Here is a 60,948-nt window from a genome sequence, read left to right as displayed (position 1 = left end):
AATAGGCTCAGGTACGTGTTTTTTCTTTACTCTGTCTTAACATTTGTCTTTCTTTTTTTATTTCATTTTTGTGAAAACATCTACACTATATGCGCTTATATTTGCACCGTGTTTCTGCATTTTCAGGCCTTTCCAGTTTTCATGCTTTTGTCTGTTTGCAGGTGTTCTGCGTATTTGGAGGAAACTGAAGTCGATGCTTTTTTATTTTCCCTCTTTTTGAAAAGATAAAAAAGCAAAATAGTTTTTATTGGTGTAGTATCTTGAGCTCTCTCGGCCATCATAAATGTTCACCACAAAACAAAACAAAAACTTTATAAGGTAAAATGAGCGCTCTGGTCTTCGTGCTGCCCCCAAGTGGCCAAAGCATATAAACTACTGCGGCTTTAAAGTTTTTTTTTAATTTCTTTTTAAAACGTGAGTGTAAAAACTCAATTTCCTCATCAGCATGTGGCTGGGAATCCAACATTACAGCAGCTTCTGCCACTGAGTTTCATTAAGGTGGAGATTGTGTGAAAGCGTGAAAACAGTGCAAGACAAAACAATCCCTACAGTGGATGGCACACGTGAGGTGGACCAGAGGGAGAAAGATAAAAAGGACCAAATGAAAAAGAGGGCGGTGATCCTCAACAAGCTGAGATGAATGACGGCAGCAAAGTTGCTTGAGGTTGAGGATGGAGAAAAGAGACAAAGGCAGGAGTTTGTTGTGGAAGAGAAAGAGCGTGCTCAGCAATATGGATCCATAGCCCTGGGTTAGAGAAGACAGAGAACTCTTCATCTGCACCTCGTCTGCTGTCAATATTGCTGACTCATCATTGCCCTGAAACACAACTGCAGAATAAGAAAGAAAAGCCTCTGCCACTATCACTGTCGCCATCACACATATGCCAGTCATTATCATAACTTAACACATAATACATATGATACATAATACACATAATAAAAAAACCCTCATGTGCATATTTCAGTATGAAAGATTCACTCTCTGAATGGCTCAAACAGTTGGAGTTCATCCCTTTAACTATTCTTCCCAAAGCCCACGGTGGGAGAAGCCTGGAGCTGTTGGGCATCTGTCCCAGTGCAAGCCTCACACCTGCTCCTGGCAAAAACAGAATAACTGTGTAAAACTCCCTTTTGCTCTCAGAGACTCCCTCTCCTTCCTTGTTTCCTCTTTCACTTTTTAATTAAACAGAAGCAGAGGGCTGCGAAAACCTGCAACTAATTACACAGTAGTTGCCTCCCCCTCTCCTCTCTCCCCTCTTGCTTCTGGTTGCTCGTTCCTCCTTTCCTTCCCTCTCCCTCCCCTTCACTTCTCTGTGTCTGAGCTGAGCTGGAGCTCTGCCAACAGCCTGTGGAATCACTTACCAGCCACCACGGCGAGGGAGAGGAGGTATTATAAGCATATGTGCACAAAAAAATGCAAGAAATCACACTGTGCACATGGATGCAGACAGCCCCATTTCACAATTCAAAATGTGCAAAACGACAGTTTGGAAACACACACAGGTCACACTCAAGACACCCTGACGTGCTCCTGCTTACCCGTTTAGCAGCTTTGCTTGCCCACTGCAACTGTGTGTGTATGTGGGGGGTCGGCGTGATGGTGATCAGCTTCCTAATGAGAGAGAACACTAATCATATTTCACACCAACACAAACACAATCACAACATCTGTAACTACTGTTTCCCGCCCTTCCATTCCTCTCCCCCCCTTTCCTCCCAAGCACTTCCAGTGACGCCCCCCCTTCCCCTCCTTCAATCATCTGCTTCCTCAGTTTCCACTTTCAGTTTCTTTTCTACCTCTTCATGTGCTGTCTTCCTCCCCCTCTCTCCTTCATAATTGATTAAACAAAAATCTCAAAACTAATACCTCTGTCCTTTCTTTTTCTCCTTTCCATCTTCATACAGAGCTCTCTACAGCGCTGGCGTGGGGGTGGCTGTAGGGTGGCAGCGACACTCTAATTTAACAACGGGTTATCCAATCCATCACACACATAATGTACACAGACACTGCTGCCTCACATTACCAGCAGGTGATTGCGTGGATGTGTTTGAGCTAGAGAGGGCAAAAATTCAATAAAACAATATCAGAGATAGCATATAGACAAGTGTGGGGTACCATCCACACAATGACTGATGCAAGCGGTGTTGGACAGAGGAGGAAGTGATTAAAACGGGAGAGATAGCTTGGTGAAAAGAGGACGAAGGAGTAGATATAGAGACGCAGCTTTAGCTAAAGTAGCTGGACAGCAGGAGTGGGTGGGATGCAGAAGCCCCCTCTGCTGCAATCAAGCCTCTGTAACCATCTGGACGCCATTTTAAAACCATCAGCTCCGGCTCCCCGTGTAAACAAGGGCATGACCCCAAACATGCTCCCCTCACTAAATGGGCTTGTTCTGGCATCTGCGGACCCCAAAATGGCTGACTTTGTGGGGGTGAGAATTGGAGCCAGAATAACCGACGGGCTATTACACAGGGAAGGGCGCTTTGCTCTTCATTACTGCAGCATTTTCTAAATGTGAGCAAAATATGTCACGTTGTCATTCGTCCAAAACTATTAGTTGCACTGCTCTCAGTGCTCCAAAATGCGCAAAACTGATATTGTTGAAGGAGGCAGCAACGTGTCTTGTTCAGTTGAAATTAAAAGATAGGAAATTAAGTTTTGTGTTGTCAGGCTTTTTAACCTGTTGAATTAAACCAAATAAATGATCCGAACTGCTTTAGGTTAGTTGGACTGAGATTTCTATACAGAACAGCAAGATAATAGAAAAGTAACTGCTTGTTTTGGTTTTGTTTTGTTTGTTTGGTTTAGAAAACATTACACACATTCATTGAATAATGTCTCATACTGCTAGATTTATACATTCAGGTACTTATACGCATGAGTTTGCCATGGAACACAAGAACAAAAAAAGCAAAACAAACTCAATTTATTCTCGCAAGAGATTTGCAAGAAAATGTTTTAGATCTTTCTAATTCAAGGTCACCCTGCCACTGACAGCAGCATGCATGGTAATGGAAACAATAGATTTCACAATTTCTCTGATCGGTCCGAACAATTCTACCACATGGTGCTGCTGCTCTGTCGGGCGCGTTGGAAAAAGTCTCCCTTTTTTTTTTTTTTTTTGCATTGTTGTCAGTTTGGTCATGACATCACTATCTGAAAGTAATTCTCACAAACAATATCTATTGATTCGTGGTTTCGAATAGACTGTTTTATTTTTCAAGAGACAATAATGTCCATATTTGGACAGAGTAGAGTAGTAGAGATGGGGTAGAAGTGGACCAATAACAGAGACTGGCATTTAGGAGATAAAAGTTCAACTCCTGTCCAACCAGCTGGTTAAGGTTAGGAAAAGATCGTAGGCTTTAACGTGCCTTAAAGTAGACCTGTTCACGTCATCTGCATTACACTTGCTAAAAATCTTTATTTTGTTGTGCAAGAACAAATTCTCTCCACTTAAATAGCCTGTAATAAGTGTAACCAAAAACAAGAAAAAAAAACAACAGATCGTCATTCATCTGAGAGAATAAAACGGTACCTATTTCAGCACTTATGATAAGATCGTGGTGGAAAATAGAAGAGTGGCATGAGAGTGTGTGAAAAGTGTCAGGGGTGTCAGTACGATGATCGGTGTGTGAGAGCAGGCGGGTGGAGTATGTCGGCGTTTGTGCAACTGTTGTCATTTAATTTTCTGTCAACCAACTAATCATTTAACAAGTTTCAGATCTCATAGCTGGTAACAACAGAATGATATCCCTAAACAGGTAAAAGTCCAGGCCTAGACATTTAGATTAACACAAACAAATATGCAAACAAGGATTAGGAATGGCAGATTATTGAGAATTACGGTGCGCTTACATGGATAGAGAGATCGAGTCTATGACAGTGAAAAACAGAATGAGCGTGTCAGAGATGTGTGTATTCCTGTGGGAGGTCATGTTGAAGATCTGATGCAAAGTTCAGACCTATACGCACGCACACACACACACACACACACACACACACACACACACACATCCACACACAGACATATCAGGCAGAAGTATGATAATGACATGGAAATGATATGGTAATGATATGGTAATCTGGCAACATTATTCTGCCCACCAGAGACTAGGAGGGAGAAGAACCTGCCACAAACTGCACACACTAACACAGGATAAGCAGAAATCTACGGCCTTATGTGGCTAAGGAGGGGTTCAACCACTGTGGGGAAAGGTGTGTGATGCTGATGGTGAAAGAAAGCATCTCTGGTATACCTATATCATTACTATGTTTATGAAGAAAAGATTGTGTCAAAACTTATGACAAAATGGATCAGTCTTTTAAACTTACTAAAGAGAGTCGGTGTTGTGTTGCTTAAGAAAAGTACTTCACGTTAGTTTGAAAAAACAAATCTTGATTAAAGGCCCACCTGCTAGATTTGTGACTGTGTGTAATTGCCAGAAATTACTGCACCAAAAACCTTTCGAGCAGCTTTCAGAAAGTGTGAGTTTTACATTTTTTGTGTGTGTGTGTGTGTGAAATCCAAACTGCAACCAGCATAAAGAGTAAAATGTATACTCTATACATATAAAATAACATGTATTTGTAAATACAGAGTAATGGCTATTCACTAAGGGGGAAGCATCAAACTAAATGAAAGAGGTTAACAATAAAAATTAGCTATCAATTAATTTGACTTAATGTTTTACACAGAATAAAACTTTCCACAGTGTATACAACACTGCCACCCTCTGACAAAACATTGATATTGCACTATTTGCACTGTACTGTATATACAGCATAGTTACTATCTGAAATAACAATAATGATAAGAAAAATCTATAAAATGGGGCTGGGGGGGGGGGGGGGGGGGGGATTATTGTAATTTGGAAAGACTGAGGAATTAAGATCTTTTCTTAGATGATTCTCTGATGAGTTTTCAGTGAGCTTTACAGAAGTAAATTCAAGGCGTGATTTTGTAGTGTTCTGTAGTATTACAATCATTAACACCTGAACTGTTTCTAAATTGTTGAACAAAAACAATAAATGATCGGCATCACCTAAACCATTAGCATAAAAATGTTCTTTCATCTCTCCCTTTCCTTTCCCCACCAGAAACAAAGTTTAAGTTAACCCTTTCTCTGCAACAGGAAGGAGCTGGTGAGTGGACCTTGAATGAGAATGCTTTTTTGGTTAAAAAGAAAAAGAAAAAGAAAACAACAAATTTAAGCTACTTTCTATAATAAAATGTAGTTGCAAAAGTCCATAATCAACCCCACTCTTCCTTTTTTTCCTTTCCTTCCAGCCTCTTTATTTCGCTCTTCCTCTCTGTTGTCATTCTGTTTCCCAAGCTGCTCTTTTTTAAGTGGCTGTGATTGACAGTTGGGCTATATCCATGCAATATCACCCAGCGCACGTTCCTATTCCCTCCTGGAGCCTTCATCCGCCGGTCAAATTAACCTTCCGTGCCAACGGGAGGGGGCCCTGCGTGGGCCAATCAGCAGGTGATTAGGCCGGGGGTGGGAGGGGTGAGGGGTCACTGCGATGGGGCCATCGTAAGCCTGATTGGTTTCAATCAGCGGCCAGCCGCAAGGACAGCTGGGAGCTGAACCGCAGTGAGCACTAATCAACGCGTCCCACAGTGAGGCATGAACAGCCACCACACTCACACACAGCAGGTTGATGTTTGTGTACACACACTGGCAACACTTACCACTCTGCATGTACACACTCGCTCAGAGACAAGAAACATACAAATACACTCAGCAAGACATGGGGAGCAGAAATGAACAGTCAATAGCACAACAGATAAACAGAAAATCCCTTAACGGAAACCTACAGAAAAGAGGGAGAAAGAGACATACTCAGAGGAACCGCAGAATCTCACAATTGATTGACTAATTACATTGGATTTGTTAATTTGACCACATCTGGTAGGGGGGGGACTGTGACATTGGTTTGGAACGCTCGGTCCTGAAAACCACGACAACACGTCTCATGTGATGCCTGAAATGTGGAACAATCCAGATTTGCTCTGCTACGTCTGATGCTATGGAAATTACTGTTCAAATACCAGTGACATACAGTTTTGACCAATCTCTGAGCAGATGAAATGGGACGAGTCACAAAGAGCTCATTATGCCTCTTCTTTGGTGGGGTCAGCGTGCAGCAGAAACACCGACCTGCTCTGGTTTCATCATTGAGTGGAATGTCTGCAGAGCTGCAGCAGAATTTTGCTGGCTTTTGTTCGCACCGTTTCATTTTTCATCATTCATTCAGTTTTCAAATGTTTGCTTGAACACCAAATGCTATAAAATTCCACCAATTTTCTGAATGTATTTTCTCCCTGAACACACACACACACATACTTGTACAACAAAAAACAACAAGAAAGGTGAAATAAGGAAGGATAACATGATTTAATAAGTTCAACTGACAATGAGTCATTGTTGCATTGTAAGACCTCAAACAAGATAGGCCTCTTTTGTTCTAACATTTACTATACAGTAGCCAACAGATAACCAAACCTTTTCATTGGCAAATTTGACCATCAGATGGTATCAAATGAGCGATAACACTTATTTCAGCGACCATTTTACAATCTGTATGAAGAGAAAACGTGCTTGTTAGACTTCAGGAGATGTTATTTTTAAATAAGATAATTAAAAAAAAAAAATTATTCTTTACAATCAGATACACTCACAAAATCATGTAAGCAACAGCAGCGTAATTATAAAGGTGATACTAAATAAAATGAAAAATAAAAAATAAAATAAATGAAAAAATAAATAAAATAATGTCTCAGTGTTCCAACATCAGTTTGTGTGGTCATTTTGTAAATGTGAGCTAAATAACTGCTAAATAACCACCACAATCAAATAGGGTTTTTTATGATGATGTCTACATTAATGTGCTGGAAAAAGAAGTAAAACTCCACTGTGGTCATTTCTACCATTCATTTAATGAATTACAGTTTTATCACACTTTGGAATTCCATGTGATTTAATCATGCTGTTGTGTCTGGTTTCACCCTTTGACCTTTACCATCTGTCATTCAAAGTTGAAACAATTAGTCAATTGCACTGAGATTTTTGTCATTAGTCACTTGACAAACTGGATTACAATATAAGGCACTGGAAATATTGGGCATTGCAGTCAAGTAAATCTAGAAAATATAACTAATTACACAGTTTTATCAAATTCAGTATTGTCTTGCCCACCAATATGCTCAGATTTATGAAAATCTATATAAAGGTTGAAGAGAAAGGAAAAATAAATACTATAATTGGGATTAATCCTCTTGTGATCAGGAATCTTTAATGGAAAATGTCAGTGCATCTAGTTTGTGTTTGAGAAATTTCTTTGTGCCTTTAATTTTAACTTAACGATGCCTACATTCCTAAAATATAAGGATTCGGTGCTTTTAGTAAAACAAACAAACATACGTATAGATTTGTATTTAACTTTTTTTGCAATTTTATAGACTAATTAATTACTAGAGCTAATTAAGGGAACAATTAGATTCATCAAAAACACAAATATTACAACATGGAAGATCAGGAAAAATGATTTAAAACAATGATTTAAAATTTGATAATAACAAATAATGTAAGTAACTGTCCAGCAATGTGTTCCGTTATTCAGTCTATCCATCCATCCATTTTCGATACACACTTAATCCAATTCCAGTGTCTGTGTGGGGGATGGGGGTGGGAGTAGAGGGGGGTTGATGTGGAGCCTTTCCCAGCAGCCATTGGGTGAGAAGTGGGGTACACCCTGGACACCCTGGTCGCCAGTCCATTACAGGACCAGTTATTCAAGATTAAAGATTTAGAGTTATTCAGATTAAATATTGTGCTTCAGTTGAACAGATTTGAATGACTTTTTAAATTATGGCAAACAGTTGGTTGCTGATGCCGGCAAACTTTTATATCTCTGTAACTGTTTCTTTTCAAAGCTGACAGCGCTCAGCGCCGGGTTTAATGCAGAGGAAGAAGAGACTGTGGTCAAAGTAGAGTTTGCAGACAGCTTCCAATTAGTAAGTGGATCTGATGACTCTGGGTTTGACAGTGACTCCATGGATAAAGCAGGGTTTTGGATTCCATCAGAGCAACTAATTTGGTCTTTTCCTATGGAGTAATTCCTAACATCTTGGCGGAAAGCATTCACTGTGTTCGCTTCGCATTTGAAGACAATAATGTAACATTTTGTTAAGAACTGACAAAACAGGATGCCGTAGGTTGAGATGAGGATGACAACCATTTCAACAGCCGGAGTGTACTCACTACTACCTATGTTGTCGGTTACTGTGACATAAACAGGACCAAAGATGATCCAGGCAATGGAGTAAATCAGCATGGAAAAAGTGATGAACTTTGCCTCATTATAACTTTGAGGCAGTTTCCTTCCCTTGAATGCAATACCCAAGCAGATGAGAGCTAAAAAGCCAATATAGCCTAACATGACTCCAAATGCAGGTTTTGACCTTGTATGACAAAAATGCAAACGCTCAGTTGGTCTTGACTGCCACTTGGGCTGTGGAGGCGTTACTGCAAGCCACACAGCACAGATTAGTACTTGACCTGCCATGCATGCTGGAATAATGATGTAGGGCTTGTAGAGTTTATTCAGGACACTTTTAGTGTCAGGGTCAAATTCAAAGGCCAAGATGATTTTAAATGACTTGACCAAGATGCAGGAGACAGACAATGTGAAACTCAAGCCAAACAATGCATGCTGTGCCATGCACTGCCAATCCTTGGGTTCACCACCAAATAATATTACGCTGCCAAATGTGCTCAAAAGAGAGAAAAGGAGCAGGATGGAGATGGGGCCCACAGATGAGCGTACGACTGGGGTTTTCCAGTATACACTGAAGATGATCCCAACAACAACGGTAAGCAGAGCGCCAAGAGCAGTAAACGCCAGTATCACTATATGGAAAGGGTTTTCCCACTTCAGGTAAACTGCTGCTTTCTTCTTACAATAAGAATCCCCTGCCTCGGAGTACTCAGTCATTTTACAAGGATGACAGTCTGTGGAATCTGCAAACAGAGGGCAAATGCTAAATCATAATCTTCAAGTAGAAGCTGACAAGGCAATAGGCCTGGAAAAAAAGTAGTTTTTTCATAATGAGTTAATGAGTATAAGAGTTTAATTGCATTTTACAATGAAGCAATGTGACAGTTTACTTTAATACACACCGGTTGCGTTGGAAAATTCGCCTGCAGGACAGGACTCGCACTGATAGCAACAAGAAGGCTGGCCGTCAGCACTTATCTTCCTTTTGCCTGGTTTACAGCTTTTTGAGCACTTGGAAGTCACTCCTTTCTGTGAAGAGAAATTATTTTCATCATGCAACGGGAGTCAATTACAGTCATGTGTTGTGTTTACTTGTAACCAAGGCAACCAGCAAAATGGCATCCATGAGGGTGACGGATGCTTTGGAAAAAAGGACGTATTTTAGTCCTACACTAGATCACTCAAATGATTAATGCTTCACAAAGTACAAGCAGGTAAGCTTCATCCCCAGGAAATTCAAAACAACAGAAAAATAACTTGACAGTGAAAGACAAATACTTACCGTGAGGCTGTATAATTCTTGTTTTTTCTCGACAGTCAGCATCTGGTTCTCTATGTCATAATGACCTACAATGTAGTTCATGTCCAGCATGGATGGTGAAGTCTCCTTCCACAAGATGACATCATAACCAGAGTGTAGGTCACCGTTTTTATCAAATGAATAGGTGTTATTATCCATGATGAAGCTTGCATTCCGTAAGGCATCTCGGAACTGAAATTGCAAAATATTGAAAGCTGTTATTATGTCCAGAATGACTAATAGCTGTTAATTTACACATCCAGCATTGCCTAATGAATGCGAGTCCATTATTAAGTCCCTTCTTTTTTCTTTGTTTTGTTATCCACCAAATATCTGTCTATTCCACAACTAAAAGATCCAAGCTGCTGAAATTGCTTGTCACTAACTTTGTCTGTGTACAGTTAGTGGGATTTTTTAGTTTTCTTTTTTTTTTCACCCTAAGCTGCTGCCTGTCACAACAGTGAACAGCACAAAATAAATAGTGAGTGACCGGTGATGGTGTAATTGTTGGCCCCCAGATGCTGTAAAGCAACATAAAGCTAAGAGGTTTGTAAAAAGTGATTCCTCTTACTCCAGCACTGCAGAAAATATTGATTCTAGTTACTATAAAGTATTAAAGTGTTTGTGTATGTACATACTGACCTCCTTGGGTTGTAATGTAGATGTGTTGCACTTCCGCTTGATGCAGAGGTCTGTAACAGCCTGAGCAATTGCTTTAACTGCCAACTCAATACTGAACACAGCATACGGATATGTCATGCTGATCAATGACTCAATGGCCTTGCCCTCTTTATCCTCTTTACCCTCTTTATTTAAAAAGTCTTTCAGGAATGAGTTTTTCTTGTGTTTTTCAGGATTTACATCGAGACTGCGGAGAAACTGCTCAAACTTGGATGAGTTTTTAGATTTAAGAGTGATCCCAAAGACTGTTCCAACATCAGTCAATTTCCAGGTATTAAGCACACTAGTTGACTGTGACCAGTTATCACTAGCCAACCAAACTTTCCCTCTGCCTTGAGAATCCCTGAGAACTTTATCGAAAATATACATCATATGATTGACTTTTGCGAAGGATATAATGACTTTGACATTTTTATTTTCAATGATGCTTTTGACTGTGGAGTCGATGCTGTCCTTGAGTCGACTATCGACAAGAAATTCTGGCAGAACGGAAGTGAAGGCAAAGCAGATTTTGTTCATGGTTGCATGCTGACGGAGGCGCTCAACTGCGTAGCGACCATATTCACCATCCGTTGTCACTACACCAACCCAAGTCCAATTGTGTTCTTTTAGAATCTCGACGATGGCTTGTGCTTGGTGATCGTCTTCTGGTACGGTCCTCATGAAGCTTGGAAATCGGTTTTTATCACTCAAGAGACCAGATGTTGAGCCATAACTTATCTGTGCAAAAAATACAAAACAGCCCCAAAATAAGAGACATGTTTGGTAGCAATAGCAATGAGCAATGAGAAATTTTCTCTGCATCTTATATATTTATCCTCTGAATGAAAGGTTAGAAATTTGGAAAAAAATACACTTTGTTGCTGAGTGTTAGATGGGCTAAAGTCATACAATTCTCATATCAGTGCAGTTAATACATGTGATGATACAGCCAGCTGATTAATAACTTAGCTTAACATACTGTAATGGAGGTTACAGAAATTATCTGGTCACGTTCTGAGTATATATATATATATATATTTTTTTTTTCATGAATTGTTCAAGCAAACCTTAATTGCCCTCCCCGTGAGCTGTCACCTTACCGTGGTGGGGGGGTTTGCGTGCCCAAATGAGTCTGGGAGCTATGTTGTCTGGGGCTTTAAGCCCCTGGTAGGGTCACCCATGGCAAACAGATCCTAGATGAGGGACCAGACAAAGAACAGCTCACAAAACCCCTATGATGAGTAATATTTTTGGATACCGTGTTCCTTCGCCCGGACGCGGGTCACCGGGGCCCCCCCCTGGAGCCAGGCCCAGGGGTGGGGCCCGCCGGCGAGCGCCTGGTGGCCGGGTCTGTGCCCGTGGGGCTCGGTCGGGCACAGCCCGAAGAAACGGCACGGGTCCCCCTTCCTACGGGCTCACCACCCGTGGGAGGGGCCATGGGGGTCGGGTGCAGTGTGAGCTGGGCGGCAGCCGAAGGCGGGGACCTTGGCGGTCTGATCCTCGGCTACTGAAGCTGGCTCTTGGGACGTGGAACGTCACCTCTCTGCTGGGGAAGGAGCCTGAGCTGGTGCGCGAGGCTGAGCGGTTCCGGCTAGATATAGTCGGACTCACCTCGACACATGGCTTGGGCTCCGGAACCAGCCTCCTCGAGAGGGGGTGGACTCTCTTCCACTCTGGAGTTGCCCGCGGTGAGGTGGGGGACATTGAGCCCGAATGGGCCATGTTCCGTGCCTCCATTGTTGAGGCGGCCGACCGGAGCTGTGGCCGTAAGGTGGTCGGTGCCTGTCGTGGCGGCAATCCCCGAACCCGCTGGTGGACACCAGTGGTGAGGGAAGCCGTCAAGCTGAAGAAGGAGTCCTATCGGGCCTTTTTGGCCAGTGGGACTCTGGAAGCAGCTGATGGGTACCGACAGGCCAAGCGGAACGCAGCCTCGGCGGTTGCTGAGGCAAAAACTCGGGCTTGGGAGGAGTTCGGGGAGGCCATGGAGAACGACTTCCGGACGGCCTCGAGGAGATTCTGGTCCGCCATCCGGCAGCTCAGGGGGGGGAAGCGGTGCACCGTCAACACCGTGTATGGTGAGGGCGGGGCTCTGCTGACTTCTACTAGGGACGTCGTGAGTCGGTGGGGGGAATACTTCGAGGGCCTCCTCAATCCTACCGACACGCCTTCCGATGAGGAAGCAGAGTTGGGGAGCTCGGACGTGGGACCTCCCATCTCTGGGGCTGAGGTCGCCGAGGTGGTCAAAAAACTCCTCGGTGGAAAGGCCCCGGGGGTGGATGAGGTCCGTCCTGAGTTCCTCAAGGCTCTGGATGTTGTGGGGCTGTCTTGGTTGACACGCCTCTGCAGCATCGCGTGGACATCGGGGGCAGTGCCTCTGGACTGGCAGATTGGGGTGGTGGTCTCCCTCTTTAAAAAGGGGGACCGGAGGGTGTGTTCCAACTATAGGGGGATCACACTCCTCAGCCTCCCTGGTAAGGTCTATTCGGGGGTACTGGAGAGGAGGATCCGACGGATAGTCGAATCTCGGATTCAGGAGGTGCAGTGTGGTTTTCGTCCTGGCCGTGGAACAGTGGACCAGCTCTATACCCTCCGCAGGATCCAGGAGGGTGCATGGGAGTTCGCCCAACCGGTCTACATGTGTTTTGTGGACTTGGAGAAGGCGTTCGACCGTGTCCCTCGGGGACTCTTGTGGGGGGTGCTCCGGGAGTATGGAGTGGCGGACTCTTTGATACAGGCTGTTCGGTCCCTGTATGACCGGTGTCAGAGTTTGGTCCGCATTGCCGGCAGTAAGTCGGACATGTTTCCTGTGAGGGTTGGACTCCGTCAGGGCTGCCCTTTGTCACCGATTCTGTTCATAATTTTTATGGACAGAATTTTTAGGCGCAGCCAGGGCGTTGAGGGCGTCCGGTTTGGCGACCTCAGAATCGGGTCTCTGCTTTTTGACGATTTGGTTCTGTTGGCGTCCTCAGGCCGTGACCTTCAGCTCTCACTGGAGCGGTTCGCAGCCGAGTGTGAAGCGGCTGGGATGAGAATCAGCACCTCCAAATCCGAGACCATGGTCCTCGGCCGGAAAAGGGAGGAATGCCCTCTCCGGGTCGGGAATGAGATCCTTCCCCAAGTGGAGGAGTTCAAGTATCTCGGGGTCTTGTTCACGAGTGAGAGACGAATGGAGCAGGAGATTGACAGACGGATCGGTGCGGCGTCTGCAGTGATGCGGGCTCTGCACCGGCCCGTCGTGGTGAAGAAGGAGCTGAGCCAGAAGGCGAAGCTCTCGATTTACCGGTCAATCTATGTTCCTATCCTCACCTATGGTCACGAGCTGTGGGTAGTGACCGAAAGAACGAGATCGCGAATACAAGCGGCCGAAATGAGTTTCCTCCGCAGGGTGTCTGGGCTCTCCCTTAGAGATAGGGTGAGAAGCTCGGTCATCCGGGAGGGGCTCGGAGTAGAACCGCTGCTCCTCCGCATCGAGAGGAGTCAGATGAGGTGGCTCGGGCATCTAGTGAGAATGCCTCCTGGACGCCTCCCCGGTGAGGTGTTCCGGGCCCGTCCCACTGGGAGGAGGCCCCGGGGAAGACCCAGGACACGTTGGAGAGACTATGTCTCTCGGTTGGCCTGGGAACGCCTCGGGGTCCCCCCAGAAGAGCTGGAGGAAGTGGCCGGGGACAGGGACGTCTGGGTCTCTTTGCTCAAGCTGCTGCCCCCGCGACCCGATCCCCGGACCAGCGGAAGATGATGGATGGATGGATGGAACCTTAATTGCTTTAGAGAATGTTTTTAAGCTCAGTCGTACCTCAGGGATGTTCTCCAGGTTTAGTTGCCTTGTAACCGCTATGGATATCTCTGAGTAGTAATCACCTATGACAGCCAGCACAGGCAAGGAGGACTGCTTTGCATCATCTTTGTTGGTATTACCTGCAAAAATCCCATCAACAAAGGCAGTTACATACATTTAAAATTGGCATGAAATCCAATTTTGATGTGAAAGTGTTTCTGTTTGATCTATCTTGCACTTTACATCAACTGTATCTGGCCCAATAATGACAACATTTTTATTGCTTTAAGTATTCTTACTTCTGTAACAAAAACTGAGACAAAATGCTGCAGCAGTGTGTGTTAAAGTCCACCCTTACTGTTTCCATAGGAATTAAGGAAGTAAACAGAAGCCATGTGCTGTCAATCAAATCCACTTTGAATAACTAAGAAAGATTATTTACCAGAAGAAAACATTCACTATCTTTCCAGTAGAGTGGACATCCCAGCAAGTTCACCACAAGGTCAGAATGCAATGCTCAGAAAAATAGTAAAAGAAAAACAAGAGCTACATTTCAGTTAGTATGTTAAATATTAACGTTCATAACAGTAAAGGTGATAAAAGACACCTTTGAAAGTTTTATCAGAAGGAAGCCTCTTCTCTTTAATATAATCAAATTCATAATGAATATAATAAATAACATGACACTCTAATAACATGCTGAACATCATGTAGTTCTACATTATTAATTAATTTTTACAATGTTAAATTTATCATTATTGTTTCTGACATGCTAATTGTAATAAAGTTGTTTGAATGTGTGGAGCCATGTCAGGAAAGGAAAATATGGCAAGCACATATTATGTGATACATATTCATACATTATATTACATTACAATTAAATACATAATCATTTGTTTTCAACTCTTTCATTATGATTTACAAGATTTATCACCACTGGTAACTAAGGCCCTCCAACTGCTTGGCTTATATTTATTTAGATAAATTGATTGAATCTTTAAACCACACAGCATGATATGACACCATTTGACTAATTCAAAGCTGAAAAATGTAAATACATTTAAAGATGATGGCTTAACTGTCTGAAAATGTCAGACTTTGTGACCTAAATTAAGTCAAATGTGATTGAAATGATCAATGTGGTGCAACTTGTCTTTGAGAACGGAGTTCATTTGTGCATAGATACTTTCCCTGTTGCCATTACATCTCCCACAACTGATGTGCCGTAATCCCCAAACCAGTTTTTGAATACAATTACAAATGAGTTTAGCATTCTGATTTTGACAGTACTCACTATTTCTACTCATGAAGGATTGGCTGTTTTTCAGGGCAGTTGTAACATCACCACAGGAGTCCACTATGTGATATCCCAGGGTGATGTTCCCCAACACACGATTCTTATTTATCTCCTCCACAGCGTGCACCATCATAAGAGACTGGGCCAGCCGAGCAGGGCTAAACCTGTATGTCCCAAATTACACATGTTATATACAGATAATTCCTACGTTGACACATGTGTTCAAACAACAACAAACATCTGGATGAAAATAAAAAAATCACCTGTCGCAGGTCCACGGTTCTGAGTCATTTTCATGAACACTTTCATGTATTGGAAACAGTCCTCCGATAATAATGTCACCTGGAGCTCTGGCTTCTCCTTTGCATTCCACAAAGAAAAAGTGCGATAAAACTGAGAAAAAGTGGCAGAAACTTAAGAACGGTGTCATCTTCTTCTCTGTCTCGTTGGCTTAAGTCTTCCTAAAGTAGATAAGCCAAATCTGAACTGAAACCTGGGTGCATCTCGCCAGTGAATTTGCTTCAGAAAGAGTTGTGAAACATCCTAAACTTGAAATACTGCTCATCATTCATCACCCTCTTTATGGTCGAATGGTTTGAATGTGAAGAAAAAAACCCTTTTTCTCTTTCCGGGTTTTACGATTAGAGTATCTATATGACAGCAGTTAGACACATAAAAATAAATGCTGAATCAAGTAACAAGTTGTGTTCTAGTTTATTGATATGATTCCTGTCCACTTTTGGGAAATAATCTAATAAAAAACAGTTTAATTTATTTTCTGATCTCTTTTGACTAAAAATAGGCAACAAGGAAACACAATGGGTTTCCACAAGAGGTTTAAAAACATCCACCCTTAAGGCTAAATGAAGTCCCTGAGTTGTTTATCATGTCTGGCTGTAGGCTATATTTAGGTAAAACATGAATTGCAGGATAGTTTTCCAATGAATGTCAACAAGGGCGTGATTTTCAGTCTTACTCATTGCGGCTAAAGACAAGAGTCAGAGTTCAATTACAAAATAACACTGCTAAACTATAAAAATTTGTATTATACTTCCCATCTATTGCAAGTCCAAACCAACTAAAATCTAGATTTAAGATCCTGAAGAGTTTTTAAAAAAAGGATCAATTATGCAGAGGTGAATTTCAACGGCAATCGTCAGGTTCATATGCTCGTTGATGCTTGACTTCATTTCAAAAGGAATCAAATTAGCTTTCACTCCAATATATTGGCAGCTGTTACTGGAGCTGTTGTTTGTAGTTTATTTGGAAATGCATGTTTCTGTGTATCTGTTAGTTAACCGTTAACAATGCTGTTTGACTGTAAGTCACGTCGTCACCGGTACGTAACTGGTTGCCTACTGTTATAGAGATTCACATTTTCATAGTGCAATTTAAGTGCTGTATGTCAGTATTAATATTTCACTCATTTATTTTCCATTCATTGTCATTTGCAGAAGCTACATTGCATTTTAGATGAGAAATTGAGAAATTGTTTTATATTGGTCAGTCATTCATACCCAACCTAGTTGATACTTTGGGGTATCAGCCTTACACTTTTAATACAAACTTCTCACTTTAACAGAGCTGTTGGGGGGGATTTCCATCCCAGAGGCAGGACAACTGAGAAGCTTTTAGGTGCAATCAATAGGCACCAAAGGTGACCTGATCAGAACTTGTTATCACTTATAACAGTCTGATTTGCCCTTTTCAGTTGTGTGGAGTAGCCCAAAACCCACCTGTTCAAAATCACCTACAACACCTGATAAAATGTTCTTCTCCCCCGCCATCTTCCACCCCCCCTCCTATGTGCCTAATGTCTCTAACAGTGTATTTTATTTTATTTTTTATTTTATTTTATTTTGTTCTGTTTTCTTTTTGTTTTAATGTCTCGTTTTTGTTTGTTCCTTTGTAAAGCGTCTTTGAGCATTCGGAAAAGCGCTATATAGGACTTATATATTATTATTATTATTATTATTAAGTTATGCTGCTTCCTCCCTTCATTTCTGCTGTATTAGTTTCAATTCACGAAACACTACCATGGGAATAATGAACAAAAGTTAAGGATTTATACAGAAAATTGGACATTATAGTACGCTGTAATACAGACTGAAGGATGATTGACAAGTTTTCACAGCTTTTCGGTTATTGGAGAACTTTATCATGTCAACATGTTGCTTCAATTCTAATGAAAATATATCATAACATGGTTTGGACTTGGATCATTTTGTTTTATGTATATGAAAATTGCCAAGGAAAATCAAAAACGGTCTCATGAATGTTGATTTTGAGTCCAAATCAGGTCTTAAGAAATATCTCAAACGTCCATATCTTGACTTGTTACTAATTTACAATTAACATAAAACAGTATGTCTATTTAAAAACAAATGTGTTTGTATAAAATGAAAGAAAAGATGAAATAGAGTTTCCCTATCCAAGTTACTGAAGTCACAGACAGGGTTTACACTGATCTTGAACCTTTTCAAAAGCTCTTTACTTGGATAAACCTTGTGTAACACTTGAGATGACACTTTAATTGTCTAGTTTTATTATTAACACAGTTTTTCAGTAATTAAGCTGAATTTCAAATTCACATTTCCTATGAAAGTGTAAAGAGGTGCTGTTTGGACAGTTGGAAAAGTGTGGAAAATAAACCAAATTATGAATAAATTATTGATCATTAAACAAGGTGCCATGATTTTTTAGAGGTTGTCCAATCCACAGAATTCCATTTTTTAACCAAGTGACCAAATATTTTAAAATATGTCTTTATTTTTCCAAATATAAATGTGGACTGAAATCTTGTTTGTATACTAAGAGCCATGGCAAAAGAGCCTATGGAGAGTCAATGGAAGCATGCCAGCTTAAGGGATATTCCTCCAACATAGCATTTGCATTTTAAGGAAGTCTTACAGCCCAACTCATTTAACTTCATCTGAAAAGGCTCGAGGACCGAAGGAACCACGAGCGTGCGAGAGAAGGTTAATAAGTTACAGCGTCTGCGCATATGCGGAACAGAGAGAGCGAAGGGAAAAGAGTTCCACATATTTGGGTTATTAACAGTACGGGGAAGTTTTCTTCCTCGGTTTAAAGGAAGTCAGTGTCCAGATCGTCTGCATACCACAGATGCATACACAATCTGACCGTTCTCCATTCCGAGTAAATCAAGTTGTGTACGTGGATGTCAACTTAACTTTGTGATCTGAGGCAGTTTGCGGTGGTAAGCGGATTTTTGTTTACCTCTTTGGCATGAGCAAAGTTTTAGTTCTTCCATAACTGCTTTTACAGTTGGTTTTCTCGGCAGCACAACATTTTGGGCTTGTAGCTTCCTGCTCGGTGTGTGTTCTTCTCACGGTATGTTCGGTAGAACTGTCAAAGCGGCCAACAGCTGTTTGAGGAAGCGACTGTCGGTATTTGCCAACAGCTATTGAGCAGTGATGACATCGCACTTTTAAAAGTGTGCGTCTTTCCTAGCTCGTAATTTTGACTGTCAGCGGTTACAGACATCTGACAGCGTCGTACTTTTTAACTGTTATCTGCTTCCTCGTGACCCGGGGCGCAATTCATCTAGTTCAGGGCAGGCAAGGTTGGGCGCGAGCGCTGTGATAGTTACTTGGAACCAAAGGAAGTTAACACGGGTTTTAGAACAGAAACCACACGACCACTGACTCCGTATCCTATCTTGGCCTTCGACAAAAGCTCCTAAGTCCAGTTTGGGTCGTTTAAATAAACATTAAAACCCGCAGGTCTAATCATGATTCTGTACGTTTCTGTCAGAGTAAACCGCGCAAAGCCTCTGAAACTGACACAAACATTGGTGGAAGTACTACTCACTGCATTCAAGTAGGCGGTTTCCGATCCTCTTTACAAGCACTGGTGAACTTTAAGTTTATGAAACAAACAAGTTGTTCAGTTTCCAGAATGTAAAACACTGTTAACCAACAACCAACACTGCATTATATCAAATATTTATCTGATAGATTCAGCTTTGTCTTCAGAAAGTTTTTCACATGCTGAGTATCACATGTAAAACCTATAGAACTGAGCTATTGTGCCCTCTTTCCACAAGCTGACAAAATTTCTTGGAAGCCTTAAAGAAATGTCTTTGACGTGCTTTGTTCCAAATATCCTAGAGACGCTGCACAACGCTTTTCTTTCAAACTCCATATAATTTGCGGCAACTCGTCTCTATTCTGCCTCTCTTCCACGGGGTCGTCTTTAGATCTGTCCCACAGCTTGCAGTTACATAGCACTCTTACATTTGAACACACACTACGCTGAAAAACACTTGAAGCATGTTAATACTGTAAGAGAGAGAGCAGAAAATGACGATATGCCATATTATGTCCCCTTTAAGGCCATTCTGTGGGTAAACGTAAATTTGCCGACTCAATGTTTGAATGTGTGCCTTTCTAGAGGTCCTCCACTGCAATGTTGCTTCTTTTGCGTTCATTAAAGGATTTCAGTACCACCATTAGGGTGAGGAAAGACAACACTAGCGTTTTACCACACGAGGATTGAGAAATGCTAATCATTCTCTGTCATTCTCTGAGTTCAGGGAAGGCAAAGGCGTTTTAAAGGAAGCAAAGTTGCTTAACTGTTACAGTTTGAAACTACAGTCTCTTCTCCAACATAGTGGTGGTGGGGTTAATTGAATGGGATCAAATCTGAAACACAAATGTGTTATTCAAAAGAGTTCTTAGTTGATCACCCATTTCTTGTGTTGTCTTTGCATTATTGTTAATCAAATATTGATTTTAAACCACTCGTGTCTCACACGTTCTCAAACCTTGTTGGAAACTCCACCGCATTATAGACACTGTTCCTGCTTATCGAGTCACCTCTTGAATGTGGCATCTGAACCAGCATTAAAGATAATCACTGCACATAATTATCAGTATGGTAGTAGCTGTAACGCTGGGAGGCCATTTCTCAACTTGCACTCCTGTCTCTCTCTTCAGACAAACTGCTGGTCCCATTCCAGTGATGTCGTCCCCTTGGTGGGAGACCCTGTTTGTCTTGAATGGAACCTCTTCCTCAGGCTTCCTGGACAACAGTAGCTGCTTCAACACCAACCAGAGCACCGTCCTCACTGGACTCAACTTCGGTGGAGTGCCGCTTGTCCTCCTGCTTGACTTCTGCTTCTTCATTGTACGTTTCTTTTGTCTGCTTCTCATATAGTTGAAATCAAGTAAGAGAATATTGAATATGCCATAATAGTGCTAAAATGCCTCTCTTCTTGCCACCCGCAGATCCTGCTGATCCTCTTCTCGACCATCCGGGGGAAGTTCTGGGATTACGGTCGTTTAGCTTTGGTTGCAGACAATGAAGGGTCAGTTAATAGTTTGACACTTTACTTCTTTTTTCAGCTATGAGGGCTCGGAGTTGTAGAGGTTTGTAGACGTATAAGAAACTAGCTTGATGATAAATTGGAGCTTCTGATTTACCTTTCTGTTATAGTGTGATAAAGTCAGTCACGCAAAACTTTTTTTATCAGGTTCAATAAGTCAACACACCGTCGCTACGGACGTATGTCATCCGTTATGTCCAATGTGGAGGACCTTGACTATGAATCGGTAAGTAAATAATGAAAAAACAACAAAATATCTGTACCAAAAATAATCGCTTCTTTGTTCAGAAAGGACTTCTTGTACAGATCAAAATGAGTGGTTCCTTTAGGGCTAATTTACTTGCACGATCATTTTGAACTAAAACTACCTTATGTGACACGATATTCTGTAAAGCTGGTTTTAGTCTCGAGTTCCCTTTTGGGAAAGCTCAAATTGTCTCTCCTTCTTTCAGGGGTTCTGCTCTTGGCTGCCTTACATCCTTAGAATGGAGTGAGTATTTAATTTTTTTTGCTAGACACATTTTTCTCACACGCATCCGCTTTATCATGTAATCTACGAAGTAAGGCATGTGAGGTCGGAGTGCCACTAATGAACATGGCATGCGCTTGTGTTTCAGTGAAGAAAAGATAAAAGAGAAATGCGGCGTGGACGCTGTTCACTACCTGTCCTTTCAGCGACATCTGATTATCCTGCTGGTGGTCATCACTGTCACCTCCCTCGCAATCATACTGCCAGTGAATATGACTGGAGACCTGCTGAGTAGGTTTAACATCACACTCTGCACCCTGTCTGTAAAGTACAAAACACAGCACGAGGCTCCATTTGATAGTTATTACAGTCCACTTTACACAAGTGTTCAGTAATAAGAACCCACTGTGAATCTTCTTTGAAGTTAAATTACGGTGGCCCTGAGGTGCAAAGGACAACAACATAACAACAACAAAAAAAAAGAACAAACAACCCGGCAGCATATGAACACATAGAGAAAACAAAAGGAAAGATCGTGTCATTTGAGACAAAGCAGTCGTGTTTTAGATGCACAACATGAAAAACAACTAAACCGAAACACACAAAGCAGAACACATCATATTTCAGAAAACGAAACATGTTGGAAGGAACTGTTGATTGTTCAAAGTTCTGTCCCCCAAAAAATATGTCTCTCCTACAGGAAATGATCCTCAGAGTTTTGGAAGGACAACTATTGGGAATCTTAAAATCGGGTAACTACCATAGAAATATGGGACATACCGTCAAAGTGTCTGTCTATTAAAACAAAAACCAAAAGTCTTTACAGTGCCCCCTTTTCTTTTTTTCTTTTTCTTTGCTCCAAGGAACAACCTGTTGTGGCTGCACACGGTGTTTGCGGTTCTCTACCTAATCCTGACGGTTGTGCTGCTGCGGCTTCACACATCACAAATGAAAGGCACGCGCAGGGAGACGGTGAGCTCAGACTACAAAGTCGGACGTTACGCGATGTAAAGTTCAGATTTCCTTTTTTGGATCTCCTCAGCCCCCTAAGCCCAGAGTGAGCCCTGAAAGCTGCTGGGTCACTCAGCTGAGCTGGTGCCAGGCTGTTATGTTACATTGTTTGTTTTTTTTTTCCATAGGCCAGAAACACATTGTTTTTGTGTTCGGTCCCTAAAACAGCAACAGAGGAGGATATAAAGACCCACTTTGAGTAAGTGAGCAAAAACTGATAATAATAATCAGTTTTAGTTGACCTCTTGTCCTGATGGAGCATGTTTGCTCAAATAGTTGTGACCCGCTCTATTCCTCACTGCCATCTCTGTTTGTCCATAGAGAGGCTTACCCGTCTTGTCAAGTGTATGCTGTGACTTTGGGGTATGATGTGGCCAAACTCATGCATCTTGATAAGGAAAGGTAAGAAATCAGAGGTCGTGTTGCAGAAATAATGTGATTATATTCCTCTGTGTCAGCAGATTTTTGCAGAGCCATCCTGTGAGTTATATCCTATGCTTACTGTATATATACAGTATGCATTAAAAGATATTCAGGAACATTCACTTAAGCTTTATTCTTGATAAGCAGGTCTCTGTGTTTGTATTGATTCTTTGTTGTTTTCACCCAAGGATGCGAGCCGGAAAAAACCTGCGCTTCTACGAGCGTATCTTCGAGAAAACGGGTACACGGGAGCTGTTCAACCCCCGTATATGTGGCCACATCTGTTGCTGCTCCAGCTGTGAGAAGGTGAGACGGCCCAGATGATGTGGCAGTCAGCTTTTTAATTATTTTTTTTTTCTTTTTTAAGAAGAGGAAAAATGTAGACATTTGTCGACCCCCGCAAAGCTCTAAATATTGTGTCAAAATAAGAAAGTTGCTGAAAACAAGTGCGCCACTGTACAACAGAGGGTTCCTGTGTTGGTTTTCTCTCAGGTTGACGCCATAGAGTATTACTGCGCTAAAGAGAAATACCTGCTGGAGGAAGTGAGACATCAGGCAGAAGAAGTGCCACAGCACCCCCTGGGGATTGCTTTTGTCACCTTACAGACGGAGGCTATGGCCAAGTAGTGAGTAGTCTTACAATGTCTTCATCTGTCTGTACAATATGTGTTGCCTTAATGAAAATGTGCTGTATCAAAAATACATTACATAATCAACCAACAGTTGTACACAGGCCTCTTCTCAAAAAAAAAAAAATTAGAAAAAAGTCTTGTGGAGAAAGTAAAATTGAGAAACATGTCCACATGGGGTCCAGATCAGGTCAGGGGACCTTTGACTATCCATGGCTCAAGTTTTCCTCTTGTCAGTCAATGAAATTAGTCAATTATCACGAGGAGAAACTATCGCTGTCCTCTGACCCAATCTGGACCCCATGTGGACATGTTTCTCAATTTTACTTTCTCCACAAGATTATTGAGAAGAGGCCTGTGTACAACTGTTGGTGTTCAAAGGTGAAATAACAGCAGCTATTTGCTCACTGCAGCATTCTGAAAGACTTCAACGCGCTCCAGAGTGGTGGCACAAGCTGCTGTTGCGGGAGAGCCCTCCAACCTTCGTCCAAAAGCAAAATCCTGAGCGTCAACAAGTGGCGGGTCAGCGTTGCACCACATCCCAAAAGTGTATATTGGTGAGATCTGCATCCGCAAGCAACCGTGTAGATGTGTGCAGCATGCACATCATATGACTCCGGGATGAGCAATAATTCAATATTATCATTAAGTAATTTTTAGTGGAATCATATGGCCTTGTGGCCTGACAAAGTTTTTATGTGAAAGTGAATGATTCCCATTAAAGTGCATTTAAACAAAGTGACCTAAAAGTAACGCATAACATTGGAGCATATATAATTGTGCTGAATTCCATCCATAGCACGACAGCCTGTTTGTGATCTTGCAGAAATGTTCCTTTTAGTGGCTGTTTTGGTGCAATGAAATATTTCCGAACATTGAAACACTGCACGTGATCCCCTGTTGGAGTCTAGATAATTCCCGGAGAATTATCTAGACTCCCTTTGTGTGTAACTGCCGTGTTTTCTGGATCCTACAGGGACAACCTCTCTGTGCGAGGTGTCCGCTGGTTCTTTCGCTACGTGATGATAAACTTCTTCCTATTCTTCCTGCTCACCTTCCTTACGACTCCCACCATCATTATTAACACCATAGACAAGTTCAATGTGACGAAGCCCATCTACTATCTTAACGTGAGTGTGGCACCTTCACAAATGAAATGGTTTTGCTTCCAGAGTTTCAGATGCTCAAGTTGCTTTTTTTTCCCCTCCAGAGCCCCATCATCAGTCAGTTCTTCCCAACTCTCCTCCTGTGGTCCTTTTCTGCTTTGCTGCCTACGATAGTGTACTATTCTACACTGGGAGAGGCACACTGGAGCAGGTATTACACCCACACAGAAACACACACTCTGTTAGTGAGAGCACTGAGTGGTTTCCCTGAGATAAATTGTCTATTCTATCTGTGCCACAGGTCCAGTGAGCAGCTGAGCATGATGCGCAAGTTGTACTTCTTCCTGCTCTTCATGGTCCTCATTCTTCCCTCGCTGGGACTCACCAGGTAATCTTTATTTGTGACTTTCAGGTTCGCTCAGAATTTTCATCTCATTTGCGTATTCATGGTTTGTCACATACAATGAGAGATGGGGAAACTTAAACATGCTCAGAAAAAAAAAAAGGAGGCTAAACTCATTTTTAACTCTGTGACCAACTACCCAGCTGCCTTCGCCTCAATCAAATGTGCTTTTCTCTGTTCCCGTTAGCATGCAGGCACTTACTCTGGGACTACCAGATAAAGAGAGAGTAAAGAGGAGGCTGCAATTTGGCTGAAAACTATTCTTTCCAAGTGAAAAGATGCACTTTGGCATCATTATGTTAAAGATGAACCTTTAGCAGCTTTTGTAACTGTTTTGTTTGTTTTTTCCACACCAGTCTTGCAGTGTTTTTCCGCTGGCTGTTCGATAAGGAGTTTCTTTCTGGTGGAAAACTGAGGTTTGAGTAGGTATACCTTTTCTTTTTTCTTTTTTAAACTTGTACATTAGTTTATGTTTATTTACTTGTTTTCGTGTTGTTGTTTTTTTGCTGCGCAATGCATCTCAAGTTTGTGAGTAAAAATGTAAAACTTACACAAATGAAGATTTCCTTCATTAAGTTAAACGATCGACATTTGATGCTCTCTTTCTTTTCCTCGCGCCAGGTGTGTGTTTTTACCTGATCAAGGTGCATTTTTCGTCAACTATGTGATTGCCGCTGGCCTGGTGGGCTCTGGGATGGAGTTGTTGCAGCTGCCGGGATTACTGCTTTACAGCGTTCGCATGATGCTCGCTCGCTCTGCTGCTGAAAGAAGATATGTCAAACAGGTTTGTAATGTTAACACCTACTTTACCTGCTCATAAATAAATAATTTCTTTGTCAACATTATTCCATTACAAATGGCTTCCCGCTTGTAGACATTGTCTCCGTAAAAGTATGCAGGGGCAGGCTCAAGTGTTTCAGACTCGGGGTTAATGGTTGGGCTTTGGGAAGATGTGTAAACAAGTGTTGTAAACAGTGTTTTTTAGAAGTATATTAAAGGGCCCCGAAGGAAACCGATTCATACTCAAGTTCTAGAGCAGATTCAAAGGAAGAAAGAATATTTCATTTTTAGTTAGTGTTTCGTCAACCTCACCACAACACGAGAAGAGAACTAACTTGTCTTGTTTTCTATTCACAGAACCAGGCCTATGAGTTTGAATATGGAGCCATGTATGGCTGGACTCTCTGTGTGTTTACTGTCATTATGGCTTACAGCATCATTTGTCCTATAATTGTCCCTTTTGGTGAGTAGTTAGTCACCAAGTCAACATTCCACCTCTTATTATCTGAAGCCTGTCTTTCCAGTACAACATATCTTCCATGGTGGTGTTATTAATTGCTTTGCATTTGACTCCATCAGGTCTTCTTTACATGCTGCTCAAGCACCTGGTGGACAGACACAACCTGTACTTTGCTTACCTGCCGACTCGACTGGACCACCAGGTTCACCTGGGAGCTGTCAATCAAGCTCTGGCTGCACCAATCATCTGCCTAATTTGGCTTTACTTCTTTTCTGTCCTCAGAGCAGGTTAGAAATATGTTCATTAAAGCTGGTGACATTTTAACATTTATGAAGAAGTACTCATCTATGTTACTCAAAATTAAACATTTAGAAGTTTTTGCCATCATAAAACCTCAAATGGCTCTACAGTTGCGAGGGCATGACCCCATCTATGATACTATTCTGACCCTGCTAACATCTCTGCCCACCATTAATTGAATTGATCGCAAACTCTGAGGCGAGGTTAACCATGTGCCAGCAAGTGCTAGCAGTCCCTCCTACAGATGAGCAAGCAGGTGCTAACAACTAGCATCCACTCGCTCAGTCCAAGGTCAAGTCCCAGCGGCTAGCTGCTGGCTCCTACTCACTCCGCTGGGCCCATTCTGAGCAGGTACTAAACTTCTAGAAAAAATAAAAAGATAAATAAAAAAAGAGGGAAGAGCTCAGATAACATGTTTCTCTGAAGAGTCAGTTCCCTATAATGATTCCTTAAAGGCTTGAAAGCCCTTCTTTTAAAATCTGGAAAGTCATTGATTAAACCCGTAAAAGATCACAAATATAAAAGTTTGTCTTTTTTCATGAAAACTATGAATTCAAATTCGAGCAGCCTTATACACCAAACCAGCTTTTGGCCATCAGGAACCTCTGGAGTTAGCATGTTGAATGAGTGTCGTGTCTGTCGGTCAGAGCGATAATTCTGACTGGCTGTTCAGCATAGCTTGAGAATCCATGATTGCCCCCACTTTGCGTGTTCGCTTCTTATTATTTCGTCTCTACCTCTTCCTATCTTCCTCTTCCTATCTTCTTTCACAACCAACAGGCCAAGTGTTGCCAGTGGCATTCCCACAATAAAGTTCTCACTAACCGTATACGCAGACTACACACAAACCTCTTTGGCGAGAGAACAACAGTAAAGTGATAATAAGCAAACACTGCTTTGCTTGCATTTTGTCATCTATGCTGTCTTCCGGTTTAAAAACATTTATAGGACTACTGCCCCTGGCAACGCAGGCCTCGCTCTTTCGTCGCCACTTGTTCTTGACATCGGTTGGGTGCATAAGAGCCCTAAGTCTACATCTTTTCTGCATTTCGCATAGGAAGATCTATACATATGCAAATTGGCCCCCATTGCCACTTCCCTATAGCTGGCCCTTGCTCTCCTCCTTCATGTGTGAACAATCCCAGAATTGTCGTTCCGCGGTTCCTCTGCTCCAGTTAGGGAGATGTAGCGCCAGGTCACAGTTCCGTATTGTTTGTCTGTTGTTTTTTGTTTGTTTTTTTTAACCAGGAGAAGAAAACCCCAGTGATTAAGTTTTAGGTCAGGAAATCCTGAAAACTGTCCTGATAGATGTAATGGAGCTCAGGGGGTATCCTGCTGTCAGCTTTTGTGTAATATAGTATTTAACTTTAACAAAGTAGCTGTGAGAACAGCTCGCCTTAGGTCTAGAAAAGTACAGACTGTGATTTACTGTTGCACTCCAACCCATTCTGTGTCTTTGTCGGGAATAAATCTTGGTTATGAATAGTTAATGATTTGCTACTGGTCTCTTACATGCGTGAATGCATGCAGATGCTTTGCTTTGGGGATACTTAAAGGGGGCCTGATGCTGTAAGTAAAGCTGTGAAACTGCAGGTTTAAAAAAAAGAAAAGAAAGTCAGAGGTGAGTATAAGAAGCTGTAAGCAATCTTACCGGCTTCAGTGCTTCTTAACGTTTTGTCAAACTGTTGGACTATATACTCGCTATTTGTGAGTGTGTCCCCCATCATGGTGTCAGGGTTCATTTCACTCACCTTGACATTTTGTACCCTCTGCAGTCACTTGTGTTGCGACTGTATGGCGTGCGCAGGTTTTAAAAACTCTTGTTTTAGCTGATATTTATGCAGAAAATGGATGATTCTAAAGGGTTCATAAATCTTCCTGCATCATTGAAATTACCTACAAGTTCCAGTTTGCCTGCAGATGCATACCAAGCGAAATTTCGGTGCCACTGTTTTAAATCTGCGCGTGTGTGTGTTGGTGTTTCAGGTTTCTTGACTTCCACGTCTCTGTTCACCTTGGTGGTCCTCTGTATCACAGTCTTCATCTGTATCAGCTTCACCTGCTTTGGCCATTTCAAGTACCTTAGTCCACATAACTACGCGGTGAGTGTTTGCTTGTGCGCGATATGCCGTCGCTTCCATGTCATCGTTCAGCGGCACATGTTTGTGTTCATGTCGTTTTGTGTTCATGTCATTTGTGTTCTTTTTCAGGTCAAAGAGGAGGACGAGGATACTGTAGAGGGAGTGGAAGAAAATACTAAGGTACTGTACCCGTGGCTGTTCTTTAACAAATTCCACAACGTCATTAAAGATCAAAAATGTTTCAGAAATGCTTCAGGCCTGACCTGAAGTTAACCTTTCTGTGTGTTTATTGGCCCTGTTGGTCATGCCTACGATGTTAGTCATTAACAAAGAAATGACTACCTTCGTGATCGATTGCCTGACCTGCCACAGAAATGGAAAATATCCTGAAATAGCACAACAAATTAAGGCGTTGACTAAATAGAGCATGAAAATAGAAAAGGTACGGAGTCCTTGTGTGTCACCATTAAGTTGTTTCGGTTAACTTTGCAGGTTAAGTTTTTGTCTTCTGTTGATTTTGCAGGAGCTTTGTCTTTCCCTAATCCTAAGCATTCTTTTTATTTTAACAGGCACATCGAGAACTCACATAAGTGTCTGTGAGTGCTCACATCTGTCATCTTTACTGTGTTTTTACAGGTTTACCTTCCCAGAGTGCTTAATCCCAAATCTCCTGCCAGCACCCCACAGGGATCTAAACAGCAGCAGTTTTATGGCTCTACGGAGGAGAGCCCAGGACTCAGCTTCAGCCCAGTGGAGAGCAGCACATCAGATCCTTGACTTGATGTACTTCAACATTAAGTAAAAGCTTGGAAGTCAAAATGGCTATGACCTCTGATCGTAAATCTGCGTCCTTCCCGAGTCTGAACACGGGAGTTTCCCAGTGAGTCCCGTTGAATCCGCCGCCGTTCTGTCTAACAACGGCCCAACTTCCTTGCTTCCTGCCACGAGAAAAAGTTCAGGGTGTTAATGAGAGCAGTGTTTTGTTTTAAAATGCTTTCTACAGAAAAGAGTGTTAGGAGTTTTATTTCACATTTCATTTTACACTTCTGCGGCACAGAAAAGAGATATGCTTTTAGTTTTATGTCAAGAAGCTCACTTACAGAGCTCACTTTACTCTCTGATAAGGACCAGAAACCGCCGCTCAGATCAAGCCATGATGTTCCAGATAACTTTGGAATGATCTTTTTTGCACATGCCTATAATCCAATCTGCACAACAGACACCAAAGACCTGGACAGGCACAACCTGGTGTTTGTTCCTCATTTAGGCAGAGTTCATCCAGTTTAGATTTCTCCACAGTGTACGAATTAACAATGCACTTTCCGTGTCTCAATGTTAAAAAACGTATTGTTCTTGATTTTGTAATTAGACAGGAAAGCAAATATTTCTTTTATTTACAAGTACAACAGGGTGTTTGTAACCAAGATTATTTTTGTGTTGTTTTTTTCATTAAAGCCAGTTATCTTCACTGTTTTCAAAGCTCAGACAGTGATGCTGTGCTATTATGCATGCATGTTTTAAACAGGTCCACAGTTATTTGTATTGAATGCAGTTGTGTTTTTGCAGATTTTTTTTAAAAAAAAATGTCCATTTTACAGGAACTGATCTGAAAACTTGTTCATTGTAAAAGAAAAAAGATTATTAATGTATTTTATAAATGGATTGCTTATGTGAAGATGAACTAAAGATGAACTTTACCTTTGTAAGCGGCGTTCTGTTTTTATCCCGCATGAAGTGTTAAATACAAACCCAAGGACAACTCGGCGTGCATGAGCTTGCCTTGACATTGGGGGGCACTGTTGCGCTGCAGTGAGGTAGCGTAACCTTTGAAATATTCATAAAGCTGCAACAAAAAGGTCAAACACACAATGTTGCTTTGAGGATTTCTAACTTCTTCTGACGTTGGTATGAGCCAGTTTACTGGGTGACAATTCCAGCAGCTCCACCTCCTCACCTGATCCTTCGCTTTTGTTTCCTTTTCTGTTCCCTTTCCTTTTTCTTCCCCTCTCTCCTGCCCTTTTACCCTTTCTCACCACGGTACCTGCCTCAGCTGGGAATCACCACTGTTGTCAAATAAAAGGCTTTTGGGGTGCTGCGGTGATTAGCGCAGTTGTTAAATAAGGGTAATGAAGTGCTACGCTATCACATCGAGGTTAGAATGTGTTGGAAGGAGAGGTTTGGACGAGGCTCAGTGTACTCTAATGGAGCCAAGAAGCTCTTGAACAACAAAGACCAGTTCAGGAACAGTGACTGCTGAAGAGGTCTGACGCTGCTTTAAGACACTACTTACTCGCTCAAGAATCTGATGCCATATTAATGCACACACCCTCTCTTTGAGGCCTTTCATACAGACTGCATACATGAGAGTGATACATAAATATCAAAGACGACTTAAAACCAACTTTCACTCTATTAAACTACGCATTTAGTGTGTGTTCACACAAAATTAGACAAAAAGATTGTGAGGACAAATGCCTTTATTTCGATCCTTCACCACAACATAAATCTAATAAGTGTGCAAAGGTCACTGACTGTGCTTTGCCCCTGATGTCTTTCAAAGGCCACATTTTACAAAAGAGTCTCACTTGTTTACACGCTCTTAAGTCTTTTCATATCAAGTGCATGTGATGGAGCAATAAAGACTCTGTTCATAGTGCTGCGTGATCTTGAATGTCCTGAAAATGATAACACGCCCCATAATTGTATAATGTATCTTTTTTTTTACTAAAAATCTAATTATCAGACGAACGCAGCATGACTCCCAAAGCAAAGCGACCTGGAAACAGATCTAAACAGGCATAGCTCAACAACAGCCGGCCATGGTCAGGACGCGGGGCCGCTAATGACTTGCAGATATTCTCATATGGCTCCAAAGATGAGAGTTTGATGGTAGACACCTGATATACTGTCTGTGCCTTGTGTATATCATGCGTGGTCCCTGCAGGAGAAGCTTCCTCTGTGGAGCAGGAGTAATTTAGATGTCGAGGCTCCCGGAGCCTGGGAAGCAGCTGTGTTCAGCAGCTAGAACTACACCGCGCAGCTTTCCAAAACCACACATCAAACTCTGACCCGGCGTTAAACACACCACTAATTCACTGGCCCTTCTTTGGCTCACATGGTTTTCGACTTTCACCCGTGGGTGTGTGAAAGTTGGTCCAATGACTTGTAAACTGGGAGTGGTTTGTGGCATGTCGTGTACAAATACCTTGTTCATTTAGACATATATACATTGTGTAGTTTTACACCTAAGGTTCTTTAACCACATATCCCCTGTGAACTCTTACTTTGATTATTAAAGAAATACTTGGCGATAACAAAAGTAATTATTTTTCCCAAGAGAATTCTTGGAGAGGAGCTATGTAATATGGTACAAATTACAGGGAAAGTAGCAATGGCCTTTCTAGAAACGCTTATTGAAACCCAAGTAAATATTCAGTCTTTATTCCTTCTTACTCCAAATTTCCTCCTCATTTCAGAAAAAAACATAGATGGGACTCTGAGAAGGACTAAATTGGCATATACAGTCGTCCAGGAAATTTAAGAATAGTGTTTCTCATCTTCAGATTAAAGAGAATTCAGAGATTTCATCATCTGTGGAAACTGATATCATTGAGAGATTCATAGAAATCTCCTCATAAGACCCTGTCCTAAAACAGACGTGATTTGTGGTGAAAATTGCTCCGTGGGCTCCAAAAAACCTTTGATAACTAACCAAATTTGTCACGTCATCTGAAAATATAAGTTCAACCCCAGCATGCTCGAGAAAGAAGAAAAGAGAACATGAAAACGCACAAAAACAAAACCCAGAAATGCCGCCGTCCTCTGCGAGCCTGGATTTAATTCAGAGGTGAAGAGGAAAGCCGTCACGTGGTCTGATTAATGTTTTTCTTTTTTCACTTGTGTGTCCTGCATCATTCAAACTAAACAGGAGATGAACCATCTGGCCTGTTTCAGTGCAAAAGCCAGCATTTATGATGGCTCGGAGGTGCATTGGTGCACGTGGGCTATGTAACTTGCGTATCTGTGAAGGCACCATTCATGCAGCACCATACATACAGGTTTTAGACCAATGTAAGCTGACATCTGACATTTTTTTTGGGGGGGGGTGCTTGTTTGGGTACAGACCTGTCTCCCACTGAAAAGATTTGGCACATAATGAAATGGAAAATACAACAAAGGAGGCCCGAAGTGTTGAGCAGGTGAATACGCATGGGAAAAACATTTCACTTCACAGCAGGAAGAGGTGGAGGGGAAAATTGCATTGACTTGTATATCTCTGCTTTCTGTTTTTATTTACAGTTCGCACAGCATCCCAGCTTGTTCCTAAACAGGGTTGGATGTTTAATGTGTGTTGGCCTTTTTTTGTGTGCTTAGCTGACCTGCTTTGAACCGATAAAATGGCTCTTAAGCTTTGGGTCGCACCTAGTTAGTTTTACAGTTTAATCACTTTTTGGAGAAATCATTGATTCTAGAGAGTTTTAAAACTTTTTTCCACATTTCCCGGGTCAAATGGAACAGCCGTGATTTAGCCAGTAAGGTATTACGAGCATACACAATGCACCTTTCTTGAAAGCAAAATATCTATGCAGCGTTAATCCTAAACCTCTGTGAAGGTGTGACAACCACTGAACTCAGTGTTCTAAATGCATTCTTGGTATTGTTGTCGTTTGTGCTTTTGTATACCGCAGACACTATTATTTTGTCACCTCACTCTTTCTCTCTCAGTATTCACTGAATTCTGCACTCCCAGGCCAGTGAACTTCAGAAAGAACCACTATTTGTATGTGTGTGTGTATCAAATAAGGATTAAAGCCATTTAGGGTTCTGAGGTTTTGGGGTCAGATTTCCTTCTTGTCACCACTAAGATCGATGGATGTGACCTCTGACCAATCTGCTCCAATTTGTATATAAACATGGCACTGGCCAATCACGGCATCGCGTGGGATTGTGCCAACCAATGAGCTTCCCTCCAGCAGTATCATGCTCCGTGGCACTCCTATCTTTTGTCCGTCAGGATTAGTGCCATGGCAACGCTGGCCGCCTGGGAGGTGAGTTTCCCAGAGCAGCGGTACAAGGACAGAAACAGACCGCCTCAGTCCAAGTCTTACTTCCTTCCAAGGCCAATGGGGTGAGCAGGGCTTGAGTGGTGTGTATTTGTGTGAGTCAGTCACCAAGTCCAAAACTTCCACCAAGACTGCCAACTCTAATGAGGTGCCATCCTGAGCCACAAGCTCAGAGTGTGTTTGTCTGTGTGGGTGAGTAGGTGGGATGGTGAGGGGCTGTCCTTGTGTGTTCTCTTCTGTGTGGGGTACTCTGTAGAAAAGTCACCCCACTCTCCCTCCCTTTTCACTTGGTGGACTACATTAGCCAGAAGGGCAGAGGGCCAGGCAGCTGAAATCACCGCTGCTGATGAAGCATGTGACTCCGGACCGAGGCCCCTTTGTTTGGACAATTACAGCCAACGCACAGAGCCCTGGAAATGTCGCGTGACATGGGAATAGAAAAGCATGGGAACGAATAGACATCAGGAATAATTAAAACTCAAATGTGTGTTTTGTGACTGCCGTGCTTCCACAACAGGGTCTTGAAGTTATAGATCTTAAGACTTTTATAACATTGTTGATACCGTCTATGGTCTACCGTCAGTGCAATTTCCATTTTGTCATTTATTTTCCATACACAAAACAGTCCAGGCACATAGTGCATGTTCCCCGCTGCTGCTGTTTTGGAAAAATGCAGGAGATGTTGGATTTGTGATACTTTAGAACAGCTCTGATATGGTTTTTGGTGGCTGAACTATAAGCAGTGAAACTGATATCAAATTGCAAACCTCTGTACATGAGTCTATGCACGGCATGCTTCCTTTCTTCTAAATCATCTGTATCTATCTCTTAATCTATCCATGTTTATATATCTATCAATTTATATCTAATTTAAAAGCAAACTATTCCTATTACATTGGATTATTTTCGAAGAAATTAGCTTCATACAGTAGCCTGGAAAACCAGCGCCAACTGCTGGACGGCAAAATGTTTTGCCTGCGGTTGGGTCTGGCCTCGAACCACTTTTCATTTTGAAAATACTGCCCTGAATCTGCCAGATGGCAACTAAACCACTCACAACGCAGAGATGTATTTTGAATCAACGCGGGCGGGGCAGAGGGTTCTGGTGCGGGGTTTTGAGGGAGTGACGACAGAGCAGTGCGACGTTGGGCAGTGGAAGCGAACATAGACAGCGAAAGCACAACAAGAAAGATGGCGGCGGCAATGGAACAGCGCTCGTTTGATTCAGCCTTGGCATCAGTTTTGGAAGAGTCCCCTCCCACCAAAGCTTTCTGTCGCGCTTACTACGTCACAGTCAGTTGCGCTGATTGGTCAGAGCGTTGGCCTATAGGCACAGACACGGTTTGAAAGACAACGGGTTGTGCTCATCAACAATGTTCCGTTGTATCCATTGATCGGAGCCAGACTAAATTAGACATCCAATCCATTTAGGCTGGTTTATCAGGCTATTCATACAGCTCAATTCAGTTTATTTGTTTAGCACCAATTCACAAGAAAAAGTAATCTCAAGGCAATTTAAAGATTAAGTGAACTGGTTCATTACAAGTCCTAATGGATTCTGTTTAATTCAATCCAAGTATATCTAGATCTATCAACTTTAATATATTTATTTTCACACAAAGCCAATTCATCAAAATAATGCCAAGCTAAGGAAAGCAGCTGATAGTACTAACCTGTTCAATCCCCTGTCCTGCACGGAGCAACAGGTGACAGTGGAGAGGAAGAACTCCAGCAGAACCAGACTCAGGAAGGACGGACATAGACCTTGACCGACTGAGTATGAGAGGACAGCACAGTAAGATAAACCCAGCAACACCAGACAAAAGATAGCTGCTGTGAGAAAAAAGAACGAGAAACACAAAGTTAGTGACAACAAATGTGGCATATACAGTCAAGAAGAGTAATGAAAGAGGGGTGATGAGGGGTGCTCGGTGCATCATGGGAGGACCCCAACAGTTGAGGCCTAAAGCAGCATAACTGGACAGTTCAGGGTCATCTGAGCCAACTATATGCTTTATCAATGATGTTAAAGGTAGAGAGGGCGTCTTCCTCTTTAATCCACACTGGGATCTGGTTCCACAAGAGGTGTCCTGACAACTGAAGAGTCTGCCTGTCACGCCCATGGGGCTATGTTTTAGTTTTATGTTTTAGGTTACATTTTGGTTTTTAGTCTGTCATGTGTTTTGCCATTGTTTTTTCCCTCACTCAGTTAATTAGTTCATTCCCCTCACCTGTCCATTGTCACCAGCTGCACTCACTCTCCAATCACTCCCAGCCCTCTATTTAGTCTCCTGTCTCCCCTGTCTGTTTGTTAGATCTTTTCGTTCCGTGCCTTACATGTTTAACCAAGCCTTGTCTTCATTACCTGTTTTACCCATGTTCCTCGTCTCCTTAAAGCTAAGTATTTATTTAATTTATTCCCATGCCATGCCAAGTCCTTTTGTTTGTTTTGCACAGTTAGTCTTTTGAATCCGGCTCAGCCGCGCCTTTTGTTTGTACTTTGTTTTTCTGGTAAATAAACCCAGTTTGCTTTTGAAGTCCGTATCCTACCTTCCCCACACCCTACGTGACACTGCCTCCAAAACTACTTTTAGAAACTCGATGGACAACAAGTTAACCTGCAGTCAGAGAGCGAAGTGCTCTGTTGGGGGAAAATATGGAACGATGAGGTCTTTATGATGCAATGGAGCTTGGTCATTAAGAGCCTCAGATGTTAGGAAATTTGTTTTAACTCTGTTCTGAATTTCACAGGAAGCAATTGAAGAGAAGCCAAAATCAAATAATTTTCCGCAGGGTATTCCTGCCAGACCTGAGCTATGGGTGGTCAACCACTGCCATGATGCAGCCATAGACTGTAAGTAGAAGATGAGCTGAGTCATTATGACATCACCCACTGGATGGTGAACTGCTTTCGAAACCTTGAGTTCTCCATTTGAGCATAGCACATTTTGGTTTTTCGGGAGTAGGAAATGACCATATTTGCGCATGGAGCTGGAAGGTAATACTTAAAATCCAACTGGACACATGCAATACCTTTGAGGACAAAATTCTATTGAATCATGAAGTTGTTTTTCATAAAGACCACCAGCGTACTGCCCAGACGAAGTGAATCACCATAATGACTTATGGGAAGCTTTTATTGACTTAGCATTTATTGAGGGAAGTTGATGCTTCTTGTATGGGAAATTATTTGTACCAGAGACATTTTGGAGCCAATGCCTTGTGGCTGACATGAACTTCATGTCTTACAGAAGATGGTAATATCCCTATATTTTTCTAGTCCAGGGTGGAACATCGCACCTCGTCCGATGTGCCGAATGAAGGGTTGTGGATAACTTTTGTAATTCATTGTGGTATCTTTGAGCAATAAGATTCCCCTCCAATGACTTAAGGTCTGAATGCAGATCAGCAGTAATACCATCCCATACTACGACACTGGGGCCACACCACCAGTCTAATTGCTCTAATTTCCTTGTCTAGGGATCTGACCTCAACACTACAATGGAGCACTGTTGAAGGGTCTGACATTGAGTGTTACACCACTGCAGTTTGTTCCCTCTGTGACGGGCTGTGAGCACAGGGCCAGTGTGTGGACTGTGCAGTTGAATCCCGTAACCGTGCATGATTTTCTCCCTTTTCTCCAAGTCGTGCCATCTCACACCAGTAACAGCAGCTTGTGATGATGGCTGAAATGTATCGGGTAGACAAGCTGAATCTGCTCATCCTGACAAATGATAGTCAGGCGTAAATGACCCCAGTGGGCTTGATTTACAGCCTGAGTAATGTTAGACTGTTAGTGAAGACCCACAATTACTGGCTACAGTTCTTCTGCTTAGGCACCAAACAGACCAATGGCTGTGTTCCGCTGTGTGAAGAAATGTAAGTGGTATTTAATCTAGCGGTTCTTTTATTGCTCTGAACCACAACATTTTAAGGATTGGTCAAATAGTTTGTGAATTCACTTGAGGAGTGATCACTGCTCAGCTTGGGACAAAATGATGATATTCTATGTTGCACATCCACTGGCTTGTGGAACAAGAGAAATTACCATTCCAAGTCTCAAACTTTTCTCTCAGTGCACAAGTAAAATGCTGATATTAAAAACTGGGAGCCTTCTGTATATTTTTATTTTTTTTTTTATTTATTTTTTTTTTTTAAAGGGTGGTATATTTCTAAATTCTGTGAAAATACTATGGAAAATTGAGTTTCATTTTTTTAGGAAAACTTCAAGGGATACAAGAGTGATAAATGAAAACGCATTTTTTGTTGTTTTTATTCTATTTTCATGTGAGCAATTGAAGTTTCCAACTCAGAAATCCTCACATACTTGGATTTCAAGGGCGTGTAAGTCATATGGCTCAAATTAAAAGAGGGGAAGGCTCCACTGTCAGGGAGGGTATAATAGGATCATCATGCACAGGATTAGCCCAATACCAGCAGACTGTCCAAAATCATTTGCTGGACAGTAGCCAATCATGTTTTTCTGAGTGTAACTCAAGCCAACTTCATGCTGCTTCTTCTGGCTGGGGCTGCTGGACCTGAGCCAGGATAAACCCAACAACCGATGTTCGTTCAATGTCTCTTAAACAGGATTTTACTTAATAAACTGCTCAGAGGAGCAAATGATTTCAGCACTGTGTGGGTCAGGCTGTATAGTTTCCATATTTTGTTGCATGCTTAATGTTTAGGGCATTGCATCACTGTTAAAGTTTCAATGAAAAGAAGAAGTCAACTTAATGAATAGCAGTAATATAAACTAAAAGACAAGTTAATTTAGACAGAAATGTATGAGTCTTTGGAGTCAAGCAGAAAGTTAAAATATTCAAGAAATAATCTCCATCAAAAGATTGTGATTATTCATTACACATTTTAATGTGGCCTCTCCGTAATGTGTTTGTTTTTTTGTCTTTGTCTTTGTCTTTTTATTGTTGCTATTATTATTATTTTCTCTGTTATATTTTTGTAATTGTCAGTTACTACATTTCATGTTAAAACTTACTCAGATATGTTATGTATATTCTGAACTGAAAATAAAAAAAGAATGTTAAAAAGAAATAATCTCCATCTTGATGAAGGTTGAAGTCGGCTGTCCGGTCTGAAAGTATCACAGAAGTCAGATATCAATGAAATTTGTGGTGAAAGTAGTGTGTGACAGCTGATGCAAGAGGATATTAACTAATGAAATACTGGAAATTTCCTAAAAAGATCACCGGTACAAGAGAGACACTATTTTCCTTGCTAAACTTTGGCAAAAGCACCATAGGGTGAGAAGGTCACCACTGGAAAATTCCAAAGTTTGGTCATACTTGCTAACATCTGGCCTCAAAATTCCCAATTTTATTGAAAAAAAGAAAGGAAGCATTGAAGATCCATAAGTCACATTTACTCTGAAGTTCATCAAGAGACATTTCACTATCGCATCAACCAAAAAAAAAAGAAAACAGATTTGACTCTACACTACATATAACACACCTGACAGACTGCAAATGCTCAATATCAAAATCCCACACCAACACAAAACACATTCCTCATCCTCTCCCCTTCCTGATTCAGATCCCAGATTCATCTCAACACCAAAAAAAGACATATATGCACACGTGGTCTTTTGTCTTTTATGTGCATTAAGCTATCAAAACAATTTCCCATTTTTGGATAAATAAAGTACTATTCACTTCAAATGAAATCAAATTTATGAAGCATTTTAACAAACATAACTCTGTTTGTACATCTCCCCAGTCAACACTAATACACAGGCATGCATTCAAAATTATTGTCAATAAACAGGAAACGCACCCTAAGTTGATTTCCTAGCACTGTTCATTCAAATTCCCATGTGCCATGCAGTCATGTCAGAGAGATCTACACATGCATCCTGCCAGATGTTCTTTGGGCTTACCCGATTTTATCTTGCTGACACTTGGCTGAAAATGACACAAAACTGCCCTTGGCCCTTCCTTTCCTCTGTACGCTTTCCTCTCTACAAGCTTAGTTGGTAAAAGACAGAGAGTGTCTGGGGCCACAACAGAACCGACGAGCTTGATTCTTTTAAAAAGGCAAATCCCTCATTTTTACCTATTCTACCTAAATAAATCATACATTTACTCAAACTGTACCAAATTTAAGAAATTCTATGAAGATACATCAGGAAAATGTACCAAATCTATCTTTGTTCCTTTTTCTCATTGATTTCTGTGCTACATGTGGTAACACCATTACATGTCAAGGCAAAATGATCTTGCGGATTTTTAGCATCAGCCACAACATCAAAACCACCTGTAAGTCCCCCTTGCTCCACCAGAACAGCTGACCCTTCAAGGACTGGATACAGGACCAAGCGGTGTGTCGTGTCATGTCTGGAACCTGGAAAGTTTTCACTTCATGATATAGGTCCTTCACTTTGCAAGGTGAGGCTTCCGTGGATCGGGATTTTTCTGGCTCCACAGATGCTCGATCAGATTGGGATCTGTGGAGTTTGGAGTTTGGGCTCTTTGTCGTGTTCCTTCAGCCGTTGCTATTCAGTTCCTGCAGTGTGGCCCAGGCGCATTGTCCAGCTGCCAGAGGTTTCTGCCGTCGGAGAATGGCGTTGCCATGGAGGGGGGCCGTGCCTGATAGGCAACAATGTTTTTTGGGGGGGTTGGTATGTGTCAAAGTAACACATGGATGTCAGAATCCAAAGTTTCTCTGCGGAACAAGGTACTGTAAGAGAATGACTGTCAGTCACATCAGCTAAGGGGTTAAAGCCATTGATGTCACTAAATCCGCACAGCTCTATTTCTTTTTTTTATTGGGATTTTTTTTCAATGCTGATGTATGCTTTATCGTGACGCTAACAGCACAGATGTAATTGTTACATCAGATTACTGATAACTGACTGCCTACACTGCTTTTACAATATGAATCATCCAACGTAGGAGAAGCACATCTTAAATTAATAGGATTTAGTTTCATGTTATTGACTAATCTGTCCTTTTCCTTCTGGAAATTGTTTTGATACGGGGTTCCTTATTGTACTTGGTAAAAGCATCTGCTCACTGACTAAATGTAAATTAGATTTATTGGAACTGTGAAGCCATCATTAATGTTATTAATTACGATTGTACTTTTTCTGTTGGGACAATTAAACATCTCTCCACAGATAATGTGTGACTGTGTTTTAGGTTGGGCCAAAGCTTAGAAATATATCAATTTAACCATATTAAGCAATACTTTATTGAATAGTGTTCATGATACGTATATTTTGAAGTCACTGTCTACTTTTGCCACATTAAAAAAACAACCACTATCTCTGTTCTTTAGTCATGTTGTGTGTTAATTGCTTGAGGTTATACTGAGGTTGAGTCATATATTTTACATCGGAACAGTCATCTCCTCCTCTGGACAAACGTAACTGCATACAGTCATGTTGACATAACGCACTCTCACTGTCTGCAGCTGGCACGCACGTTCGCGAGCCGATGGGGAATGACGTCAGTCGCTCGTGGTCTGGTTTATTGAGGCAATTTACAAGCACTAAACGGCCAAAAACAGACGTTAACATTTGTGTTTTGTTTCCATTTTGACAGACGAGTACTGTATAGTTACGTGTTTAATGTAAATAAATTTATACAAAAGAAAGGAGAAAAGCTGAACAACCATGGCAACAAGATTTGTTGTCATTAGCAACCAAAGAAGCGCTCGTGCCTGTCCGTTTTTGGTTAGCCGTGCTAGCTAGTAGGTCGATTAAAAAAACACCAGATTACCTAAAATCTACTTTAAACCGTCGGTTATATGTGACATAATGGACTCTAATTTCCTGTACTATTCTTTGGAACTCGTTGCTGGTAGTGGGAGTGTTTTAACAATTGAGCAAAGAGCGGCCCTGCAGACTTCCTTGGTAATTCTGAAGAAAAACTACAAGTTAAAACGAGTCTTGTTTTGGGGGAAAATACTGGGATTAAAGAAGGACTACTTCATTGCTCAGGGGAGAGGAGAAGATGAAATGAAAGACAGGAATAATCTGTACAGGTAAATCAGCCACAGGTAGGATTGAATGCTATTTTTACCTGCTGTAGGTTCGTCCTCATAACAGTTTTCTGTGTGGTGTGTCGTTTCCAGCTTCAACTGCATGGACTGGTTCCTGCTTCCCCCTGCCACAGACTCTATGATTGAGAAAGTGTCCAAAGCTACAAAAGGTCGCTTCGTGGGAGACCCCTCATATGTATATGAACAAATGGTCCACAGTGGGGATGAGGCTGTAGAGGAGGCAAGTGTGACGGTGGCTGTGGTTGTAAGTAGGCTGTGAGGTGAAGTGCTTCACAGTGACAGAGATGTTATTACAGTGTTCAGTGGTGCTGCATCAGAAAAAGCATTATATAATGCTGTAGGTGGTCTATAAATAGATGAATATCCATCCACCTACTGTGATCCAAGAGAAATATAATAGGCACAGTATTATGGAGAACTTCTAAAGCCATGACAAGGATGGGGTGTGATACCAAGGTTACACTGACTCTCTAAAGTTATCCTTTTGTGCAGTAATTGTTGTATTCATGAAGAAACTAGAAGAAAAAAAATGTTCTTTTTGAAAATCAGTGTTATCTGTACAGTCTTAAAATAACATCTTAAGAGTCTGACTGTTCTTGGTTACAGACCAAAGTGAGCGAGGAGAAGAGGCTGGCTGTGACCATTCACCACATTGACGAAGAGGTGACTGTGGTACCCCGAGGCGCCTTCATCAAGAATCCACATGGCCTTGTGCAGATCAACCGCAGCTTTGGTGGTAAATGAACTGCATATCCTTTGGAGTCTGTGTCTGTGTCTCTTTGTGGAGTGTAAAGATTTTCCTATGCATGTGAGTGCTGTAACAAAGCACCTCTGAGTCACAGACTGTCACTGACGTGGATGGATATGAGACACATTTTCAAGATATATTTCCTTTTCATCTTTGTTTATCGTATGCATGCATCATCACCAAGTGATTCAGTCTATTCAAAAGTGATTAGGATTTTTTTTTTTCTCAGGTCTCTCTGACTCAGAAGCGAGGAAGCTTGACAATTTCATGCACCTCAGTGAACCAAAGAATGCAAAGAGAAAGTCCATCCACGAGATGGGCGAATACAGCCCAGCTATTGACTTCCTGGATGTACTGAGTGACGACATTCCGAAAGGTGAAGAAGCTACAGAGCTCACACCACCTGTTGTTGCAATGTACACAGCTAAAACAAAATACTTTGCACTCTGACAACAGTACACGCAACCAGCACTCAGAACAGAACTAGGTTCTTTCCATTTAATGTGTTCCGCCATGCTACACCACAACAAAAGGATGTGTGATTATGTATGATATACTGGTGATTCAGCTGACCGAGGGGCGATGCAGGTTTCATCCTAGTGGAAACGAATTGCATAAGAAGGCTGAACTGATAAGCTCCAAACTGTTGGATGTGAAAGTATCAGGGAGATTGGAAAGGTTTCCTGGGAATATGCTGGAAGAATTTTCTTTAGACATAGCTCATTGAGTGTTTATCCAGAGGTCTGACAACCAGACGATTACTGTTAGATTTGAAATATCTCAACTCTTAGTCCTGGATTCTCCTGAGTGAGTAGGGGAGTGAGTAGGATTTATGACCCAGGAGAGACTTCCTTTCTTTAGCTATGTAATTTTCCACATGGGATACCATATTTGGCTGCACGGTAGTGTGGTGGTTATACTGATGCCTCACAGCAAGACAGTTTGAATCTCAACCGAGGCCTGTGTGGAGTTTGCGTGCTCGCCCCATGCATGTAGGCTTCATTCTGGGTGCTCCAGCTGCCTTCCACAGTCCAAAGGCATATCTGCTAGGTTAAATGGTGATTCTACATTGATTGTGTGTTATACCGTGTGATATACTGGCAACCTGTGCAGGTTGAATCCTGCCTCTCGTTGGCAGATGGGATAGACTGCACCTGTATATCCTTAAATAGTTTATATTTTTTTCACCTCAATCATTGTTCAAATTCTGGTGGCAAGCTTGGGCACTTACAGTGTTACATGTAATGGAAAAATCAACCCCAGAAGGCAAACATTAAGCCACGAATAACGTGAAACCAGTCATTGGAATTTAGTTATGCATAGTCATGTCTACAAATCTCTGAGGTTAGTAGCTGGCTGTAGTCCAGGCCAAAATGAACACATACAGTGAGGTCCCGGGTGTAAAAGTATTTGCGCATTAGAGGTAGAAAAAAAATATTTAGCCTCCGCAAGCAAACATGCAGCAGATGTCTGAATCGAGACATGTGTACATGTTTGTGGGTGTTCTTTTCGAGCTGGGTGTGGATGTCAGCAGTGTCGTCACTGCAGCAGACAGGACGCAGCTGTTTCAGTGCCACGCTCGCTGTGGCAGATCGCGTTAAAAAAGCTACATCTAACATTGTGCAACAGACCCCAAGAGAAGAGTCAAAAGCACCCCCAGCAAAAGACAGGTGCTTTCCTGCAAGACCCAAAGCTTGGCTCCCCCTCCGTTCCAAAACAACCCTGCTAACCATTTCCAGCTCCTGATTTACATCTCTGTTTGTCCTCTTGTTGCATCTTACATAACTGTCATATGGCAGTTTTACTTTTAGTTGCATCATACTCTGAGATGTGTCCAAAAACAACAGTGTTGGAACAGCTGTCTTATCTATTGGATTCGCCTCCCTTTTGTGTAATCAAATGTTTTCCTAGTAGTCAGTCCAGTTCTTGTTGAATTCCCATGGTCCTGGTTTTCACGGTCACACCCAAACATATTGAGAAACTGGTTAGACGGCACACATCAAAAGCCCAAAAGGATGATTTATTAGTCTATCCTTTGGCAGTTTCTAGCATGTGAACAGAGTAACATTTGCAAAGATTACTGCAGCCTTTATTCCAATGCAGAGAACAGGATGTGGCAGCTTCCTGCATTTAACATCAATTGTTTATGAGTCTTCTGTGTTTGTGTTTAGGTTCGTGGAGCCTTCAGTTCGAATGTGCAAGCAAAGTGTGCGTGCTGCGCAGCCTCCTGTGGCTTGGACTGACTTTCTACCATATGCCAATGACACCCCAGCACGGATACATCTACATTGGTGATGGGATGAAAAATTTAAACCTTCCTTTCATGCTGTGAAAGATAAATCATAAACCTCCACAAAGATGTCTACTCCTCACAACTTTGTTTTTTCTCTTTAGTGTTAGAACTGACTATAAAGTCCCAGTCAACCACAGTTTGTCCTCGAGCTTTTTGTTCTTTTCACGAAAGCTTTCCTTACACAGTAAACACATGTTGAGAGGCAGAGTAAACACACACGTTTTATTTGAACATCTGCGTTGCCTTGAGTTTATACGGTCAACATACCACCTACTTTGAAAAATTAACACTGTCCCAGTTGTTGCTCACATCGAGTTGCCTGCGTTGTCACTTGAAGGGCAATTTTGAGGAAGCAATCATAATTGATGTTTTTTTTTAAAGTCTGACGCAGCTCAATAAAAAAAAAACTCGAATAAATACAGATGGATGACGCTTGAAGTTCCCTTCCCACGCCTGGATGATACAAGTCCAAGTAAACTGCAGATGTAGTTGGGACATGGAGCTCTCCACAGAATCCCCACGTGACGGGCCCTCCTTTCTCGTACAGCTGTTTTTCTGATTTGTCAGGCTTTCTGTCCAATCAGTGTTTTATGTACAGGGGCTTGACGCCGTAACGCACATTGTTCCTGAGCGCGGGGTGACCGACGTCCATGCGCTTCTTGCACCACTTCAGTCCACTTTTATAAATGGGTTTCACCGTGTCAATGGACCAGCGAGTCAGGTACCTGTACAACAAAGACGGGCGTAAAAGAAAATTTGTATTAGTTTCAAATGCATGAATATGCAGACAGAGATTTGAAAAACACAGAAAGACGAGTCACCTGTTGAGCTGTAGCTTGGGTCTCTTTGGTACGTGACCCTCTGGAAGCTTGGGTTTGTGGTTAGGGAGGAGACCTTGAATGCAGATGATATTAAAAGATAAGTAATCAAATGGAAAAAGGCACATTTTTTAAGTTTTACACAATCTAGCTACTCATTTGCACACAACAGTGGTCTTAGTACCTGTGCTGGTGATGCACCCAGGGCAACTACTCGCTGAAGGGATGCCAGTCGGTCAAAGAGGTCTTGTGTTTTTATCTAGCGCGTACAGTCTCAATGAAGCCTCGCCTTACTTATCCGTTACTGAGTTTGTTTTTTTCAGGTTGAATTAAAGCACCATTGTTTATAGGGACACCAATGCTTCCAAAAGGTTTTAACATGGCAATTGTCAGTGCCCTCAGTCACACATTTGACCAATTAATGTACATATCAAGAACTAAAAAGTGTTACGAACGACAACTCTCCTCTGTTCCTGCAACAATGAAAGAGCACCAAACATCCCCAAGTCTTTGTCTACATATAACAGTTTTTTGTTCTCTTTATACCATTGGAAATTCCCTGAAATGTTTTAATAATTTGAAAGTTCATCGGTTACAGATAGAGAGTTGAAACGCATATAGAGAGGGTTAACAATAGGCTTCAGTATATGAAGCTCACCTGCATCTGGTGTGGCCTGTACAAACGGTTACTGGCCGCCAGAGGAAATTAAAAAAAAAAAAAATCTCAGCCATGGTTTGCTACAGTAAGACATCTGTTAACACTGCATCAACTATAAATCACAGCTCTACACTGACCTGCTCTGTGGGCCATCTGCACACAGATGGCGATTTTGCGATGCTCCTCTGGACAAAGACCAGTGATCCTCCTGGGCAACATACCTCCATCTGACCTGATGAACTGACTGAGCAACAAGACATCCTGCATGGGAAAGACAAAAAGAAATTCAACCGAAGTAAACTGCAGATAGGGTCAATTGAAAATATCTCTGATAAACTGGTCATTGGATGGTTGAGTATGTAGCATGTACTGTGTAGTTGTATTTGTTTTGCAGGTTCCATCTGTAGATAGGACACTTGGCTGTGGGATTTGGAGGTTGCGGTCCAGCTGGAACATCTAGGATTTGCCCCTCAACCTACCAAAGGGTAAACTTTATTACAGCTGGTCTAGTAAGACACTGGTCAGGTTGATGAAATATCTCCCTCCACTGTACCAAACCACCTTACTGCTGGTTAATGCTGATTTATCTATCCACCAAAACTAACAAGCACAAAACAGAACCAGTGCATTTCAGGTTACAGCACAGTTCTACTTACATGTATTGTTTTGCCCTCTTGATTCTCCACCACTGTGAATATAAGATTATATATTAGTATTAGGCTTGATCACCAAATATCTTTAAAGTCAGGAGTATAAGAAATAGGGAAAAAAACAACAATTAAATCAACTCTACTTGCTTCAGGATTATTCATCCCACAAAGAAGCCTGCCTTGTGGCAATGAGACATGATTTATTTTTCATTCAGTGTTTTTTTTATATACATATATATATTAGAATAGTTTTCTTTGGTATTAATCGCAAAATTTGGCACATATTTATTACTAATTATAAGACCATTAGTCAGTAATAAACATGTATATATTATATTTATATTGCTGCAACTTATTCAACACTTTGTTCAAGTGGAGTCGTTTTAAAATGTGTTGTATTAGTAGTTGTGAGCGAAAAGCGAAAACATAAAGCAAACGACGAACACCCATTACATGCTACGCTAACATATTAGCTTTATGCTAACTGCCTGACTGAAACAGTGAGGTTTGCTGAGAAGTCTCACCTTGACGAAGCCCTCGGTTCTGGATAGTAAAAGCGGACAGCTGGGGAACATTAACCCTTTGAAGCAGACTCACATTGATGCCCGCTGTACTTAGCTTTAATCCCGCAAATGAGGTCCAAACAGACCTCAACACACTGCGGGCTGCCATATTTAATTCTTGACCTTCCCCTATTTTCCTTCCTACTTTGTAGTCTCGCGATATTATAAACAGACGAGCTCAATTCTCCCGTTTTCACACTAACAGAAACATCATGTCAAATTTCACATTATTTAGCCTTTAAGAATGAATTATTATTAGAGCAAAGAGCAGTTTGTTTTAATTCAACAACCAGCATGAACCTCCTGCATATAGTAAAATACGTGGTGCTATCCTTAACTATCAGAGACATTTTTGTTTATGTCATCTGAAGAACTGCAAGCCCCCGGGACAGATTATATAACCAAATTACGTATTTAGCAGCTTTGAGAAATTCTGTTTTGCCACATTCTTTTTTGTTTTGCAACCACAGACAATCCTCATGTACATGAGCACAATCAAATGAGCCCAATCAAAACCTTGCATATTCGTGCTAATTGTTTAATTAAATTCAGAAATGGTGCATACTCTGATTTTGTATTCTTATATAGCCACTCAGGCTCTCACTGATCACATTACTGTGAATAATTTCAGACAATTGACTGCTACAGGACACATTGTAATGAGCCAATTAGCAGATTTATTTTTTTCTGTGTAAAAGCTGTACATTTTCCCATTGCCTTGGTTTAATTCGGTCATTTTCCAACATGTCAGGGTTTTACTTAAATGTTGGTAATGTGGAACATCTGCTTGTTTAAGTCTGTAGTCGTATCTCCTTGAAACATTATAGATTTTTAAGAAATGTAAAATATTTTGGCATAAACCTTTCAAAAGAAGAATCTGGCACATTATGTAAGAAAATCAGATTAACTCATGAAAATGTTGTAGATTTTACAAAAAAAAAATTTTACACTCTGAACATAAATTGAAAAACCTACCTGCACCTTGCCTTGTTATATTTTTTTCAGAACTTGTTATTCTTTAAAGCTGCAGTCTGCAACTCTTTTTCAAGCATAATGCCTGGAACTGTCCGGGGATTCTGAAAGTAGTACATTAAATACCTCAATACAAAAAGAAAATTAGTTCTCTAGGTCCCCTATATGTCCCGCTAGGTCCCTCCAAAGCCAGCAGGTTTGTTTACAAAATTGCAGACCGGACCGGTAAAAGGTAACCAATCAGGTTACGAGCTGGGCTCTGCTGCCTGTCAATCACCGATTGTGCACGCGCAATACAAGGTAGGCTCGTCCCCACGCTTATTTATCTAGACTATTGAACTTCATTACGGGCTAGTCTACTTACTGTGTCTTCCATGATCGCAAATGACAGGTGAGTTGATGAATGAGGAGTCGTGTAAGCGTATCTGGCGTGCACGTAGACGTGCACGAGTTCTCATGTGTTTTGATGGCGCGGGACAGGAAGTTGAATAACTTTTTATTTTTCGGTTAAAAAATAAGCATTTCTTGCATTTTGGAGGTCACCGTTTTCAACTTCAAGCGTTCTGATAGATCATGTAAACTCTTAAAATGCCAAAAATTAGGACTTTACGTATGACAACAACAAATCCTGCAGACTGCAGCTTTAATATAACCAACAAGTGCGTATCTGATAGGATTAGCAAAAAAACAAGTTTTACTGTGTAACTTAGGTTACAGGCATATGGGACTGAAATTTTGAACACTTAGGAGAGAAGTGTTTTAATCACATGCGATATCTGCAATTACTTTTCCCCTTGAATGGGAACTGTGTTGTTTGGTTTCCTTGACCCAGACAGTGAAGGTGAAAACGAATTGTTTCTAATAAACCTTGTTCAAATTGAAAACAGAAAGGCAATCGAGAGATATAAACCTTTTTTCTCTCTTAAATAAAACAAGATGCTCCTTGCCACTCGCTTTTTTCCTTAGAAATTTTTTGTTTCTTTGTACTTTTCTTTGTTATGTTTATGGAGTGTTACCATGTGATGTGTACTAGTGTATTAGTTTATTCTAAATATCAAACTGCACTTACATTTGCTTTCATGTACTGTGTTCCTTTAAAATTCCATCCTATCCCAGTAGATACAAAGTTAACAAAGCAAAACAATCAATAGAATTTATCACCATGTACGGTTTTCAACTTTAATAACTTTTCTGTTCCGACATAATGAAAAGGGAGAGTCTGGTTGAATTAATTAAAAGATTTCTGGACCTTCATCAAAAGCGTGTCCTCTTTACAAAATATGAGCCAAGATCTAAATCTAATATGCTTACCCACAAAACACAGACAAAAGGGGAGAAAAGCAATAAAGATCTATTTACTATGCCAAAAAGGGAGAGCCCACAGGACATTCAGATCACAGAGTCTGAGACGCTCTTAAAACTGGAATTTCTGAATAAAATAGAAAAAAATATTCTGCAGGGGAAAATGACTCCTGCAGTCTGCACAACAACCTGCATCATGCATCTTTGTATCCTTGGATACCTTCATCCTCATGTTGCTTTTTTTCAGATGCTCAGAGATAGGCTCACAATCCAAGCTTCTATTCATGCCATGCTCACGAGATGAAAGGATGAGAAGCACCTACAGGACCATTGTGGGAACATGCCAAGCCTCTCTGGCGGAAAGTTCAAGATACCGGCAGACTCTTCGTGCACAGATAAAAAGAAAGATGAAGTGTTTGATAGTGTTATCACGAGAACACTGTGCCATTGTCCAGTTGTGATGTTTTTGTTTGCCGTATTTCAGTGTTTATCTCATGTACGTATGTACAGTATGTGCATAAAAGAAGGCTTTTAGAAATCCAAAGCCGACCAGCAACAGCAGATAGGCTTGCAGAAGTACCCTCTTAAACACAGCAGGGGCATTAAAGTATTTGTTATTTTTTTTCAAATTATAGTTGCTATGTTAAATAGGAGCACAGAGAGAAAAAAAAGGCCCTCTTTTGGGAGCTCCTGCAACAGCAAAAGTGCAGGGTGAAAACTGTTGGAGTTCAGTTGGAACATGGACAGCGTAGTGAGATCTTTTTGTGGCGCCGTGGAGAATGTGGAGCACTGTTTGGGTTTATTTTTTGTTTATTTTTGTGTCATTTCAAAGACATGCGTGAATGTTAGTTCCTATAACTATTTAGCTCCTTCTCCGAGGTCGGGTCTTTTCATAGTTCTTATAGAAAGAATCTAACGGAGGTGTGTGGTGGTCGGTAGCTACGCCCCATGTCATGCTATCACGGCTGAAATGTTTCCTCATAGACACAAACACAACCGGCGGGTGTTTAATAAGTTAAACTTACACTGGTCTCATTTGTCTGCAGCGCTCTGCTCTCCTTTCTTCCTTCATGAAATGAAAAAGTATCGTCTCCTGACTCTCTCTGTGAGCTTTTCCAGCCTCGATATTAGACGCCTGATGTGATTGTCCATGATTAATATCACCATCATGCAGACCATAAACACGGTGGCCTCCCCGCTCTCCATATTAGCTTCTTGGTGGTGTTTTTTCTACTCTCCTTACTTTTACCGTTTTGTTTTGTGTTTGAATGTAGCGGACGGGACTAGTTCAATGGGGGGACGTATGGTAATGTTGGTTAACCAGACGACACCAGGGAGAAGAAATGACCAATTCGGACGGGACAAGAAATCCCTGTAATATTCATCTAACATGGGAGGAGTTGTTGGTTACGCACAACCGTCACATCCTGGATGCTATGCACGTCTTCATTTCACTTCCGTAAACCCCATCTGTAAACAGACATGGCGCCAACCAGGTCGAAGCATGTGTGCTTGCAAGCAGCGCTTCATCCAGAACCTCCATGTTTGCAAACAGACACACCTAATTGTTTCTCTCTTTAAAAGGATGTGACGACATATTCCGTACTTATTACCGAAGGTCGCATTCGCACGGGATTAGTATTACCTATGGTAGATACTCCGGACTGTTTCACAGGAGGTAGAATTCTCGGCAAAGTTTACCGACATACTCCGCTATCTTTACTGACATGGCGCGTTCGGACGGGACTAGATTTCCCTGTTATTATTACTTTACCCCAGGTCCCCCCATTAAACTAGTCCCATCCGAATAGGGCTATAGTTGACAATTTCATGTTCTCCTGTGAGATTGGGCAACAATGGACTTTGTGAATATTAAAGGCCTTGTTCAACTGAGTTATTAACATGAATCTTTGGCACCCGGGAAACGCATTGAGGATAGCCAGAGTGAATGCAAACGTCTCCTTGGCCTTGGTAACGGATCACCAACTCAACTGACTCAACAATTTTTTTACCAACAGATGAGGAAAACAGCAAAAATATCTGTGGTAATTTGTATATAGATTAGGGCAGTAAGATCCAATAACACATGGTCACTCTGGAGATGCATTCAGGCGTGCACACTGAAGTACTTAAAGTTTTCAACTTGTTATTTGGTCACCTATGATGCATACTGTCAGGCGTAAACAAGGCTTCACTGAGGAAGGAACTGTTCCCCCTGGGTTATTTGGGACCTAAAGGTGGGCTAAAAGCCCTTTAATAAGTAGCAGTGATAACCGTTTTCGCTGCCAGAGAGTTTTTTTTTTTTTTCCAGTTTGCTATATTTAAAATGAATAGGTAATGGAATGAAAACACAGCAGTTATTTAAGTCCAAACTGAGGTGATGTCAGTGAGTATATAATGTTCTAAAAGATGAAACGGAAGATTTTGCATTGCTATCTCAAGGTGACACATTCTTAAAATTTAGGTAACAAATCATACAGCATTCATCATACACCTGCATCTTCCTGTGAACAGAAACACTTGGGCTATCTATTAAAGCTTTTCTGTGAATAACAAGATAAAGAAGAAGAAGCAGATTAATTTTGCAAGAAAACAAACTGAAGAACCATACATACAAAGATGTTGGGGTGGTGCACAGGAGCTGGAGTCAGTACAGCAGTCAATGGATACACTTATTGGTTTGGCTGGATTTTAATTACTGTAATGTATTTTCTCTGGTTTGACAAAGCCCACAGATTAATTACTGTCCATCACAAGTCTAAGGTTTTTTTAGATCAGTATTTTGAGGTGTTAAGAGGTGTTGTAGACACTGGACTATTTACTTTTTATTGAAAGAAAATACAGTTGTTGGGGTACACTAAAAGTGACAAGGACCAATGAATGGGAGGACTCAGATGCAGAGGGTAGCGTAATTCAGACCAGTTTTATTTAATAAATAAACAAAGGGGCTATGAAAATACTCTCGAACAAAAAAGACAAAACTGACTATGAAAAGTTATAACAAAAAAAAAAAAAAAATAAAAAAAATAAAAATAAAAATAAAAAAAAATAAATAAAAAAAAAAAAAAAAAAAAAAAAAAAAAAAAAAAAATCGCTCCAGATGGAAGAAAAGGATCGGTAAGAAAAGCTAAACTGAAAATCTCTCCTTAAAAACTGGAGGCTGTTTTCTATGGCAGAGGCACTATGAACGAAAAACACTCCTTAAAAGACTGGAGGTTATAACAATGAACTTCAGGTATCGCGGTAGGTTTCTTTGACTGTGAGCTATGGAAAAGGCCTGGCATGAACGAAGGATCGAAACACACTGGCAACAAGACAAAGGGAGACGCAGACTATAAGACACATGAGGGTAATGGGAAACAGGTGGACACAATCAGGAATCAGGGAAGACACTCCAACATGTGACACATGAGGAAGGGCAAGTGACCTGAAACGAGAGGAGAGTTATTCTTCAAAATAAAACAGGAAATCACAAGACAAAAAACAACCCCAAAATAAAACCACCTCACCGTGGTGTGACAGTACCCCTCCCTCTAGGGCTGTCTTTCCTCTGGACCATACCCCTCCCAGTCCACTAAAAACTGTCTTCCTCGGCCCCGGTTACGTACTGCCAGCAGCTGCTTCACCTTGTACACGGGGCCGCCATCCACCACTTCTGGGGGTGGAGGAGGCGTGGGTGCTGGAACCAGGGTGCTTTCCTTAACTGGTTTAACTTGGCTTAAATGAAAGGTGGGGTGGACGCGGAGAGACCAGGGCAGACGAAGGCGGACCGCAGCCAGGCCGACCACCCGTGAGATGGGGAAGGGGCCCACGAACCGAGGAGCTAATTTCTTGGAGGGAACCTTGAGGTTGAGGTCCTTGGCAGAAAGCCATACTCTCTGGCCTGGCTGGTAGTTTGGAGCGGGTCTTCTCCTGCGGTCAGCTGCCCTCTTCATCCTATCTCCCTGGCGGATGAGCACCTGACGAGCGGCTGCCCAGATGCGGCGGCACCGGCGGATCAGAGCCTGGACGGAGAGTACTGACGCCTCTGGCTCGTTGTCTGTGAAAACAGGCGGCTGATAGCCGAAGACACACATAAAAGGGGAAAAACCAGTAGCTGAGGTAGGCAGGGAATTGTGAGCATACTCTACCCAGACCAGGTGTTTGCTCCATGTGGATGGGTTCTGGGACACCAGGCACCGGAGGCCGGTTTCCAGTTGCTGGTTGAGGCGCTCGGTCTGGCCGTTTGATTCCGGATGGTACCCTGAAGTCAGGCTGGCTGTGGCACCGATGAGCCGGCAGAATTCCCTCCAGAACTGGGACACAAACTGGGGCCCCCGGTCTGAGACAATGTCCTTTGGAAAACCGTGAACTCTGAAGACGTGGTTGATCATGACCTCTGCTGTTTCCTTGGCAGAGGGCAGCTTAGGCAGGGCAATAAACCTGGCCATCTTTGAAAACCTGTCCACCACCGTGAGGACCACAGAGTTACCTTGAGACACCGGGAGCCCCGTGACGAAGTCCAAGGAGATGTCTGGCCATGGTCTGGAGGGAATGGGGAGTGGATGCAGCAGTCCCATGCGTGATCTGGTGGAAGTCTTGTTGCGGACGCAGACCGAGCAAGCCTCCACGTACTCCCGGACCTCCGGCTCCATGGATGGCCACCAGAACCTCCGGGAGATGGCAAACATGGTCCGCCGAACCCCCGGGTGGCAGGAAAGCAGTGAGGTGTGGGCCCAATGGATCACCTGTGGGCGCAACTCTACAGGGACAAAAAGACGATTTTCTGGGCACCCACTAGGTGACGGAGCCTCACCATTAGCCTGCTTAACCTCCTTTTCTATCTGCCAGGAGACCGCTCCAACCACACAGGACCGTGGAAGGATGGGTTCAGGTTCCTTGGCAACAGGCTCGGGGTCGAAGAGTCGTGACAGGGCGTCGGGCTTGACATTCCGGGACCCCGGCCTGTAGGAGAGAGAAAAAGAAAATCGGTTAAAAAAAAGCGCCCACCTGGCCTGGCGAGAATTGAATCTTTTGGCTTTACTGATATATTCCAAGTTCTTGTGGTCCGTCCAGACAATGAACGGCTGACTGGCCCCTTCCAACCAGTGACGCCACTCCTCCAGTGCCACCTTCACAGCGAGGAGCTCACGGTTGCCAACGTCATAATTTCTTTCCGCCGAGGACAGCCGCCGAGACAGGAAAGCACATGGATGCATCTTTCCCTCCAGCTCGGATCTCTGAGATAAAACTGCCCCGATCCCCTCGTTGGAGGCGTCCACCTCCACCACGAATTGTCTCTGTGGATCGGGCATGGTGAGGATAGGAACCGTGGTGAAGCGTCGCTTGAGGTTCTGGAACGCCGACTCTGCCTCTGTGGACCAATGGAAGGGCACCTTGGGGGAAGTGAGAGCATGGAGCGGAGCTGCTGTGGCGCTGAAGCGCTGATGAACCGCCTGTAAAAGTTAGCAAAGCCAAGGAACTGCTGAACTTTTTTGCGGCTATCAGGTGTGGGCCACTCTGCCACAGCGCTAACTTTAGCCGGGTCCATCTGCACTCTTCCAGGGGCTACAATGAAGCCCAGGAAGGAGATGGTGTCGGCGTGAAATTCACTCTTTTCGGCCTTGACATATAATTTATGCTCTAAAAGTCTTTCAAGTACTCTGGTCACATGGGTCTTATGCGTTTCTAGATCTGGAGAGTAGATTAGAATGTCATCCAAATATAAATATACAAAATAGTCTAAAAAAAAATCTCTGAGGACGTCATTAATCATGGCCTGAAAAACTCCTGGGGCATTAGTGAGGCCAAAAGGCATTACCAGGTACTCATAGTGGCCACTTGGAGTGTTAAAACCTGTTTTCCACTCATCCCCTTCCCTGATTCTAACCAGATGGTAGGCATTGCGGAGATCTAACTTGGTGAACACCTTAGCTTGCTGAAGCTGGTCAAAAACAGACGACATGAGCGGCAGGGGATATCGGTTCTTTACAGTGATGGCGTTCAGCGGACTATAATCAATACATGGTCGTGATGACCCGTCCTTCTTCCCCACAAAAAAGAACCCTGCGCCAGCGGGAGAAGAGGAGGGACGGATGAGCCCCGCCTTCAGGGAGGTCTGAATATAGTCTTTCATGGCCTCTCTCTCAGGTCCGGAAACAGAGTACAGACGTCCCTTGGGGATGGTAGAGCCAGGGATTAAATCTATAACGCAGTCATATGGTCTGTGTGGCGGGAGGGATGTCGCTTTGGATTTGCTGAACACTTCTTTGACGTGGTGATAGCAGGGAGGCACTGAACTCAGGTCCGGGCAATCGGAGTCTGCGTTGGGGTCAACAGAAACAAGATTAATTATTCTACCGTCCTCCCCCTGAGTTGGGGTGATTATACATCGCCCTGCACAATCTTTTCCCCACCACAAAATAGACCCAGTCTTCCAATTAACATGGGGGTTGTGGCAGAGCAGCCATGGGAATCCCAAAATCAATGAATGCGTAGGCGCCTTAAATACATAAAATCTCAGGCGCTCTGTATGTCTGTTGATGTGAAGTTCAAGAGGCTCTGTGATGTGAGTAATAGTGAAGAGTCTTTGACCATTAAGAGCTCTGGCCTGGATGGGCTTGCTTAAAAGTTCAGTTCTGAGCCTGATCTTCTCCGCTAACCCCCAGTCCATCATGCTTTCATCTGCCCCCGAGTCTATGAGAGCCCCAAGTACTGTGGTGAAAGAGTGGTGTGTTACCTTAACAGGTGAAAGTCTTCGTGAACCGGGGATAGCTGCTGTGAAGCGACTCACCACCGAAGTCCTCTTAGTCGGGTATTCTACGACTCGGTGACCTGACTCCCCGCAGTAATAACAACGGCCCTCCTGCTGCCGTCGCCGTCTCTCTTCCGGTGTGAGTCGAGCTGTACCGAGTTGCATCGGCTCCTCCACTTCTGACGCCGGCGAGTGATATTGTCGGCTCGGTGGCGAATGCGGGTGACTCGGCCCAGCCGGCGCTTGAGGACGTGTGTCCATTTCCACGGACGTCGGGCCAATCCCCCGCCGCTGATTGAGCTCATGAAGACGGTTATCAGTCCGTATGGCAAGCGCAATAAGCGAGTCCAAATCCGTTGGCAGATCCAACGAAACCAGTCGATCCTGGATGGATGTAGCCAGCCCCTTCAAAAACACATCATACAGAGCTGTAGAGTTCCACCCGCTCTCCGCCGCCATGATGCGGAAGCGAATGGCGTAATCACAAACCGAGTCTTTGCCCCGTCTTACTCCACTTAACTCGCGAGCCTTCTCTCGATCGTCCGAAACTGGTTCGAAAGGTCCGCAACAGAGCAGCCTTGAAGTCTGCCACAGAGCGGCAGAGCGGCAGAGCAGGGAGTCCCGGGCCCACTCAGCCGTAGCCCATAACCTAGCTCTGCCAGATAAGTGCGAGATTATGAAGGCGACTTTGGATCTGTCCGTAGGAAAGGCTTGTGGCATGTGCTCAAAATGAATGGAGCAGTCAATGAGAAAAGGCTTGCACAGACCCATCTCTCCGGAAAACCGCTCCGGAGGAGCCAATTTTATTCCCGTCCCGACAACGTGCACTGCAGGGGCCGGGGAGGAGGCTGCTGACACGTCAGGAGTGGGGGGGGGGACGCTGGTCTTAGCGATAAGATCAGTCAAGGCCTGGACCTGATTAGCTAAAGCGGTCATATGCGCGGCCATGGCCAACTGGAAACCCTCTTGCCTGCTGAGGCGGGAATCCTGGTCCTGCAGAACCGCTGCTACCTGCTGAGTCTCTGCTGAGTCCATTCTGGCCAGTGTGTACTGACAAGGACCAATGAATGGGAGGACTCAGATGCAGAGGGTAGCGTAATTCAGACCAGTTTTATTTAATAAATAAACAAAGGGGCTATGAAAATACTCTCGAACAAAAAAGGAAAACAAAACTGACTATGAAAAGTTATTAAAAAAAAAAAAAAAAAAAAAAAAAAAAAAAAAAAAAAAAAAAAAAAAAATCGCTCAGATGGAGGAAGAAAAGGATCGGTAAGAAAAGCTAAACTGAAAAACACTCCTTAAAAGACTGGAGGCTATAACAATGAACTTCAGGTATCGCGGTAGGTTTCTTTGACTGTGAGCTATGGAAAAGGCCTGGCATGAACAAAGGATCGAAACACACTGGCAACAAGACAAAGGGAGACGCAGACTATATAGCCTTATTCGGACGGGACTAGTTCAATGGGGGGACGTATGGTAATGTTGGTTAACCAGACGACGCCAGGGAGAAGAAATGACCAATTCGGACGGGACAAGAGATCCCTGTAATATTGATCTAACATGGGAGGAGTTTTCTTGAATATAAAGCATTCTGCTCCAAAATTATTGTATACAAACGCAGAAGACTTTTTTGTTTGTTTACCTGAATGATAAGTATTACTAAAACGCATTGTACAGTATAACAGAACAGAAGATTTATTCATTTTTGACCTTAATGTAAAGTACTGTTCACCAAAGGTTTGCTCAGGATACTTATTTTACCTGAATGTAAAGTATAGTTTAAAAAAAGGATAGCACAACGAAACTTAAGTGTCATTTTCTATTTTACACCTAATTGTTTCTCTCTTTAAAAGGATGTGACGATATATTCCGTACTTATTACCGAAGGTCGCATTCGCACAGGATTAGTATTACCTATGGTAGATACTCCGGACCGTTTCACAGGAGGTAGAATTCTTGGCAAAGTTTACCGACAAACTCCGCTATCTTTACTGACATGGCACGTTCGGACGGGACTAGATTTCCCGGTTATTATTACTTTACCCCAGGTCCCCCCATTAAACTAGTCCCGTCCGAATAGGGCTTAAGACACATGAGGGTAATGGGAAACAGGTGGACACAATCAGGAATCAGGGAAGACACTCCAACATGTGACACATGAGGAAGGGCAAGTGACCTGAAACGAGAGGAGAGTTATTCTTCAAAATAAAACAGGAAATCACAAGACAAAAAACAACCCCAAAATAAAACCACCTCACCGCGGTGTGACAAAAAGTGACACAGTTTTAGGATTCATTTTTACTGTTGGCCTATGTGGCACATCAGTTATGATTCACCCTCATTCTTACTTCAAATGACTAAAAGTTTGGAGCCATTTTGTTTAAATCGTGTTCTATTTTGCTCATTGTAGTGCTAACTGATCTAGCTACCCACCCATGATTAGCAATCAATACTAATAACAACCCAATATGGTATATTTGCACACAAACACCCCAACAACATGTGAACTGTTAGAGGATAGACAGTGTGGCATGTAACAGTTAGATGAGATGCAAACTGATGATAAACTGGCAAAAGAAATTTTTCAACTGCCACTTTTGCCACTTTTTATACACAGAGTGTCCACGTTGCATTTTGAAGGTTGGTGAGGTTCGTTCAAATTTACAAGAGAGAAATCCAACCTTTTGGAGCTTTCCATCTATCTTTTTTTAACTTGGAATTCAGATTTTCTGGCTTCTGACTCCGAATGGAACACACCATAATCCATGTTCCCAAAACTTACCCAAGCACGCTAACTTTGGTGTAAAACATTCAAAGGAAGAGAGATTCAACAAGCATGTGCTCACACAGACGACAGAAAAATAAGGAACTCCAATGATTCACGCCATTTGAATTGTGAGGCTTCGTGCTGTCACACAATATGCAGCCGGGCTCAGAGCCATTCAAAATACAGAGGCAAAGTTTACACTTGGCCTGTAATGCAGTGAACGGGCCAGTAAATGTTGAGAGGTTCACTTTTAAAATTGCTTCCTTTTCCTTTAGACACTGTTAGCAGGTGCAGTTGTGGAAGACTGTGCCAAGTAATAGAGCAGGGTGCCAACAAAATGTTAAAAAAAAACTCAGCCTTGTAAATGTTTTATGAGAAAACAAAATGTATTCAGTGTGTTTGCAAGACCTAAAGGAGAGACGTAGTTCTTTTTGTTCAGTAACAACAAAATAAACATAACTTTAGTTTGTTTAAAAGAAAACTCCAGAGACTTCCTTCCACGTTTCCTCAACAGATAGCTTAAAATAGTTTTTATGTTATTGCTTGAATGACAAAGAAACGTAGGCTATTCCTGAAGTATGTTCGCCATCACGTCTCCTTGGTTTCACCGGGAAAAATGTTAGCAATTCCTCAAGAGTCATCCAAGCTGTGAAGCCTAAAATTCCCAATCCTGGGATGCAAATGGACATCTGTGCTAATTTCTTCCTCAGAGCAGAGAGTAGGTAAATAGAGATTATGGTCACCCTGCCACCACAAAGGCTGCTTTGTAGCAGTGATCAGATCCCTCCGTCTAGGACACTTAAGCAGTCACATTCCTTGAGAGAAGCCCAAAAAATGTCATTTAAAGTGTCTGGCCACCTCCTCACAGGCTTTGATATTCAAATGAAACATGGCCCTCTACAAACAGGCGCCTCAGCCGAGGAAGAGGGGGGAGAGTAAATCAGATAGGATTTCCCTCAGATGAAAAGAGCATGTCTGACATTTTCACAGCGAGCACTGAGGGACCCTGAAGCAATGTTGGTTCGATGTCATGGTGGGAAGTTATTGCTGTGTGGAAAAGGTTAGCGTCTTCACCCCTGCTTTCCTGGATAAACTGCTACAACGCAGCATGGAATGAACAGATGAGATGAGAGTGGAGTGAAGATGAGTGGGCATGGTCACATCACACAAAAACAAATCCAAACCACCCTGCGGCATTCCCTTTTTATTGTCACACTGGTCCGTTTGTTTTGCTTTTAATGTTTTGGTGAGCGCTGAAGGGCCCCTGTCAAAGAGTCTAAACAAAGGAGGACCTGAAAGAGGTCAGAATAGCAATACCGTGGGATCTGAACAGTAGCAGATCCTTCTATCAGAACTCTTGAATTACAAAATATGACTCTCGTAGTTTGTTTGTCTAATGTTTCACACTGCTCTGTGTTCCAGTCAGTGAGATCCAAAATAAGGAAAAGTTCATTCCCATGCAGATGGAATCTGTGGATTTGCTGCATTCAAATTGATGGGCACAGTCTGGTATGCAATTAAGGCATAGCTGTCACTAAGAGGCTTTCTTGGGTGATTAACTCGTAAGGCCTGTTGCATCCAAGGAAGTCAACTGAACACAATTAGCCTATTTCAAGGGAATGAGTTTGCTTAAAGGCCTCAGTTGCTGTAAAATGAGATGAGAAAAAAAGAAACCCGTCAAAGCAGACAAGTGGAAACAGAAATCCAGGAACCGCCGAGTGGGGATAAAGGTCCGGATGGGCACTCCTCTCTAATGTTGGGTAAAGCCTTCGTGCAAGTGACATGAATCTTTATCCATCCAAGTATCAACAAGCCCCCCCCCTACCTATTCTTTTTCTCAGCCCTCTTACACACCACCTCTCCCGGGCTTAGTTAGGTATGCGTGTTAAACAGCACCTTCAACAATTTCACTGCTCTTTGAAGGGTCTCTCATCCCCGTTTTTCCTCCTCTTGGCCTGCTGAGAGCTCTGGCTTCTATCCCCTCTCTCACACACACACTCAGCCTGCTCATAAGTAGACACACAAACA

At 42.4% G+C, this 60,948-nt stretch overlaps 5 protein-coding genes across 5 annotated transcripts; 2 read left to right on the top strand and 3 right to left on the bottom strand.

The window, feature by feature from the left end:
- Window positions 1–7,565: 7,565 nt before the first annotated feature.
- On the bottom strand, window positions 7,566–9,823 carry LOC142375057 (G-protein coupled receptor family C group 6 member A-like). The gene is made up of 3 exons (XM_075458977.1): window positions 9,570–9,823; window positions 9,190–9,316; window positions 7,566–9,030 (listed from the first exon to the last, which is right to left on the bottom strand). The coding sequence occupies exons 1-3, from the start codon at window positions 9,744–9,746 to the stop codon at window positions 7,877–7,879; spliced, it is 1,458 nt and encodes a 485-aa protein (XP_075315092.1). The 5' UTR covers window positions 9,747–9,823; the 3' UTR covers window positions 7,566–7,876.
- Window positions 9,824–10,102: 279 nt separating this feature from the next.
- LOC142375058 (G-protein coupled receptor family C group 6 member A-like) lies at window positions 10,103–14,514 on the bottom strand. Its single transcript, XM_075458978.1, has 3 exons — window positions 14,468–14,514; window positions 14,044–14,165; window positions 10,103–10,988 (listed from the first exon to the last, which is right to left on the bottom strand). The coding sequence occupies exons 1-3, from the start codon at window positions 14,478–14,480 to the stop codon at window positions 10,191–10,193; spliced, it is 933 nt and encodes a 310-aa protein (XP_075315093.1). The 5' UTR covers window positions 14,481–14,514; the 3' UTR covers window positions 10,103–10,190.
- Window positions 14,515–18,288: 3,774 nt separating this feature from the next.
- Window positions 18,289–30,095, top strand: tmem63a (transmembrane protein 63A). Its single transcript, XM_075459001.1, has 23 exons — window positions 18,289–18,539; window positions 20,281–20,470; window positions 20,572–20,651; window positions 20,817–20,895; window positions 21,122–21,159; window positions 21,287–21,429; window positions 21,839–21,890; window positions 22,002–22,110; window positions 22,278–22,348; window positions 22,471–22,551; window positions 22,761–22,878; window positions 23,065–23,198; window positions 23,615–23,758; window positions 24,178–24,331; window positions 24,412–24,518; window positions 24,609–24,695; window positions 25,067–25,132; window positions 25,332–25,494; window positions 25,848–25,953; window positions 26,070–26,237; window positions 28,237–28,352; window positions 28,461–28,511; window positions 28,968–30,095. Exons 2-23 carry the CDS (start codon window positions 20,306–20,308, stop codon window positions 29,106–29,108), a joined length of 2,373 nt encoding a protein of 790 aa, XP_075315116.1. The 5' UTR covers window positions 18,289–18,539; window positions 20,281–20,305; the 3' UTR covers window positions 29,109–30,095.
- A 10,820-nt stretch (window positions 30,096–40,915) lies between these two features.
- On the top strand, window positions 40,916–44,566 carry rsph9 (radial spoke head component 9). The gene is made up of 5 exons (XM_075459497.1): window positions 40,916–41,398; window positions 41,489–41,654; window positions 42,023–42,152; window positions 42,394–42,540; window positions 44,336–44,566. Exons 1-5 carry the CDS (start codon window positions 41,172–41,174, stop codon window positions 44,494–44,496), a joined length of 831 nt encoding a protein of 276 aa, XP_075315612.1. The 5' UTR covers window positions 40,916–41,171; the 3' UTR covers window positions 44,497–44,566.
- Window positions 44,567–44,665: 99 nt separating this feature from the next.
- Window positions 44,666–47,279, bottom strand: mrps18a (mitochondrial ribosomal protein S18A). The gene is made up of 6 exons (XM_075459496.1): window positions 47,108–47,279; window positions 46,590–46,621; window positions 46,304–46,408; window positions 46,071–46,194; window positions 45,279–45,351; window positions 44,666–45,182 (listed from the first exon to the last, which is right to left on the bottom strand). Exons 1-6 carry the CDS (start codon window positions 47,253–47,255, stop codon window positions 45,038–45,040), a joined length of 627 nt encoding a protein of 208 aa, XP_075315611.1. The 5' UTR covers window positions 47,256–47,279; the 3' UTR covers window positions 44,666–45,037.
- Window positions 47,280–60,948: the final 13,669 nt, after the last annotated feature.

The sequence above is a fragment of the Odontesthes bonariensis genome, chromosome 24 (assembly GCF_027942865.1).
Source record: "Odontesthes bonariensis isolate fOdoBon6 chromosome 24, fOdoBon6.hap1, whole genome shotgun sequence".
Lineage (NCBI taxonomy): Eukaryota > Metazoa > Chordata > Actinopteri > Atheriniformes > Atherinopsidae > Odontesthes > Odontesthes bonariensis.
The sequence above is the reverse complement of the archived record's forward strand: the minus strand, read 5'-3'. Positions and strand labels throughout refer to the sequence as shown.

What these genes read in the sequence shown, in the direction of transcription:
- LOC142375057 (XM_075458977.1), bottom strand. Translation starts at nt 9,746, where the DNA reads ATGGATAATAACACCTATTCATTTGATAAAAACGGTGACCTACACTCT. An exon ending in AAGAATTATACAGCCTCACG is followed by an intron (nt 9,317 to 9,569) that starts GTAAGTATTTGT and finishes TTCTCTTCACAG; the next exon opens with AAAGGAGTGACTTCCAAGTG. An exon ending in CGAATTTTCCAACGCAACCG is followed by an intron (nt 9,031 to 9,189) that starts GTGTGTATTAAA and finishes CTCTGTTTGCAG; the next exon opens with ATTCCACAGACTGTCATCCT.
- LOC142375058 (XM_075458978.1), bottom strand. An exon ending in ACCTGGAGAACATCCCTGAG is followed by an intron (nt 10,989 to 14,043) that starts GTACGACTGAGC and finishes TTTTTTGCACAG; the next exon opens with ATAAGTTATGGCTCAACATC.
- tmem63a (XM_075459001.1), top strand. Translation starts at nt 20,306, where the DNA reads ATGTCGTCCCCTTGGTGGGAGACCCTGTTTGTCTTGAATGGAACCTCT. An exon ending in CCCTCGCTGGGACTCACCAG is followed by an intron (nt 24,696 to 25,066) that starts GTAATCTTTATT and finishes TTTCCACACCAG; the next exon opens with TCTTGCAGTGTTTTTCCGCT. An exon ending in GAGTGGAAGAAAATACTAAG is followed by an intron (nt 28,512 to 28,967) that starts GTACTGTACCCG and finishes GTGTTTTTACAG; the next exon opens with GTTTACCTTCCCAGAGTGCT.
- rsph9 (XM_075459497.1), top strand. Translation starts at nt 41,172, where the DNA reads ATGGACTCTAATTTCCTGTACTATTCTTTGGAACTCGTTGCTGGTAGT. An exon ending in AGGCAAGTGTGACGGTGGCT is followed by an intron (nt 41,655 to 42,022) that starts GTGGTTGTAAGT and finishes TCTTGGTTACAG; the next exon opens with ACCAAAGTGAGCGAGGAGAA. An exon ending in GAGTGACGACATTCCGAAAG is followed by an intron (nt 42,541 to 44,335) that starts GTGAAGAAGCTA and finishes GTTTGTGTTTAG; the next exon opens with GTTCGTGGAGCCTTCAGTTC.
- mrps18a (XM_075459496.1), bottom strand. Translation starts at nt 47,255, where the DNA reads ATGGCAGCCCGCAGTGTGTTGAGGTCTGTTTGGACCTCATTTGCGGGA. An exon ending in AAGAGGGCAAAACAATACAT is followed by an intron (nt 46,409 to 46,589) that starts GTAAGTAGAACT and finishes ACCCTTTGGTAG; the next exon opens with GTTGAGGGGCAAATCCTAGA. An exon ending in GCAGATGGCCCACAGAGCAG is followed by an intron (nt 45,352 to 46,070) that starts GTCAGTGTAGAG and finishes TCTGCATTCAAG; the next exon opens with GTCTCCTCCCTAACCACAAA.